The following is a 72,089-nucleotide window of genomic DNA, read 5'->3' on the forward strand; positions in this document are numbered from 1 at the left end:
TTATCAGCAATGTGGTTGTCTTACTTCCTGTCCACTAGAGGGCGTTCCAAAAACATCACCAATAAATCTTTTGAATTACCAACAGCTGACAGCTTTCTAGATAAGTAATAATTAATAAAGTAAAACAACCACGTTGCCGTTCTTCTGGGGACGCTGTGTCCCCGTTGCCATGGCTACGCCCTCCTCTCACCGTCAGCTCCACTTTCACTTTCTCACGTACATCCTGCTGTTGGTCTCGTTGCAGATGAATAAGCCGATGGAGACACCCGTAGATCTAGCTAGCAGTTAGCAGCATGAATGCATCTTTGTGCTGCCGCACCATTATCTCCGTGTGCGCTGCTGTCTGCTGTTTCTGAGAGTGAGATTGTGATTCAGAAATATTTTTGTTCATTTTTTTAAAGCGGGTAGGCCAAGGCGAGGAGGGCGAGAGTCGCTAACGTTAGAAAACATGCTTCTAAAAAAAAATTGAATACTAATTTCAGCATTCGAGTTCTGTTTTTTTTTTACTATTCAAATTATATTTGATTCCCAAAGTTAATTCCAACAGCTCTAATCTGCGTCGTGCTGACATAAGTACAACTTCTAATTCTGTCTTGCTTCTTCCTCTAAATCTACCACCACATAAATGTATATTAAATATGTGAAATTTGGCAAAAAGGTTCAATCAAATGGCAATTAACAGAGATCTTCATCAACATGGCAAAAGCTACTTTTGATATGGAAAAAAAACATCTCCAATATTAGAGTTTTCCAGTTTCAGTGATGGGTAGACACATGCAACCCAATTGCCAGACTCATTGTTGATATTGGACAATTCTGCAAAACCTTGAGTACGAAAACAGTTATATGTCCAACAGCAACATTTTAAGGGAATTATTCAAAATGTTGAAAGTCAAAGTCAGATGAGAGGTGTAATACCACTCTCATATCAGTACAGTAAATATTAAACCACTGCCGATAGAGCAGTTATCTTAGCTTAGCACAATGGCTGGAGGCAGGGGAAAACAGGCTCTGTCCAAATGTTACGTAAAAACATCCACTTTTCAGGAGGCTTGTCATCAATGTGAGGTTTCCAGCAAAGAGTTCAGCTCATGGAAAACACCAAGACATCATGAAAACTTGGATACTGCATTCAGAGATTGTGTACACTGTAAAAAAAAATCCTAATTTTACAGTATATGACTCTAATTTTTTACTGTAGTTTTTCTGTTCTTTGAAAATAGTGTACAAAACTGTAAAATTACAGACTTTATCAGTAAATGAGCAATCTGCCTGTTATTTTAAGTATTATGACAATAATGACAAACTACATTTATTTCTCATTTTTTTACAGAAAAATACTATATTAATTATACATTATCTTTCCGTTTTCTTAAATTAAATACAAATTATTGTAAAATGACAGTAATTCTCTATAATTAAATATGTAACTTGTTATAAAAATGTTTATGTCCATAAAAACAATCTTAACACTTTTCTCTGTAATTTTACAGTAAATCTTATTATTTTCACATTTGCATGTAATTATACATTCAAACTCTGTAATTAAATATGTAGCTCATTATATTAAGATTTATGTCCATACTAACGTTTTTCTCTGTAAGGTTAAGGTAAATCTTATTAGTTCACTAGTTGTGACAGTGGGCTCTGTCACGGAGTACGGCAGCCTTTCCCCATAACACACCCCACATTTTTCCCTCTGTTTGTTTTAGCTGCGGCAGTGAGTGCACGCACCGTTTAGCGGCTAACCGTTCCCGATCCTAAAACACACACACATAACCCACGTAAGTTCTTCCCTCGGTAAAATAAAACGAAGAGAGTGTGAGTTCATTTATAAGTGGTTTTATTGTTAGACAATATAATACAGTGGTATGTGGATACTTAGCTAAGTAGACCGGCAGATGCTTGTATGGTCTGCGGTGTTTGTCCGTGTGGCCGTGCTTCCGCTTCCGGGTATGGATGCCGCGGTGGGTCAAACCAGACGAGCGCTACACTGACGCGTTTTAAGCGAAGTTGTCCCGGGAAAAGAGGAATTCAGGTGAGCTCAGGTGAGCTCAGGGGGAGGGGGGAATGTCCAGTATAATAAGCTGGCACAGAGTATATGTACAATGTGGAGATTTGAACTATATGTCTGTTTCATGCATTTTTGACTGAGATATTATTAGTTCCTATTGTGTGACTACTGTTGTACTGTCATATGCTTATTTTACCCTGTAACATGTTGGGCTATGATATTGTGCCATCCCTGCATGTGTTGGTTCGGGCCATGGGGGGGTGCGGTTACAGGTTTAAAAAGAGGCTAAGGAGGCCTCTGGCGAAAGTGGAGGTTGAGACCTTAGAGGAGTAGGTCAAGTTGAGCCGTGCTTGTAATGTTTGTTTTGTTGGTTTGTGATTGTTTTTTTTGAAGATTATTCTGCACCTGTGGATCCATCGTGGACCATATTCACTTTCGGTGGCCTTGTTTGGCATGACGAAATTAAAAACATCTTTGCACTAAAGTGCTATTGTGGTTAGACCATCATTTTTTCCTTAAAGAGAATTGGACCTTAAAGCGGCCTTTCTGACAATTGGTGGCAGTGGTGGGATGGTCAACCGCAAAACCCGTGCAAACAAGGCCAAGAGAAGCATCAGATCACAGACGGATCCAGAACCAGAGAAAACCATGGACACCACGGACGAAGAAGAGGATAAAGAAAAAGGGGCCAGACCTAAGACCCGATCCGCCCGAGGGGCAACAACTGATCAAAATGCAGAATTCCTGGGGCTAATGAGGAGCTTCATGGATGAACAGCAGAGACGAGAGGAGGGATTCCTGCGGGAGCTACTGGAGACTCTACGACCAGCCAGAGGACCAGATGTCACACCCAAACTCCAGCAGCAGGAGTCAGCCATCCAGAGCACGGCTGCCGCGAGTGGCAGGGTACCAACGCCAGCGCCACGACGATCAGCTGAAGCCGTGGGAGGATATGACGATCCCTTTCTGCCATATCAGCCAGCAGCGCCGTCTGCTGGAGGAGCCAGCCCTCCTAGAGCACATATGGAGAGGGGGTATATGCAGGGCCCGAAGATGCCAGTATATCAGCAGGGCGAAGATATTGAAAATTACCTCCTCCGCTTTGAACGCATAGCGCGCACGTGGCAGTGGCCAACAGAGGAGTGGGCCTGTCGCCTGGTGCCCTTGCTTGCCTTGGCAGCTTACTCAGCGATGGATGAGGACCAAGTGGATTGCTACGATGACCTGAGGGAGGCGCTGTTGCAGAAATTCGACATCTCTACTGAGACCTACCGCCAGCGGTTCCGGGGGACCGCCGTACCGCCGGGAGAGACACCGACGGAGACTTACCATCGCCTCAAGGGACTCTACAGACGGTGGATACGTCCAGAGCAGCACAGCAAAGAGGACATCAGAGAAACCGTCATCCTGGAACAGCTTCTGCAGGTATTTCCTGTAGACATTCGGATGTGGGTGAAGGAGCATGAGCCATCGGATGGCCAGACAGCAGCTAAGCTAGCCCAGCAGTACCTCAATGCACGCAGAGGGGTACCGCCACGTCACTACTCATCTCTGCCTCGAGGTACCCGGGAGGTCAGAGACAAACACAACACTGGAGGTAACCCAGGGATCTGGGAGAATAGAAGGAGTGAGACTGGCCGTGACCGAGACACGCCTGGAACTGGTAAGGGACTTGTTTGTTTTTATTGCCAGCAGCCGGGCCACAAAGCCTCTGTGTGTCCAGCAAGAAAACCAAAGTTCAGTAGCTACTGTTATGTGCCTAGGAAAGAGGACAAACATCGGAGAGACAATGATGCTACTGTGTGTTGTAATGTAAAGGTGCAAGGTCAAGTTTTACAGGCACTGTTGGACACTGGTAGTGCAATGTCACTAATCAAGGCATGCTATGTCCCAGAGGGCAGTATTAGCTATAGCCACACCACAGCACTTCAATGCGTACATGGGGATCAAAAGTGTTATCCTATGGCAGAGGTTACTGTGACGGTGAATGATCAAATGTATCTGCTGAATGTTGGTGTGGTTGCTGATTTGCCAGTAGACATGGTCTTGGGAAGAGACATGCCTGTGCTACACGATTTGTTCTCACGGCCAAGTGAGGTGACTGAACCTGTTGCAAATAATGTTGTTGGGGCGGTGCTGACCCGTGCCCAAGCGAAAGCTGGTTTGCAGCCACTCCCAGACTTCTGCGATAGTCTGTTGGAGGGCGGAACCAATGGTCCAAGAAAACAACGCCGCCAGCGGCGGGTTGAGAAATACATGGGGAGACCACTGGTAGAGCCAGAGGCACCTGACCTCAAGGCACCAAAGTGGGAGATACCTGACAACATAGCGCATCTCCAAGCACAGGATAAAACCTTACAGCCATTGTTTGCTAAACGCAGTGGGACAGGAGAGGTCAATGCGGTTAATCATTGTGGGGAGGAGTTGTGTGTGGAGGATGGGGTGCTGTATCTTAGAGATGGGGATACACAGCGACTAGTCGTGCCCAAAAGTTGTAGACAGATAGTGTTAGAGCTGGCACACACCATTCCTTGGGCAGGGCACTTAGCTCATCAGAAAACATATCAGCGAATCAGCTCACGTTTTTTTTGGCCTTCCATGTACACTGACGTCATGACCTTCTGCAAAACATGTCCCACATGCCAATACACGAGTACTGTCCGTAAATCTGACAGAGCCCCGATGTATCCGTTGCCCGTGATCTCTACTCCATTCAAGCGCATTGGCATGGATATAGTCGGTCCATTGGAGAAGAGTCAGTCAGGATACCAGTATATACTGGTTATCTGTGACTATGCCACGAGGTATCCAGAGGCATTCCCCTTGCGTTCTATTACTACACCAAAGGTTATTAGCGCTCTGGTACAGCTCTTTTCAAGGGTGGGCTTCCCAGAGGAAATCCTCACGGACCAGGGGACAAACTTCACCTCTCGACTCATGAAACAGCTTCACTGCCAGCTGGGCATCACTGCCATTCGCACCACACCATATCACCCACAAACGGATGGTTTGGTGGAACGCTTTAATCAAACACTGAAACGCATGCTACGAAAATTTGTCAGTGATACAGGAAAAGATTGGGATAAGTGGTTGCCATTCCTACTCTTTGCCTATCGTGAGGTGCCACAGGCATCAACTGGCTTCTCCCCATTCGAGCTGCTGTATGGGTGGTCCGTGCAGGGGCCATTGGACCTCCTGAAGAAAAGCTGGGAGACGCCTGTCAGCAGTCCAGGTAACATGGGGGTGGTGCAGTATGTTTTGCAGATGCGGGACCAGCTGGAGCGGTACCGTGAGGAGGCCCAGGACAATTTGAAGAAGGCTCAGTACAACCAGAAGCGCTGGTATGATGCACACGCTCGACAGCGGGAATACCAGCCGAATCAAAAAGTCCTGTTATTCCTGCCCACGTCCACAAGCAAACTACTGGCGAAATGGCAGGGGCCATACATCATCACTCGGAAGATGGGACCGGTCACCTATGAAATCCACCACCCAGACCGTGGCAAGCAGAAGCAGACTTATCACGTCAATTTGATAAAGGAATGGAAGGAGCGGGAAGAGAGCACAGCCAAAGCGTTGATGGTGAGGAAGCTGGAGGAAGATGAAGGCACCTGTGACCTTAGAGACTGGCAAGAACAGAGCCCTGTGGATCTAAGTCACCTGAGCGAGGACCAACGAGTGGACCTGCAGCAGGTGTTCAGGAAGTACCCGGGCCTGTTCCAGGAGAGGCCAGGCAAGACATCAGTGCTGCATCATGCTGTCCACCTGAAAGATTCGACCCCTATCCGGCAAAGACCCTACCGCATTCCCGAGAGACTTCAAGAGCCCTTGAGAGAGGAGATCAAGACCATGAAAGAGCTGGGAGTAATTGAGGCCTCATGCAGTGAGTGGTGCAGCCCAGTGGTCATCGTGCCCAAAAAGGATGGGACACTCCGGGTGTGCATGGATTTTCGGAAGCTCAACGCTGTGTCAAGGTTTGACGCGTACCCAATGCCCAGGATTGACGACTTGATTGAGAGGATTGGCCGTGCGAGATATATCACCACTTTAGACCTCTGTAAGGGGTATTGGCAAGTACCACTGGAGGAGAAGTCACGTGAATATACTGCGTTCCAGACACAAATGGGCCTTTACCAGTTTACTGTGATGCCCTTTGGATTACATGGTGCTCCTGCCACTTTCCAGCGGCTGATGGATCGTGTCCTGCAGGATTGTGAGGACTACTGTGCCGCGTACCTAGATGATGTGGTCATCTACAGCGACACCTGGGCCAATCACATCTGTCATCTGCAAAGGGTCCTCAGCCGAATCCACGATGCCGGCTTGAGGTTGAATCAGCGGAAGTGCGACTGGGCAGGAAGTGAGGCCCAGTATCTGGGATACCATCTGGGTGGAGGTCAGATCCGACCTCAGGTGGACAAGCTGGAGGCTATCCGTAACAGTTCTCGGCCTCACACCAAGAAGCAGGTCAGATCTTTCCTAGGCCTGGTGGGCTGGTACCGGCGATTTATTCCGGATTTTTCGACCATTGCAGCCCCCCTTACAGATCTCACCACTAAGGTAGCGAGAAATCCGGTGGAATGGACTAAGGCCTGTGATCAAGCGTTTGCCACACTGAAGACGCGCTTGTGCTCTTCACCTGTCCTGCAGAGTCCTGACTTCACTAAGCGCTTCCTGGTCCAGGTGGATGCCTCTGCTGTCGGCCTCGGGGCAGTATTGACACAAGGAGAGCCTGGTAAAGAACAACCTGTACTGTACCTGAGTCGGAAGTTGCTGCCCCGGGAAACCCGGTATTCGACAGTTGAGAAAGAATGCCTTTCCATGAAATGGGCCCTGGATAGTCTGCGTTATTATCTGCTCGGAAGGGAGTTTGATCTTGACACCGATACTTTATCAGTAAATTAACAATCTGCCTGTTATTTTAAGTATTATGACAGTAATGACAAACTACATTTATTTCTCATTTTTTTACAGAAAAATACTATATTAATTATACCTTATCTTTCCGTTTTCTTAAATTAAATACAAATTATTGTAAAATGACAGTAATTCTCTATAATTAAATATGTAACTTGTTATAAAAATGTTTATGTCCATAAAAACAATCTTAACACTTTTCTCTGTAATTTTACAGTAAATCTTATTATTTTCACATTTGCATGTAATTATACATTCAAACTCTGTAATTAAATATGTAGCTCATTATATTAAGATTTATGTCCATACTAACGTTTTTCTCTGTAAGGTTAAGGTAAATCTTATTAGTTCACTAGTTGTGACAGTGGGCTCTGTCACGGAGTACGGCAGCCTTTCCCCATAACACACCCCACATTTTTCCCTCTGTTTGTTTTAGCTGCGGCAGTGAGTGCACGCACCGTTTAGCGGCTAAATGTGCCGTAGGCCTTGTTCAGGGAATGGCTGGCAAATCCCCGACTGCCCACCTCCACTGGCATGCATTTGGTCCTCCAACCGTTCCGCCGACATTCCTCCACCAGCTCCTGGTACTTCTCCCTCTTTCTTTCCTGTGCCTCCTCCATCCTATCCTCCCATGGAACAGTCAGCTCCAGAAAGACCAGCTGTTTTGTAGCCTCAGAGACCAGGAGGATATCTCAGCTTGGACTGGGCGATGTGTGGTGGAGTTTTTAGTTGCCTCTGCAGATCAACTGTCATCGCCCAGTCTCGGGCCGTGGAGAGCAAACCGGCAGAGCAGTTCTTTGATTGCCTCTCTGGCTTCTGTCCTTCCTTGATGAACTGGATGGCCTTGGCTGTACCTTGGGTGTATCGACAGGCCTTTATCCCATTGTTGATTGCCTCAGCAATGGATTTGAGGACTTGGTCGTGCCTCCAACGATACCGGCCCTCACTCAGTGCCTTGGAACAGCTGCTCAGGATGTGCTCTAGTGTCCCTGTCTTGGAACGCAGGGGGCACGCAGGTGTTTCTATCTTTCCCCAGATGCACAGGTTAGATGGGCTTGGGAGGACATCGTAGACCCCTTGGACTAAGAACTTAATCCTCTGGGGGTTCCACTGCCAGATGTCCTTCCAGGTGATACGCCGCTCCACCGCCTGTTCCCACTTCATCTAAGCCCCTTGCTGCTTCATGGCCACTGCTCTGCTGGTTCGCTCTTCCTCAACTGAAGCTCGCACCTCCTCCTGCACCAGCCTCTGCCTCTCCCTTCCCTTGGCACCTGGTTGATGTTCGGCTGCCAAGTCCAGCTCTGGCTTGCGCCACTGAACCGAGGATGGTCTTGTGCTTCAGACGAGCTTCAGCTTGCTGGACTGCCTCCACTGCCCTCCACTTTCTCCCTGTCCTCACCACAATTCCTGCCCCAGACACCTTGGCCTCTCTGGATTCTGAGTACTGCAGGTGTTCCCGTGCCCGTGCCACGATAAACTCCTCCCTGACAGAGCTGAAAGGGAGCCTGAGCTTGTTGGTGTTCCCATACAGCCCAATGCTGCTTAAGCTGCGTGGCAGACCTAGCCATCTGCGAAGATAGCTGCTCACTCTTTGCTCGAACCCTTCCACCACCGTCATAGGAACCTCGTAGATGAGCAAAGGCCAGAGGATTCTTGGCAGGATTTCATGCTGGTATATCCAGGCCTTGAATCTTCCGGGGAGCCCAGACTTGTCCACTGTCCTCAGCCAGCCCTCTAGATGAAGATCTGAATCGGCTGTATTAATCCCAGTCCATGCCTCGTCTCCTCCTCGTCTCCCACTCACGCCTTCTTCTCCTCCCTCTTTCCCACTTGCGCGGGTGGGCGAGACGGGAGGTGTGCCTGCGCGAGCCTGCGCGGTGCCCGAAACTTGCAAAGTCCAGGCGGACACACCCCGTCAGCGTGGCGCACTGACTACGCCTAGTCTACGAAACTAGGGCCCATAGAGAAATATAATTTTTAGTTTTTCAATTCTTCCTTGGGGGTCTCTGAAGAACTGTTTGTGAATAATTGGTTGATATTGTAAATTTACAACTCAATACATTAAATAAAGGGGTTTTAGAATCAATATTGGTGTGTATTTTATTTATAATTAAGTTTCGCAACCTACTTTAATTGAAACAGTGAAAATCTTTAGATGTATCGATTTTGAATTTCCTAAGTATGTTTTGAGTTGAGGATATTTCACAATAATCTTTTACATGATATTTTCAGTCAGTACAGTAGTTAAAATATTCAATGTATTACATTAAAACTGTAATATTACAAAAACTGAATCATTAAATATTTAGCATGTAACACACTTATTGAAGGTGTTTGATTGTAAAAATATAGGAAAAATATGTAGAATAGTGGTATTTTTATGCAGAACCATGCAGAATGAAAATGTTATTTTATCTGAATTAGATGTATTATTATAGATATTTTACTTAAATTTTAGGGTTTTTGTTTGGCAGCCGTAGCTGCCAGTCATTTGACTGTTTTTAAGGTGTTTTTTAACTGTAATTAAAGGTGTTTGATTGTAATAATTTAGGAAAAATCTGTAGAATAATGTTATTTTTCTACAGAACCTTTAGCACTGTCACTTTATTAAAGGTGTTTGATTGTAAAAAGATTAAGAAATATTTGTAGAATAACTGTATTTTTCTGCAGAACTTTTAGCATTGTCACTTTATTAAAGGTATTTGATTGTAGTAATTTAGGAAAATTCTGTAAAATAACAGTATTTTTCTGCAGAACTTTTAGCATTTTCACTTTATTAAAGGTGTTTGATCATAAAAAATTGAAGGGAAAAATCTGTAAAATAACGGTATTTTTCTGCTGAACATTTAATGAAATTTCCTGTAATAGTTATGTTTTTGCACTTTATTTGAATTAGGATATTTTACTTTAATTTTACGGTTTTTGGTTGGCAGCCGTAGCTGCCAGTCATTGACCGTTTTTTTACGTTTTGTTTTCTTTCAGTGTAGCATTCACTTCTATGAAAGCTCTTTGGGCAATTGTGCCCCAAAAAAGCCTCTGTGGGCCTCCTTGTAATTTTATTTAAATAGCCCCATATCACAAATTTGCCTCTGAGGGTTTTACATTCTGTACAGAATATGACATCTTCTGTCCCAGGACATCCATTCTGAAGGCCAGCTGACTTCCTGTTGGCTCTCCCAACTGAATGAGATAAAATACTTGAATCTCTTCTAGACTTTGCAAAGGGCAGCTGGTCTTTTTCCAATGTTTGTATATCTGGAAAAATGTTTTTGGGCCAGTGTGCATCACATGGAAATTGCAATATCAAATGCCAAAATCGCTTCACAGCAAAGCTCCATTCCTGCAGACCCAGTGCAGCCAGGAAGTAGTACGGCTGCTGGCCGTCCAGCTTCATCCAGTATTTACAGACGTTAGCGCGGTGTCAAGCGTTTCCCTCAACATGTCAAAGTCTTCCTTTAAACGTTTTCTTTCTTTCTGCAGCCAACGTTAGGAACGTTTGTGGTTATGGTTAGAAAAAGTTAACATTAAATCCTGGATGATGATGAAACGCATCATAACAAAGTCTTTGCTTTGCTACATAAAAGGCTCACACTTCATTGGCACTGGACAGGCAGAGAATTTTCCAATTGAATTCCAAGGGCCACTGCACAGTAGAAACATGTCCTCTGCCGGCATTTGAACCTTATTGTGGGCAACAGCTTGGCTCCATGTTTACTGCAACGGGAAATAAGCTGGGACACATTTGGAATGTTTACATTTACGACTGGTTTACAGTCTTTTGTTACAACTACCAAACATTTCTAATGAAATCATTTAAGAGGAGTTACAGATAGTCCAACAAAACAAAAATGATTGCTATTCTCACTCATTACCAACTTATATAATAAGAGTGGTTTTGCAGACGGACGGCTCTCTAGTGCTTCTCTTGGCGCTGGGTGCTTCATGAAATTAAGGTTTCCAAAATGTTTTCAAATCAGGGCCCATGTAAAACAAATTGTATATCATGCTGCAGGGTTCAGGCTGATAAAAACACCAGAAACTCAGCATCATAGGAGCATGACCCATTTAAGGTTGTAAACTGCAGTTAATAATCTGAGCTATAAATCCTAGGTCTGACTATGGCACAGCTTCAAAATAAAGGTCAATATCATCTATGACATCAAGACAAAGACACATATATGTGCCTGGGTATCTGTGTGCTGGTCTCTTGTATGTATCTGCATGTGGAAAGAAAACATGACTACTCCTCCAGAGTGTTTACAGGACGACTCAACAATCCTGCACGCTGGATTTACTAAATAATTACATTAACTTGTTCCCTTACTGCAGCTTTGTCCAGACCAATATTTGTGAGGGTGTGTATGTATATATACTGTATATATATATGAGAAAGATATGGGGAGAGAAATAGAAGGAGAGAGATGGAGATAGGGAGGGACCTAACAGATTGAGAGAAAGACTTTTTTCAAAGTTGGCGTGTATCACCACAGATATTCTGAGGCTCCAACACTTATTTCCCAGGCTGGTAAACATCCATCCCTGTATCTGTTGGAATGACCTGTTTTGCTCAGAGCCCAACTGTCACAGACACCATTAACTATTCCTATAATCTAGTAATAGCTGGTGTTTAAAAAAAAACCCCATAAATGTTGTGTACATAGGCATAGAGTCAAAGCACACGGACACTGATACTCCCTGACAGTAGAGTCTGCTGCTAATCTGTGTGTCCAACCAATGGACTTCTCTCTTACTTCAGTGGTGCGTGGAGTCTCTGAAAGGAGGTTTTCACACCACAGTCAAGACAGATTTGGAGAGAACGTCTGACTCTGAGCCTCAATGATGTGTGTGTGTGTGTGTGTGTGTGTGTGTGTGTGTTTAATTTCTTTATTCTATCAGTCTGGTCGGTCTCATACACCTTATTTTGATCCATGCAGTTACGAATGAATACACCTTCATCACTGTATACTGTATATATATAATGAATTTAATATATTTGAAATTTATTTTGTACTAATTTATTGCAAAATGGCAAATTCATTGAAAAGCATTTAATGTTGTGTGTGAGTATTTTAAAATATGAAATATTGAAACATTTTAAAATATGAAATATTTTAAAATGTGCAAGTAGTGTCTTGTATTTGCATTACATACAATATCCATCCATCCATCCATCCATCCATTGTCTACCGCTTATCCTGTATTCAGGGTCGCGGGGGGCCTGGAGCCGATCCCAGCTATCAATGGGCGAAGGCAGGGTACACCTGGACAGGACGCCAGTCCATCGCAGGGCCAACATGTAGAGGCAGACAACCATTCACGCTCACATTCACACCTACGGGCAATTTAGAGTCATCAATTAACCTATCCCCATCCTGCATGTCTTTGGACTGTGGGAGGAAGCCGGAGAACCCAGAGAGAACCCACACTTACACAGGGAGAACATGCAAACTCCACACAGAAGGAAACACGAACCCAAGACCCTCTTGCTGTGAGGCGACAGTGCTACCCACTACACCACCGTGCAGCTACATACAATATGTGTATACAAAAAGATGTATGATTGATTGTGAACATACCATTATCTCCAACATAGTTCAAAGGTACTTGAAACTAACATGAAGCTTTTTGTTCCATTCACTGAGTCGGTGCAATCAGTTATCGTCGGTCCCAGCAGCCGCAAATAACTAACCAACGCTGTTGTCTGCCGGTCCACTAGCGCCTCTACTGGCAGCTCTCCATAGCTGCTGTCATAATGAGTCAAAACACTTGCACAAAACCGTGACTGTGAGAACTACTAAAGCTGTCCACGAGAACGAGGCCACAGCGATACAGCGACTCTTGGTCTCCACTCATAGCTCACTTGTCAAAACGAAGTCTGGTACCAGCCGGTTGTGACCCAATCCCAGTCCGTAGGCCGGCTCTCTGGCCGATGGAGTGTTGCAGCTGTGACTCAGACCATAATATCTGATCTATAACTGTAGTCCTTGTCCAGTGTGTAGAACCTCCACGTCGTGGACTTCTTGGTGTACAACTTGCTGTACCTGGCAGGAGAGAAAGGAGGTCAACCTTAGTGAAATGTTCGTATTATCTTACATTGCACAGCCCTTGTATTACCATATGACATGCCATCAACACACTAAATCTCCACCATGCTTTCTATTCTCATTACAAAAACAAAACAATGCAACTGTAATTCCCAGAAGTTTATGAACTAAAATGAGGAGGACTTGTCACACAACGAACTGAACAGAGCCTTCATCTTTTCTCTTGGCTGATATTTGATGTGGTGACTGTAGTCCAGGGCAACAACATGAGCTACCCGCGAAAGAAGGACTAAATATAAATAAGATAACAGAGGTCTGAATCCAGCTGTAGTCCGGTCAGTCTCCGGTCAGAGGGAGACTGGCAAAATACTAGAAATAATCTGACAATCCGTGTTTGTGTGGACCTGGATACATTCTCTCATAACTTCAACAACACACAAGTAAGCTACATCACATCATTTGTAAAACGTCTGTTTAAAGACGAGATAAGTCAGATAACAACCATCAAACTACATATCGCACAACGACAATGCACACAGGTTAGGTAGCTACGTCCCTTTCAAAGCTAAGATAGATCACGTAAATACCACACAGGTAGTTTTAGCTATAGATTACATACAAGCTAACATAATGTTAGCTAATTTACATAGTGTTCTACAGCGTAGCTAACTAACAAAACAAAGCAGATAAATGACCTGAAAAAGAAATAGGGCGACAGCGGTGTCAGTTTTCAGCCCCTTCACTTAATTTAGCTGTCGCCATCATTAAAAGGCCACAACGATGTTTCCTCCGATGTTAACTCCAGTGTTTACTCTGGTTTTACCCCTTTTTGTTCGTAGGCGTCTCTAATCCTGTCTTTCTTTGGCGACCGAAAGCTGTTGAAGGCATTTTCTCTTCCATTATGTAACTCTTCATCTGTATGCTTGCTTGCTGTAGCTATTGCCTTGTAGTAGAAGATCGGTTAGGCACTCCAATGAGTGCTCGGCATCGGCAGAGTGCATGTAAGCAGGAGGTAGGCAGGTTGGTCGTCACCAGACAGACTTGTTTTTTTTTGACAATTGTTTTTTAAGGTCTGAAATTTTGACAGAACAGGCTTTTTACAGCCCTGCCACTGCCACAGTATGTTACAGACAGAATGTTACAGTATGTTACAGTAGCCTATGTTACGAGAATGTCAAGTAATATAACAGAAAGTGCTTCTGAAAAGAATCAACTACTTAACCTCTTTAGCTGCTAAGATGTTCTGCAGCATGTCGCTGCTGCGGATGGAAATGGGGTTCATGACAGTTTGCAGGCTGAAAACCAAAATAATATGCTGAAAGATGCTAAAACACTTGTTAGAACTGCAGGGGTGTGTGTTTTATGGTATCATCATTACAAGCCACTTGTTCAAACAGAAATTTGCTCCGTAGGGAGGTCAGAGGTCAGTATCAGGTACAGGTCAGTGCTCCTGGAGCTGGGAGTAGTTCATACAAGAAGAACAGTCTGTCTGATAACTCTGCTTCAACGTGGTCATTCCAAAACTTTTATCTCATCTCACCAATTAGACAACAGTGAAATAAACATGACCTTAGTGTGCTGGTGGTGATGAGTCAGTAGGTGTGGTCAGTGCCATCCAGCTGCATCCTCACTGCCTCATTAACAAATCATAAAATCCTCCCATGTGCATTGGTGTGGGTGTGAAACAATGTTCAGATGGCCAATTCATGTGAAAGATAAAAGAGTGAAGCCTTGGCCAGCTGATGAGTATACACACACATAAACACATGCACGCACGCATGCACACACACACACACACACACACACACACACACATACACAAACACACTCAACTCAACTGTGTCAAAATGTGGAGTTTTCTGGTGTAATTAGAGGCTTTAAGTGAAGGACTGCCAGTGTCTCAGCTGGTGTGCAGGCAAAATAAAGTCAACAACTCTTAATTTTCAAAAAACATGTGAATGATGAATGAACAGATGGGCCAATAAACAAAGAAGTGATGGAGGGATGGATCGATAAATCATGAAAGGATGAATAAGGAGAATGGTAAAAAAAAAACCTAAGTCTTCTTCTCTGCTTTATTGTATACCAGCATACAGAATATAATAGGAATGTAATCATAATAATAAGATTGCACTCTATAAACAGTGCAAACCATATTCCTAGTAAATTCTTAAGCTTTTATATCACTTTTCTGTCTGTATATGTGAACCATTTATTTGCCGCCTTCTTCCGCCATCTGTTAGAAGCAGTCAACATCTTTGGAGTTTACTTGGAGCCACAATGACACGTGGCAGTTTTGCAGGGATGAAAAATATCCCCCAGCCCTTAATATATGGTGAAACCCTATAGTTGTGTATATTCAGAAATGCATACATCCATGCTTCATGTGCGTGTGTGACTGGGCTATAATATGTTTGGACAGAGCAGGATGCCAGGCAGTGCCCGTTAAAGGCTCTAATGTGGCGGTGGTTTTCATGGTGGTTGGCACAGATCAGCAGGAAGAGGGCAAAGAGAGGAATATAAAAAAGAGACGGAGTGATGGGGAGGGGGGGCAAGCTAAAGAAAGACGGCTATAGTTACAGAGGCACACCACAGGCATCAAACAGTGGTGGATATATGAATTCTCTTTCTCTCTCTGTGTGTCCTCACTTCATCCCTGTTTTCTCCCTCCCTCTCTCTCTGGCCCGTCACAGTGTGGTCCTGGGGTGATCACAGTGGACCCTGGCCTCACTTGCTCCACTTTCATTCTCCCCGTCTTTCATCCCGCCTTTTTTCTTTCTTTTTTTGCCATGGCCAGAGTGGGAATCAAAACAGTCATACATCCCCTAAACTCATCTTTTATTAATCAGACCTCAGCGGCGTGTCAGGGGAGTGACGCATGCTGCCTTGTGAGTTTAAATGTGCCTATAGCGAACACATTCACATACACAAGTAAAGAGCATGAACATGCAATGGGCCGCTGACAAAGGCCTCGGGGTGTTTCATATTTCCTCTGCTGCAAAACAGGCCATCACAAAAAAAAAAAAAAAAAAAAACCCAGAGTGCTCAGTTTGTGCCTGAGTATGTGTCAAAGAGAGAGACAGAGAGAAAAAGAATCATAACCACACAACCTCCTTCTCCTCTCTGCCATTCATAAAGCCTCACTCTTAGTTTCCCCATCTCCCTCACACACACACACACACCAGCGTGGAGCGGATATTCTGGGTGGTGTTATTCCAGGTGTGGAGTCGGTGAGGTCTCCATGCTGTGACCCTGTTATCCTGGGAAGAGGGAGAGTATTAGAGGCATGCCGGGAGAGGAAGAGACTCTTTATCAAAAACACATTTCACCCCGAGGCTGTATCACTGCAGCTATATGACTACAAATAAAGAGATGTGCACATATATACATACACATACAGGCATGCACGTGTTAAAACATGTCAGTGTGATTGTTTGTATGTACAAAATCTACTAACGAACTTTATCAAAGGGTTAAAGGTTGACCTTTGGTTTCTAAGTAAACAGTACGTCACTGCTCAAAGAGAAACGTTTTTTTTTTTTTTTTGTTATGTTGGTGCAACATAGGTTGTTTAAATTGATCATAATTACTTAAATTTACATTTAAGTCCTTGGGGCACCACCCTCTGTACAGAGAGAAAAACAATATTTATTGATTCAGTCTCATTTTATGTTTAACTTAAATTATGAACACCTTAATTAATAATTAAGATGATCAAAATAGAAGAAAACAAATTATAATTATTAGCATATAGATATAATGGTGACCTATATATATATATATATATATATATATATATAAATGAGGACCATTTACCTGATGACAATTAAATGTTGCAGTAATTGGAAGGTAAATTTGGAGTTCTTGGCCACCACTTCTTCTTCCAGACAGCTCTCAGGCAAAAACATCCAGACACCCTTCTTGTTATAATAAAGTTTATACAAAGTTTATTATTAATTTAAGTATTAAAATGACAACACAACAGCATATACCGATATATGGGTTTGGTTTAGGTCATCATCAGCATCACTTAGAATCAAAACATTTACATCAGCAAAAGCAATCAAACATTGGCATTTAATGTCTGAATCCTTAATATGTTGATGGATTCACTTTGTGCCACTACCCAAACTCAGCTCAGCCAAAGAGACTGCTGGCCTGATCCTCTTCCACGTCTTCCGCCTCCATGGTCTCCCAATGGATGTGGTCTCGGACCAAGAGCCCCAATGCACTTCTGTCTTCTGGAAGGAGTTCAGCAGCCAATTTGGGATCGGAGGGTCTTTCAGGTTCCACCCGCAATCTAATGGCCAGACTGAGCATACAATCCTCAGATGGAAACCCTGGTTGCACAAAATCCCTCATCCTGGTCCCAACAACTGTCTTTACATGATTGTGAATACGATGTGTGTAACACTGTTAAGTATGCCTATTTGACAGAAATGCAGATAACTCATTGAACAATGAACATTTATTACAGCTGTCTCCAAAAACACATTCTTGTACAATAAAACTGCATTATGAACTATGTTTAGAGGGAAACACCTTTTGTCATGGATTATGTTTGCTTCTGACATATCAAAAATACAAACAAATGAGTTTGTGAAAGTGTGTTCAGCAGGGTGTTGTATGGTGGATTAATATAAGTGTAAACCAGATAGTTTTGTTTCCTAAACAGGTGCTTCCATTTTTTTTATTTGGTTTTGTTTCAATTTTGTCTTTATTTTAAGACAAAAAATAACAAACAAAACCTAAGGAATTCCTTCTGTCATGTTATTTTTTCAATTTCTCAACGTTAACCTCATGTTTCAAACTGTAGTGAATATACGTTTCTCTAACAACTTGACTGAGACTTGACTGTGCAGTTTAAGTGTATGGGAACGGGTTGCTTATTCAAGTCCATTTGACAGATGACCTGTGGCGTTTCACAATGTGCTTCACGGATGTGATGTATGATGAGAGAGCTTTGAACATGTCATTCAGTGTGCAGAATGCTTCCTGAGAGTCTTGATGTTGTGATTCTCATTCAGAGTTTCTTCATGCTCAACAGTTGGAAGTGTGTCATTACGACTAATTAGATCCTCCAAAAGGCTTAAAAATAGTAACTGGAACTAAAAACATTGAAAAGCTTTTTTTTTGTACCACGGTAATAAAATGTAGTTTATACATATGCATGTTTTGTACAGGCTTTAAAGAAGACATTTCTTAAATACAGTAATAAAACAGCATTCCTTAAACTGCGCTAAATGCTAGTTAGCTTGGCTGGACACTGAATGCAGGCAGGGAGGAGAGGCAGGCTTACTGGACGCCTTTCCTGCCAATTCTCAATTTTAATGACTTTGGTCTTTGATTAAAAAATGCCTAAACGGTTCCAGTTGAGCCAGAGAAAGAAAAGAAATAAAAAGTCCAACATCTAAGAGATTAAAATAACCGTTGTTCTCCGGTTTTAAGAGGCACGTGTGCTGGGGTTGGCCTGAGAGGTCCGTTACGAGCTGCAGATGTTTGTATGGTTTTTATGATTGTTGTTTTGTTTCAAATTACAGCGTTTCCGTGATGAGCTTTGCCCTTGTTAGCGTGTGTGTGTGTGCGTGTGTGTGTGTGTGTGTGTGTGCATGTGCATGTGTGTGTGCGTGTGTGTGAGACTGGTGAATGAAAGGTACATCCAAAGAAAAAACCTGGCGTAGTAGCTTGAGCTTAATTAACCAGAGCTTTAATCTATATTTTTTAGCAGCTCATTATGCAGCCTAATCACAGGAAACTATAGAGGCGACGACACACAATGATAGACTACCCACACATGCACACACACACACACACACACACACACACACACACACACACTCACACAAACACACACACACACACACACACTCACACACTGCTCAGATCAAATGCTGATGTGGTTTCACAGATTTTGAGAAGAGAAAATGTTTTCACCTCTTCTTCTGAAAGTCATAAAAACAACACCTGTTGGTTTGCCCCCCCCCCCCCCCCCCCCCTTCTGTCTGCAGGCAGTCCGCTAATGAGATTCGATGTTGTTCATTGTTGTTGCTGTGTAACAGCATAAAGCAAATTACAGCCCACTCTCATCCAAGGGCAGCTAAAGGGTCACAGGACACAGGCTGGGGTCAAACCTGTAACCAGTGAGCCCTCCCAAGTGTGTTTTACGGCAGAAAATCATAGCAAATGCTGATTCAGCTTGGAATTAAAAGAGTGAGATGATCCAGTCCTGCAGAACCACGGACTCTGACCTGAGTTTCAGCAAAGCTAAAGAACTGTTCTACAGAGACCATGAAGAAAAACGTCAACCCACCTCATTTAAGTGCTACACACAGTTTTGAAAGCATCCTTGAAAATGTTGCAGCACTACTGGGACGTCCTTCTAGCAACCCCATCCCAACCTGGCAACAAGCATTCGTTTGCTCGATATCTATGTAAATGGTAAATGGACCTGAATTTATATAGTAGCTAACTAGCTACTCAAGGTGCTTTACACTATATTCAGTCACTTTCACCCGTTCACACACACATTCATAATTCACTGATGGCAGAGGAGCCCCCTGCACATCGGGATCTAATGTTATCTCACTCATTCACACACATTCTACTACACATTCAGTCTGCATCCCGCTACTTCCGGATGCAGACTGGAGGAGCCGGGATTTGAACCACCGATCTTCAGGACAACTCGCTCTACATCTGAGCTACAGCCGCCATAAATATGTCTAACTAGGGCACAACACCAACAGAAGCACATTTATTGTTTGTACTGAGATAGTGATTCCTGATAGAGCCAAAGGCACTGTGTATTTATACCACACTAACACCAAGCAACCTCTAGCTACCTCTAAAACCACATTTGCTTTCTTAATAGCTCTACAGTCCATAACAAAGAAAATGTAAAATGTGGAACCTTTAAAGCAACACCAGACTGTATGTATGATGAGCCAACAAATAATATGATAAGCTTCAACCCATAACTCTCCATCTCCAATGAAATGGAGATGGTAAAAATTACAATCATTTCTGAATTGGTGAGAAGAACAATATGTTTAATTATCTTTAAATGTTATGTTTATTCCTAATATGACACAACCATACCAATGACTACTGTTTTCTGTGTAAACAGTTCTAATTAGCACATTTGTGCTTTTAAAGGATAAAGTCACAGCACCTTAAGATGTGGAGGATTTAAAATGTTCAGGCACGTGTTGCATACAGAAACTTTTTCTTTACTTCCACCAATGTTAACTCAGTGCTCTTCTCTACAAGTTCTAAAAATTCCTTTTTGCTTAATGGATGTCAGATATTTTGTAAAAATCTTACAAAAGCATACTTTTGGCATTGATAGAACAAATTTATGGACAGTGAAGGAATTGCCCTAATGTTGTATTTCAGTTTGATCTTGTTAAAATAATGATGTGATAGGCTGTGTAGTGACAGATCTGGCTTATCTCAGCAAAGCAGTTTTTGATCTGTGAATAAATCAACGTGAGTCCAGCAGCTTCAGGCTGTAACTCAGTTTCGGAGAGTTTCAGGCATCTGTCTATCTGTCTCTGTGTGTCTGTCTATCTGTCTCTGTCTCTGTATGTCTGTCTATCTGTCTCTGTGTCTGTCTGTATGTCTCTGTCTCTGTGTGTCTGTCTATGTCTTTGTGTCTGTCTATCTGTCTGTGTGTCTGTCTATCTATCTCTGTGTCTGTCTATCTGTCTGTGTGTCTGTGTGTCTGTCTATCTGTCTCTGTCTATCTGTCTCTGTGTGTCTGTCTATATGTCTCTGTCTGTCTATACAGCTCTGTCTGTCTATCTGTCTCTGTGTGTCTGTCTATCTGTCTCTGTGTCTGTCTACCTGTCTATGTGTCTGTCTCTGTGTGTCTGTGTGTCACTCACACTAGGCAATATGTACCGTGCCTAAGCACGTTTGAGCCCAAAGTCCCGTTTGTTTGACTAGTGTGAGTGCTCTGTACCATGCTCAAGCACAGCCCACTTCCAGTGCAGTGGCTCATGCACGAGAACATCATATAATCCATAGGCAGTTCCACACTGTTGATGATTGTGCAAGACACAGGTGGATTCTGGGTCATGTTAGGGCATGCTTCAGTCTCGTGGCGTGAGCGGTGCTAGGGTGAAATTGGAGCGGGACATATAATAAAAATGCCAATCTGCGCTCCATCCAGAGAAGGCCAAGATTGATGACGTTAGCTGCCTAGCTCCGCCATTAACGTTATCGCTTATTAATAGACCCTCTGCTAGCTGCTAGTTTAATGATAATTTAATGGACTTAAAAATTCAATGACGTTGAAACAAGATTTACTGACCTTAGAAATTCACCATAAAGACCGGGGTGTCGGTCTTTAAGAAGCTTGCCAACTTTGTCGCCACCACTTTGCATTGTTAGGATAACGGCTTGTTTACATCCTTAGCCTTTTCCACGTAGTTAGCGTTGTATGCTAAATACTTCCAAACAGCACTTTTGCTTTGATAATGTTCTACTAAAACTGGTATCGAAGGCCTCCAGCAGCAACGCTAGCTGTGTTCAGTCAGCTTGGTGTTGTTAACGCTAACTAGAGTTCATGTGTTCAGCTGCCAGTGAGCAACGGAGCAGTGTAGCTGCTTGCTGCAGCGCTGGGTGGTGGAGATGAGCGTCAACTGGAGGAAATGGAGACGGCACTGTTAAACCGCAGCTTTTGCCATTGCATAATTGCAGTGGTCTAAATGTTGTTGTTTTTCCTGCTCTAATGTAATTTTCACCAATTCCACCTGCAGCTACTGCTCCCTTACTTTAGCTGCACACTCTCTCTCCCTTTTCTGTTGCAGTCTGGCAAGCGTAAAGCTTCGATAATGACAGTGACAATGTCATTCTTTTCCCGCTCTGGATAACTTCACAGAACTGGGCTACAGAGTTCACCTACTTGAAACGTGGCTATTGTATCAGCTGGCGTTCAACTACCACAGAAGTCAACACAGTAACGAGCAGCTGCAACAAAACCATACACTACCCGAAATCATCATCAAGTCACAAGCAATTTAAAAAACAGACCAAAATCATCACTTTTGTGCCGACTAAACCAACTGTTTTAACCCGTTCTCTCATAAAAGATGCCCCAAAAGTCAAAACACCCCCACAATATGCACACACAACAGCATCAATGCTAGCATCGCAACCCAAAAACGTACAACTAATACGCATCACTAGCTAGTGACCACAGCAACAGACTAAGCTAAATACTTGCAAAACTGTTATATTATATATATATTATATGTTACACTATAAATTATAAGGATACTGGAGATAAGTTTCTGACACACAGACATCTGCTTTTGCTACAGTCTATACAGTGCGGCTAGCCCACCCTCTGAATAAACGCCCGTCTCCCAGTACTGCTGTTGGCCTAAGGAAGGCCTGTATGTCACTAACTAGTGTGTCAATGCTACACGAACAAAATATCCAAGTTAGAGCAATTGGCTAGTCTGAGCATAACGGGAAACAGATCCCGGACAAGCTCCCAATAATGTTACCAGGATGACTAATTTGGCTATCTATATGTCGAGGAAGAAATCCTCTAACAGCGTGTTCACAACAAATGTGAGTTGGGTTGCACGATCAGTTGTATTTATAAGTGATCATTTGTGTTTATTCACGTCACCCAGGCTGGATGTGCTGGAGAGGACAATGTTTCATCAGTCATGGCTGAAGTCACCACTATTGCTGCTTTGTACATGATGTAGAGGTCCCAGATACGCCGCGTAATCAAACGGCATCCTGTCTGAGTTCATAACATCTTCCAGAGGTGCTCGTGGATTTCACCAAGCTGGAGTCCGTGTGAATAGCAACAGACATCACCTGGTTTACTACAGCGATAAACGGATGACAATTATTCCAAAGTAACATCATAATGACGATGATTGGTAAATATCTGAAGCAGTCAGTAAGTAAGTTAGTCTGTCTGCAAGAAGATGTTGCAAATAACTTTTAAAGTGCTTGTTTTCTGAATGGCTTTCAGGTCCACCAGAGCTATAAGCCATAGCTGCTCAGTAAACACTGAAAATAACGCCGTCTCTGCATAAATACGGCAGCGACCTTGCTGTTGTACCACAGTCTCTGGTTTTTACTCAGAGTTTGGTTCAGTCTCTGTATGAAATGTCAGATACTTTCGTAGAGCTCCGGGCAATCTGCTTTATCTGCTTTGGATCTGCACGTTGAGCTTGTTAAATTCACTGGCGGGGTGTAACTGGTTACTGGTTACACGTCTTCACTACGTCACGTCTTTTCCGCCTCGGGTGCTCGGAGCGTTTAGAAAGAACACCGTATCGACTTGTCTCACCTCGACTCTGTGACGACCTCCATTGGCGTCTCAGAGGCGTAATATTCTGCTACGCCTTTTTGCCTCGGTAGCTTTTACACTGACGATGAGGCGGAAAAAAGCTGTACTCCTCCTGCAACGAAAAGGCAGCTTTAAAGTGTGTGAATGTAGCAGTTAGCCCCGACATTAGCAACAGAGACGCCAGATGGCGTTACAGCTGTGAGTCACGTGACGGCTGACGTTGCTCCTTCTCCCCCTACCTGATGTTGCTGCCGTAAATTATCGGCGTGGTAGTATCGCAGCATCTTTGTTACAAGTACACACGCACAGTATCGGGCCTATACATCCCTAGTCTTTGCCTCTCTTTGTGTGTGTGTGTGTGTCTGTGTGTACGTGTGTGTCTGTGTGTGTGTGTGTGTGCGTGTCTGGGTGTGTGTGTCTCTGTGTGTGTGTGTCTCTGTGTGTTTGTGTCTGTGTGTCTCTGTGTGTGTGTGTTTGTCTGTCTGTGTATGTGTGCGTCTCTGTGTGTGTCTGTGTATGTGTGTCTCTGTGTGTGTCTGAGTGTGTCTCTGTGTGTGTCTGTGTGTGTGTGTCTCTCTGTGTGTGTGTGTGTGTGTGAGTGTGTCTCTGTGTTTGTGTCTCTGTGTGTGTGTGTGTGTGTGTGTGTGTGTGTGTGTGTGTGTGTCTCTTGTGTGTGTGTGTGTGTGTGTGTGTGTGTGTGTGTGTGTGTGTGTGTGTGTGTGTGTGCGTGCATGTGTGTGTGTGAGACAGGCCTTTGCAGCCAGAGCAGGAGTTCAACTTGAATAACATCCGAGGAGCACAGAGGCCTGAATAAACGATTTCATGACCAGAACCTGCTCGTAAAATATTCAATAAATGTCATAGATCCATCAATTCCTATCTAGCGTGTCAGTAAATACCACGTTTTCAATGGAAGGTTAACTTTATGAACGAGTGAATGGGTCACTTCACTTGGATGACGAGTGACTGGGCCAGCACAAGCAGGATGTGCTCACCGGGGCCTGGCTGCCGAGGCTTCAGTGCTGGCACCACTACATAGACACGGAGTTCACTCCCACCACTCCCGCTGGAGACATACGGGATCTGGCACTTCTCGTCTGGTATGTGGCCCCCCAGGACGGCTTTAAGGTGCCGGGGGAGCCCTGAATCTGGAGGGAGAGGCTGGCTGAAGCTGGTTGCTGCATATATCACCATGTCTGTCACCCTGGATCAGTTCAAACTAAATTAGCTGTCCTCAAGAAAGAGCAAAATGACACATGAGTAAACTGTGGAGATGTTAAAGCACTAAAGCACTAGTCCACACACACACACACACACACACACACACACACACACACACACACACACACACACACCTTCCCCACCACCTATGCCACTTCCGCCATAAAAGCCCTGGCAGTGATCCACGTGCCCATTAGCACGCGCTAAATAACTGTTAACAATGTATTACCCAGACTCCCCAGTTACGGCACTTCTCCCTCCCAGCATCCCTTCAAAGCGCACATGTAATTATGTCAAAGGTTGTTTTAATAAACAGCCTATTGAGCGCGCAGTGGGTTACTCCTACCTTCACAGTGACAAAATGGATTTTCAAAATGACACTTGGATAAATGGGCCAGGCTGTGATTGGCTGAACGTCACCCCAGAGCCGTTAAAAAGCACCAGGTACTGGCGCACCTGCACATAATGGTTTCATTTAGGCTAATGAGAGAATGCAAAGAAATAGTTCCCGTTCAGGATTGTGTCGCACAGATACATGGGCCTTTAATTCTCAATTACTCAATACATATTACTATTATATAATTGGAATTCATTAGTTTCGGCCCTCATTCATCCATACTTAATTGTTCATTACCGCACTAAATGCTGCTTTAATACCGAAACAAATAAATGACAGCAAGAGCACGAGGCGTTTCAAATATGCAATTTATTCCAGGTGCTGACAAACTGGGACGTAGTAAGCTATATCTACACACAGGCTGGAATAAATACATGCAATCTATCGATTATTATCTTATTCCACAATTGCTCAAAATGCTTCCCGGTCATCTTTGCCTTATAAAGGCAAGTGTGTGTGGATTAATAACTGCTGAACAATGCCGCTTCATTCCTGAACGGTGCTGTTTTATTTCATACCCTCTAAGGATGCTATGAAATGCAGCATCAGAGGACAGCGGCTTCGATAAGAGCAGTGCACCTGCTAACGAAAACACGAGTTAAAGATGAACATAACGAGTTAGAAAAACAAAGTGATTTCATGACACCGACGTGTGTGAACGCTGCAACTCACTACAGAAACGTGTTTCTGATTCACACCAGCAGCTCATAACGGGACTGCGAATCAGAGCCAGAGTTGTTTTCAACCAACCGTTTATCCCAATGTTCAAAGCAGCCACATATTAATACTTGTGAAATAAATAATAGGCTCTCATTTCTAAGACGGTAAAATGTACTGAAAATATACGTTTAGGGGGATTTCCCTGCTACCAAGTTTTAAGTTTTTCCTCAGAATAACATTTAATTTAATTTTATCTTTTCTTTTTTTTAAAGGTCAATACAATAATTGCCCTTTCCCCCCAAAAAGTAACAATTAATGTAACACAAGTAACAAATACGTACACTTCATCTTTTGTCAGATTCCATAAATGAGCTAAAATATTATTAAAAGTATGTTAAGAGTTTGGATTAGGGACAATTAGAATTATAATTTTAAGTTGTAACTTAATTAACAGGGAAGTGATGATGATGATAATAATAATAATAATAATAATAATAATAATAATAATAATAATAATAATAATAATAATAACAATAATAATAATAATAATAATAATAATAACAATAATAATATCGTATGACTAAAATTATTTTGTATTATATATGTCAAACATTTTAGTTCTAAGTTAATTTTAGCTCTAAGGTTGATTTGTACTATATTTATATTTGATGATCATTTTGCTCGTGTTTAATCGAAACGCTTTTTCAAACATATCGTACGTAATAGACATTCTTGAAGGCTCGCGGGAGCGCAACACGAGGCTTTTGATCTGATAACTCGCGCGGATGTGTGCGCGGGCCTTCCCCGTGACGTCCAATCATTCACACTGAATTCATGCAACAATCGACGGCGACGTGTTGTTTATTGTATCACTGCGCCACCAGAGGCCTCGAGCTCTGCGGTGATTTTAGGAGGAAACATCACTGCTATAACAGGCTAATGAATCCCTGATGTAATTTCATGTAATCAAACTTGATTGACGACTTTGATTATATATATATATATATGCATCATATTCATATTCTAAATGTGCGTGTTGGATATTAAAGTTGTGTTTTTGGGGGATTTGGCTACGAGTTCTTTTGGAAGCCGCACACGCGCGCGCACACACGCGCACATAGGTAAGGCCTCACTGCCTGTTTATTTATAGCCAGGTTCGGTCCATTATAGCCCCTCCCCCTCTCTTTCCCCGCGAGACCACACGCTCATTTAGCCTTGAAGGTGAGAGAGATGATCTCCAAACAGGACCGAGCCAGCTTCAGATGCTCGTGTATTAAATCACGCCCTTGATCACGTGATCATTATCTTCATTACGACTGAAGCCTAGAATCAGTTGACTGAATTTACTGACTCAAGCAAACGTTGAAATGTTTTTATTTACATTCTCAAACCAACATCCTAAACAGCTCTGGTGGTTGTCATGATGGACGGCCGTGCTTCCTGTGTGTTTCAGAGGACGTGTGTGTTGCAGGAGAGGACGTGTGTGTGTTTTTAGGAGAGGACGTGTGTGTGTTGCAGGAGAGGACGTGTGTGTGTTTTTAGGAGAGGACGTGTGTGTGTGTTGCAGGGAACGAGGACTGGGTTTGCTTGCACATTGAAGTCAAGGATATACGGTTCCTAATATTTCACTATGCCAAGCTGCATCATCTCTTTGTTTGTTTATTCCAGCCTATAATATTTTCATGTTTGTGCTGGTTGTTCAGTGAGATGTTGGATGACAACGTTAGGAGAACTCACAGAATAAACCCGGACCCGGACCCGAACCATGGTAGACCTCTTACGGGCACAAAAAGAAAACAAATGAACAAAATGTCGAACAGATACTTTCCTTCTGGGCCAGTGATCATATGTAATTTGTAATGATAATCAAATGCACAAACCAGTTTGAGATCGTAAACACGTATGTTTATTGTAGGTCCATATGCTTTATTTTAACTGTAAAGTAAAAGCGTTCTATAAATACGATTTATTATTATTATTATTATTATTATTATTATTATTATTATTATTATTATTAATAACATTAGTATGTATCTTTTCCAGGATGAGGGCCACACTTGGCCCAGTGCAGGAGGTAGCTGCTAATGGTCAGATATGCAAAGCATGTCGGGCCGGTGTGTGAAAATGCGCACATTGCTCCAGAGAGCCGCTCCTCGCGCTCCTCCGCCTGCAGACATTCAGCAGATCTACTTTTACCACATAAGGCGGCACGAGCGGCCCCCACAGCGGGCGGGACCACGACGAAGTTCCGAGGGGCTGCGAGTCCTTCTGATTGGCTGCTCCGTGTGGTGATTGACAGCCCTCCTTCTCCGTGTCTCCTCTAAGCTCTGGTTGTTGACACGCTCCACAAGTCCACACGGCTCTCCCGATTAAAGTTGACATTAGCGCAGCTCATCCCCCGTTTCCTCCGGTGCCCGGCTCGAGGACGGACTATAGCCTACCAGTCTCACCAGACTGTCACCGTGGATCCCCTGCCGAAGCGCCCTGTCAGTGTTGTGAACTTTCCTTGCTGCCTGTGCGCTCGCGACGCCGTCTCCTTCCTCTTGTGCCTCCGTCCGGACGTCCAGAGACATGGCAGAGAAGCGGCGGTCCCCGTGCGCTCTGAGCGTCAAGGCGCACGCGTTCTCGGTAGAGGCGCTGATCGGAGCGGAGAAGAGACGCAGGACGGCCGAAGAGGACGCGTCCCCCGGCTACGAGGACGGGACTGACGTCTCTGATCTAAGCGGGCGTCCGGGGCCGCGAGCCGACCGAGCGTGCACCAGCGACCGGGGCAGCGAGGCGGAATGTACCAGCGACGGATCCCGTAAGTAAAGAACAACAAAGGAAGTGGGTCTTAATAAGGATAATAATGATTTCATAACAAATAAGAATGACTTACAAAAACAGGTCACGTAAAGGGCAACATTATTATTATTACACTATTATTATTATAGCCTCATAATATAGGCTAAACTAGTGTTGCATTAAACCATCACGTTTTCATTCGTGCAATTGTTTTGAACGTTTTTTTAAACGTACTAATAATTTAATTAGCCATGCGTATTTGAAAGCCTATACCCATTAGGCCTACAATTTAATAACTACAGAATTTAAATCTGTTTTACCACCTTTTTGAAATGAGAGACGGCCGTTTTTGTTCATCAGCCTCGTGGCCAGTGTCTTCTGTTTGTTGTTGATAATTCAATAATAAATCCAGATTAAGCAAAAGAATGATAGGATTTTTTTCAGTCTCATAATGGAAATGTGATATCATATCGTGCTCCGCTCTAGTAAATATGAGTGGTGCGAGTGTGACTAATGTGAGACGCTTTATGAGTTGTGTTCAATCATAAACACGCCAATTAGCAGCGTGTAAAGGCGGCGGACCGACCACGGGAAGGATGCTTAGAGGGCTGCGAGCACCGGCTGGCCCTGACAGACCCGGTCTTCGGTCCGCTGCACGGCTGAGGATTTCTGCGTGTTCGTCGGGCTTGTTAGGCCGCGTCTATGTCCATACATTTCAACGAGGCCTTTGTTGAATAGCGCAAAGGACGGTGAGACATAAACACGCTGTCTGGGTGCCCTCTACATCCTCAATATTAAATCAGAATTAGGCTACATTCAAGTACTCCGACATGAAAATTTAAAAAAAAAACTACCAGGAAATACATTAGTACGAGTGTAGTAGGCCTACGTTTGCCATTCTCTACTGTCAAATACTATAATACATGGAGTAGCCTACTGTTTCTATTCCGGAATGAGTTTAGAGACATGTAAATGAACCACAATATCTAGAGATGAATAATAGGACAAGAATAAACATCGAAAGGCGTCTTAGAAGCATTAATCGCCTTGTAATAAATAACTTGTTTTAACGTTGTTTTGTGTTATTGCTACAGTCACTGTTATGAGGCGATTTAAATGATGCAGTCTATATGTAAAATAGCAATATCATAATGTTCCGATAGCATATGTTTATTGCTTTTATGCTTTATAATTGATCTTCTCTGCGATGAGAACGTGTAGAACAGTGTGGAGGCTGCGGCGTGTTGCTGGAGCACCGCGGTGATCGCGCCTCTTTCTTGTGCAGCAGAGAGCGAGGACGCGCTGCTGGAGAGCCCGCAGCCCGCACCTCTGTCCGCGGCGTCGGTCCCCGGCGGCGGGGAGGAGACCCGCGTGGACCTGCAGGGATCGGACTTGTGGAAACGGTTCCACGAGATTGGAACGGAAATGATCATTACTAAGGCTGGACGGTGAGACTCGATATGACGGACATTTGGAAAACAATTTAGGGAAAACCAGATTTTAAATTCGATAAGAGTCATAATAATGCACATTATCAGTTAAAACGCGGTATGATTGATTACAGTAGATAGGCTATTTTTAACCCTTTGTTGTTGTTGTTATTATTATTATTTGTATTATATTTATTATTACGCAGTGATGCCTGTGTAGATGATGTTTATTTGCTTTTCCCAGGAGGATGTTTCCCGCTATGCGTGTGAAGATTACCGGCTTGGACCCACATCAGCAGTATTACATCGCCATGGATATAATCCCCGTGGACAATAAACGATATAGGTAACGCACAAGGCGCGCGCTGACACCAGCACAATGCATGCCGGTAGTACAAGAGGCTCAATCGCGATCCTTTTATGCATTTGAAAAATTACAGTTGAAAAAATGTCCCGTATAAAATAAAAACTATAGTGATACAGAAACGTTAAATATAACAGGCCATCATACTGGCCCCGACTGACTCATACTGGCCCCCCAACAACCCGCTCGGTCACAAATGGCTCCGGACGGGTCTGGGCCCGTTTGGAGGCTGACCTCTGGTCACCCTGGGAGGTCAACCCATGTCGTTATGGCGCAAAAGGAAACATCGCGTTGCTGCCGCGGCCTCCGCACGCGACAGGTCAACTATGTAGTGATGAGTGACGTCTACAGAGGGACACGTCGTTGTCCACGGTGTGCTCTCGTGCACGCGCATTACAGCGCGACGGCTTTATACTGCACCCAAACGCGTAACAGCAGGTGCTGAGGCCCTTCAACCAGATGAGGAACTAATTAGTTGAGTTTGCTTCACTGCGTTTAGCAGAAAGTAGAGCGGCTTTAGTCTAAACACGCTCACATCGACACGTTCATTTCCTTCATGTAGGGGACACGTAGCTCACATTTGAATTCAATTAAGTCCCATTTTATTTAGTGTCGTATGATTAACACGTTATCTCAGGACCCGTTTCTATTGGAGCAGGAAGAGAACACTGATGCTGTCAGAGACATCCCAGCAGAGAATACTCGGCTCTACACACTCAATGTGGCAGAACTCTGGAGCAGAGCAGAGTCCTGGTCCATCTGCTTTTAGTAGCCTAGTAGTATTAACAGTATAGAAACAGTCGTAGTGATATTTACAGTAGTGATAATATTCACAGTAGTAGTAGTAATATTAACAGTAGCCTAGTCATACTATTACCAGTAATAGTAACAGTAGTAGTAATATTAACAGATTAACAGTAATATTAACAGTAGTTGTATTAACATAGTATTAATATTAACAGTAGTAGTATTAACAGTAATATTAACAGATTACAGCAATATTAACAATAGAAGTATTAGCAGTAGCCTAGTATTAATATTAACAGTAATATTAACAGTAGTAGTATTAGCAGTAGTAGTAAAATTAGCAGTAGTAGTATTAACAGTAATAGTAACAGTAATAGAAATATTAACAGTAGTAGTAATATTAACAGTCATAGTAATATTACCAGTAATAGTAACAGATTACAATAATATTAACAGTACTATAAACAATAATAGTACTATTAACAGTAGTAGTCATATAAACAGTAATAGTACTATTAACAGTAGTATAAACAGTAGGCCGCATAGTAACGTCGCCGTAGTCACGTTGCGCAGCGTCACATCTACAGTTCTTGAAATCCAACCAATCAGATGAACGGATTTGGTTCCGTTCAGTAAACGCCTTCTATTGCTGATTGCTGTGTGTTTTTTGCGGCGTGTTCCCGTCGTGCACGTGAAAGCGATGCTGTCGGGCTGGAAGGACACTAACGTCCCGGTGTGTGTGCCTGTGCAGGTACGTTTACCACAGCTCCAAGTGGATGGTCGCGGGGAACGCGGACTCTCCGGTGCCGCCCCGAGTGTACATCCACCCGGACTCCCCGGCCTCCGGAGAGACGTGGATGCGGCAGGTGGTCAGCTTCGACAAGCTCAAACTGACCAACAACGAGCTGGACGACCAGGGCCATGTACGTCATATGTCTGTGAGAGCCCCTTATGTTGGTCTCGTATTGTATTTATCTCCGTTATGGTGGAACGAATATAATTCGATTATTGAATTAATGACCATTTTTGATGTCACTTTTGGTTGTTTGATGATTGTCTTAGACTTCTAGTAGGCTCTCCTTTAAAACTGTAAATGTTATCATTTAAAAGTCAAACTTTGCAAGAAAACAAAATCAACTGAAAGAAGAAAAAAAATACAATTCTGACATTAATGGAAGCTTACTTCCCTTTAATCATTGTTTCCGTGTATCTATGGATCTCTGGCCAGATGTGCATCAAATATGAAATCTAACATGAATTTGCTGTAATGAAAAGCTGGAATAATCCCTTTCTCTCCCCGTTTAGATCATCCTGCACTCCATGCACAAGTACCAGCCGCGGGTCCACGTCATACGGAAGGAGTGTGGAGAGGAGCTATCCCCAGTGAGGGCCGTCCCAGCCGGGGACGGCACCCACACCTTCGCCTTCCCCGAGACGGTGTTCACCACCGTCACAGCATATCAGAATCAACAGGTAGCACCGCTGGACCGCACAGCCGCACTCCCTCTCAAACCGAAGCCATGAACGAACCAACGCGGCCCAGAAAGCCACGACTCAGCAAACAAACACATATGGTTTGTTTGGTAGTTCCTAACTAGTGGTGCCTGATGTGGTTACACTGGTGCATTATCTCTTAATGATGAGATCTATCATCACGATGTTTGCACCTTGGTCTGGTCTGAGTGTAAGTGTGTGTGTGTGTGTGTGATTTGCAAAGAGAGAAAGGTCCTGCAGTTTTCGAGTGCTTTAAGGCAACACGATTTGAATGATTGTTCAAAAGTGACGGTGCTATTGTTGAAAGTACTTTTCTAAATTGCTTGAACATGTGATATTTAAAATAATTTGCCCCCAAATATCCATGCAGCACGGTTGGCAAGCGATGCATACTCTTTTTATCACGGCATTTATTTATAGACCTGATTCAAACATTACAGACACTTATTTTGGTTTCCATGACACAGTATTTGTTATCACAGACTTTGTAATGAGATAATTTATTCTTATTTTACTTTTCAGATTACAAGGTTGAAAATTGACAGAAACCCATTTGCCAAAGGCTTTAGAGACTCTGGGAGAAACCGGTAAGTTCAATTCAACCGCAGAGATTTTCACATTATCTATTGCATTAGGGGTAATTTGAGATGCATGACTGCATTATATTCTGGCTTGGTTGTGGTTTTTGTCACAGCTATTTCAGACAAATTTTATGGGGAGATTTGCATTTATTTATTTATTTATTTATTTTTATGGAAAAATGTGCAACAGCCTCCAGACGTGGCACTGTTATGATTTCACCTTATTAAATGGTGATGCGTTTTCATTTATATGTGCTAACTTTAAAGGCACATTAATTCCCACAACTGCATAGTTCCAGGCTCATGCTGAGGGAAAAACCTAACCTCCGTTGCAAACCTAAATGGAGCGTCAGATTCCAGTCGGCCTTGAGAACATAAACATCAACAGCAAAATAATAAAAGTCAAGATGGTCCTGAAGAAAATCTGTATAAACACATATCTAAACATATATAAACACAGCATTAAAACAACACAGCAGTAAAACTCCAACAGTCTCCAACCAGCCACTCCCCTGAGGCCTCACAGAAATCATTAGAGGGGAGGGGGGGGGGGGGGGAGCAGGAGAAGGAGAAGGAACGTGTGAGACAGAGAATTTGAGAGGGAGGAAGGTAGAGAACAGCTGACCCTATAAAAGTTAAACTCAGGAAGGCTGAAAAAAACCTCCCCTTAAATATTACAGGAAGAGTTAAGCAGTTTGCTAAATAAACTTGTGCTCTCATAGGCTGCTCTGGAGCACACAGGACCGCTCCGGGCAGCTTGTCTAAATTATCACAGTGGCTACAACCCCGCGGGGGGAGGACTTTTATCCTCACGCTAACGAGGGGTAACAGAGCACTTGCATTACCCCGCCACAGCAAACCCTATGCCCCACCTAGAGGAGGAGGTAGACGCAGAATGGGGGGAAGGGGGAGTCCCACCTCATAAATCCTTGCTGTGGCTTCCTGCTCCTTCGTCCTGATTCGCCCGTAAAAGCCGTGTGAAAGCAATTACCTCCGAGAACCCGGCTGGCAGCAGCCAATCACAACGTGCCATTTATGCCCCTCATTACCTGTGGTCTCCATGGAAACGCCAAGAGAGGCCTTACAGATGACTAAGATGGCCGCCAGGTGGTTGGAGTAGTGCTGGCATGCTGGGAGAGAGTGGCTGCAGCTGCATCAGTGACTAATGTGCGGTACACAAGAATGGAGCTAGTTGGAGGCCCGGTTCCCCCCTCGGACAAAGCTCCACCAAGCCTCCATTTTCTGATGTTACACATCACCTACGTTCAGGGCTCTCCAACTCAAACTGGCTTAGGGACACTGATGGTCTAGTCATCTGATAGGAGTGTTAACATTCTCCTCTCCCTTCTACTTCTCATCCTGCTCTCCGTGTTCAGACCAGTGATGATGTTTGATGTTGTATTCCTTTAGAACCGCCTCTTTTTTTATCAGGCACGTAGCATTTCCACTGAACTCCACAACAAAACACTGCAACGTCCATCTTTGTTGAAACAGTGTGTGTTCCCAGTCCACCTTTCTTTCTGCTGGGAAAGACACATCTTTGCTGTTTGTGGTGAAACAAAGGAAGCGACGCCAAGGCTGGATATGCAGCACCACGACCTCTGACCTTTGCAATTGTATTGCACAAACAAAACATGAACATGTGTTTATTGAACTTTTTAAGAAATATATAGTTGTTTTTTTATTACAAGGGGTAGTTTAACTTGATATGAAACAAGTATACAATAACAAAATAATTGAATGTAAAAAATGTTATATTTTTGACATCCATAGTGGGCCGGATGGAGAGGGGGGATGGGCCGGATGGAGAGGGGGGGATGGGCCAGATGGAGAGGGGGGGATGGGCCAGATGGAGTGGGAGGAAGGGCCGGATGTGGCCCGCGGGTTGCCAGTTTGAGGCCCCTGGTTTAGATGCTTTTCATCCAACCATCTACTCTGAAGTACATCCTGGATGAACTAATTTCAAAATGCAAATATGAAACATTTAATGTTTGTGATCCCGTATTGTGTTGTGAGGGAGGAACCCGCAAGGCCAGCCGAGGAGGCTCCACACACAATAGGGACAATACTGTTATTCCTCATTACATGCTGTTATGTCTCTCACATGTTCAACATTTGTTAAGATTTGAAATGTAATGTTACTTTATACGTGTTAACGTGTGTTTTACAGGATGGGTCTGGAGGCTTTGGTTGAGTCTTATGCATTCTGGCGTCCATCTCTGCGAACGCTCACATTCGAGGACATCCCTGGCATTACCAAACACGGTAGAGTTAACGAACAGGAGTTTTCTGGAAACTAACAACAAGTCAGATCATCTAGTAAATGCCTCAGTCTTTGAAAGCCCAGCCTCCAACCTCAACCTCCTTCTGGAGATGTTTTGCTGAAACTTTTTTTTTTTGGCATCTGACAGAAACACATTGACATTATTGGCCTGCCACAGCATGTTCTTCTCTGAAAACATAATGATATGTAAGGTAACAGGAAACCAGGGCTTCAGTAGGTGAATGAATGAATGTAGAAACAGTATTCCATGTGGATCAGGGCGTTTTGCTCAGAACAAACAAAGTGGATTTAAAAGTTGAACTCCATTTGTCTTGCTCTGCTTTTGTAGGAATCCCAGGATCTCATGGTGCGCTCGGACCATCCTCTCACCTGCTCTCAACGTCCCCATGCTCCTCACCTTTCCAGGTTTGCCCTCTCAGCCCACCTGACTACACCTGCAGCCGACCCACACACCCTCTTCACCGCTATGGCAACCCCCCGGACCCATTCCCCAGCCCCAGAGGTCCATCGGCATATGAAAGCGAAGGATTCTGTTCTCTGCCTCTCCCTGCTTCTCAACTGGGCTATCTATCCAACTCCGGCCCACAGGGCTACGCTGGGCTGCGCCTCCATACACCGCCCTACAGCCTTTATGGGTACACATTCCCCCCCTCACCACGCCTCGCTGCCAGCCCTGATAAAATTGCAGCCGCTGCCACTGCCAATCACCAGAGTGCCTTCCTTGGCTCCTCTCCTAGCGGGACTCTAACGGACAGTCTGGGCGTACTCAGTGGAGGACAGCAGGGCTTCTTGTTTGACTCCCGGACTTTAGGACTTGCAGGTAGCCAGCCGGGAGGAGGTGCCTCACAGGTCACTGCCCACATGGGCTGAGTTTGACTCCAGACATCTAGGGTTGTCACGAGAATGACAAATGACACCCGGGAATGGGTGTAAGTGGCTTTTGGTTCACAAGGTTCTATGAGTTAATCATCCATGTGCTGAACAAGCATCACGGACAAAGAAGGAGGAGTGAGATATCAAGCTACTGCCTCTGTGAGCACAACAAGCTTGTCAACACTCCCTTCACTGAAGGGAATATTTTACCAAGTTCTTCACTTTCTATGCATGTACAGCTGCATCGGCCACTCAAGAGAGAAATGTACTGCAGCTTTGCAGAAAGAGTCCCAATGATGTAACTGTGACTGAACTGGAAGTGAATATGGATTGGGTAAAAACTGGGCTGGCCCAGGCTCCCAAAGGCAGGAGGCCCTGAAGCAGCAGCTATTATTCTCACCCTGCCATCTACATGGCCCCCACAGATGGTGCCTACTTTGGATGGAGTTACTAAACACCATCTTTAAACTTAGGGACACATTGACTAAATTCCTTTTTGTCAAGTAAATTCTCTGTCACTACATGACTGGTGGTCACTGGAATACCAGATGTGTCGTCCATGTAGTGATATGTCTGACAGACGGGCTCTTTTCACCACTCAGACTCAAACTTTTACACACAACACCAGGAGCTTGTGCCATATTACATGATGCCATCGTGGCCATAATGGAGATATCCCGATGACAGTTATGGACTGACCAGGTTAAAGCTGTTGGAGGATGATGGACGATGGACTGTGCGTCTGGTTTGACAGATGTTCCCATGATGCAGCTGTTTGGATGTCTTCACTTGTGTGACACAGATGTAACTTCAGATGATGACTCTGTATATAACGAGGGAAGATACGTGTTTCTAAAGGGCAGTGTGACCCTTTGCACTTAGAGCCGCCGTACACCTCCTTCTACTTTCGACTGGGTCAGTTAGGCAAGAGCAACCCTGAACTGCATCCAAAGGCTTTTTTCTTTGCAAATGCATTATACCAGCACACCCTTTGGCTGAGGACATTACCCTGTTCTGTGACCCTTTTGAGCCAAATAAAATATATCTATTCATGTCATAATGTTAATATGTAATCAATATCGTACTAATTTAACTGATTTTGTATGGTTAATTAAGGCAATTAAGAAAAAAATGTGTTTTCTTTCCACATTTTTAAAAGTAAAGCAATTATAATGCTTGCAATCTAATATTTCTTTTTGAAAACAAAGAATGAAGGACTGTGTTGCTCTCAGTCATGTGCTTGTGGTGTTCAGAATATGTGTGTGTGTGTGTGTGTGTGTGTGTGTGTGTGTGTGTGTGTGTGTGTGTGTGTGTGTGTGTGTGTGTGTTGTGTGTGTTGTGTGTGTTGTGTGTGCGTGTGGTGAAGCAGACACACACTGGTACAGGCTTTGATTCCAGAGAAATAAAAACATAAGAAGACAGAAAGAAAGGACAGCTCACACACACACACACACACACACACACACACAAACACACCAGCAAATAATACACCAGCTTCACTAAGCAACAGCTATGCAGACTCATAGCTATAAGACTAGTCACAAGAGGCTGTGTCTGTGTGTGTGTGTGTGTGTGTGTGTGTGTGTGTGTGTGTGTGTGTGTGTGTGTGTGTAGAAAGATAAGGAAAAAGGACAACTGGGATTGTGAGGAGATCTGGGAGCTCGTGAAGACCGTCTCCCTGCCTTTGGAGAGGAACTCTCACGGCGGCCATGTTGAACTCACACCAGACTGGTTACAGCAGATCCAGACTTATTATCACTTATATGAGACCATCGTATGGTGTGTCCTTGTATACTTTGGGTTATTGAGATGCAGATGAATTAAAGAGGGAACTCTGAATTTGAAACGTGATAGGTCACATCTGTGTGACATCATGATGATCGTAGTGCTGCTCTTAAATCTCCATTCTGTGAAGGTTGATCTGGTGAGTCCATGCAGTGGGTAACTGATTGATTCAACCTGCTTTTAGTCTTTCCTAAGGATTCACCCCAAACGTTGCTAACTGTGTCTTGCTGTCAGCCGTTCCCTCCTCAGACCGCCCCCCTCCCCCCCTCAGTTGTCTCCTGTCACTCTGAAGTTGAGAGGTGGAGCACAGGAGAGAGGAGAGGAGGGGGAGGAGAGCTTAATTTAGAACCAAGGAATGATTGGCTTGTTGTGTCTGAGTGACAGGGGACGGACCCCCTGCCTGGTGCATCCATACCACACACACACACAAATATGCACACACATACGTTAGCTATATGTTAGCTTCTTATCCCTGTCACTTACTTTAAAATTGAGCTTTCAGAAGGACAGGTGACATGAGTATAGGTCTTCACACACTCGTAGATTGACACATGGCGTGTGTGCATGGCGTTGGTGGTCCGGAGATTGTGGCTGAGGACATTAACACTTGTATTAGACCAGGTGCCAACGTGAGAGATCTGTCATTCTACCTGCCTGAAGAGGACAGAGGGGAGGGCAGGAACAGCATGTGTGGTTTGAAACATTTCTATACATTTAAAGCCCATGTCCATGTCTATGGAGTGGGTCGCTTGATTAAAACATGGCTAATATTGTATGGCCTTGTAAGCCTTGATGCCTGCCGTCCCGGGGGAAGCTACTGCTCAGAAAATAGAGATATGTGATTCCTTTACTGCATCACATCATGACACCCAATATCCCCAAAGCTCCTCAGCATCAAATCAAAGCTCAGAGACATCACTCGGTATTTTAGAGCATTTGTACGGGCGGGTACATATTCATGCCAGCTCAGTCACTATAGAAGTGAAACAGTAATGAGAGGGGGAGAAAGAAAAGAGAATATTCTTCCATTTCCCACACGACGAGCGACTACAAACACAAACAGTTATAACTCAACCAACCAACACCAACTTCGGTGCAGCCGAAGGACATAGGATACTTGATCGGTCAGTGGGAATAGATAATATTTGTTTTCATCTGAGACATACATTTAATTAATTATAAATGAATGTGATTATGATTAAATGTGTCTGTATTATATTAAATATGGTCAATAGACAATCCATGAAAGCTGCTGCTTGGAAACTCTTGGGGAAACTTTCCTTCTCCTTCCTTTCCTCCTGAAGGAAAGTTTCCTTCAAATGTTCCCACATACACAATGATGGTCTCTGGTGTGAGTCTCGGTGAAAATGATATTCAACCAATTTACCATATCAGAATCAGAATCAGAAAGGAGTTGATTGCCAAGTACGTTTTCACCTACAAGGAATTAGCCTTGGTTTTCACAATACTGACAAAGAGTGAAACTATGGCGCTGGCCGTCTCCCCGGGCTCAACACAGAAGTTGGCATTTACATAGAGGCCGGTTGTGTGGTTTTAGCGTCCTGTGTGATTTCATTGAACATTAACATACAGGCGGACCCAGTGACCACTTGGGGGTGCGTGCTCAGACATGAGGGACCAGAAGGTTCCCTGGACCACAGAATAAGGTTTGGCACCTAAAGGCAACCGTTAGAGGCAAAGAGAGAAGTCTGCATCTGAGGAGCAGCACTAAGAATTACCACTCTCACTTACTATGAAATACACCAAAAAGCTCACGTTTCTTGGAGACAAAAGGACACTCAAAGGTTTGTAAAACGTGTCAACACTACGAGTCGTGTCAGCAGGTTTTCATGAAATGATGTCTGTTAAGAACTCAGCTTTAATATCAGGTTTGCATGTTACTCGGGTTCTTCATTTAAGGAGCCAGCGATGTATGGACGAGAGAGGACTGAGCACTAAGGCTCTTGTGTGAAAGTGCACCTGTGTGGTGGGGCTTCAGCTGGTGACAGGAGGAGGGCGGGGCTGCTGATGATGTTGCAGGCTCAGCTCAGTGTGACCTGTTAATGGCCTAGTGGGTATTTGATGACAGTTGCAAGAATCTGAGGCTCAGAGTGTCCTTTACAGCTGTTAAATCTTTGTCATCAAATCCCCCCTGCTAAGCTGATTTATGGCCAGCTGCGCGGGACACGGTTCTCATTACCCCCCTATTAGACACGACCGTGAACTCTGATCTATGAGGGGAGGGTTGCGAAATAATAATGACACAATATTTTCATGTAATCTCATGTCAACAACAAGAACATGAACACCACCAACAACGTTTTCATGTTCTACAGACACACAGAAATACACATGTATGCAAATACACACAGTTTTACATTATTTGCATATTCTGTAAATGTTTCATATTCACTTCATAATTTCCATTGACGGTCTGTGGTACAAACAATAACATCGCTGACATATTGATGGTTAGATGATGTTATTTTGGAGCAGCTACAATGTTAGCATAGCCTAGCATCCATCAACCCAGACTCCATTCAGAAATCAAGCTTTTTAAAAGGTTTCTTCTTGTCCTCTTGCAGACAGACCAAACAAAGCACGACTTCTCGCTTTTGACTGATCATCATCATTATGGAGTTATTTCAGCATCCTTTTCATCTGGTTATTGATATTAAATCACAGCTAAATATATTTTCTTCACTTTTTGTTAGTTATTCCTTAAAGAAAGGAACAACAAGGTCTCTAAAATATTTTAGATTCAACTCAAATTACTACCTCACATGTCATGTCATGTGGCAGTTTTGGGGTTTTGTGAGGTCACACAGACCTTTGACCACCAGAAGTGAATCAGGTTACCTTGAGTTCAGGTGGATGTTTGTGCCAAATTTGGATAGATTCCCTCCAGACATTCCTGCAATAGTATTTCCACAACAAAAGGATGGATGGATGAACAGACAACACGAAAACATGACGCCTCCCATCATGGCTGTTAGAAATACATCATTGCTGCATTAGCGCTAAACAGTTTAAAAGGATTAGTAGCCAGGCGTTCCATGTTGCTGATGAAACATCAATAGAGCAGTGGTCCTTTCAATGTTAACACATGTATTGTTCCTTGATTTTGTTAAAAGTGAAAATGAAATATGTCAATCAATCCATGAACCCACAAAATTAAATAAACCCATCTGCATGTGTGTACAAGAGTCACATGACAGTCATCAATTCAATCTTGACTTAGAGATGTTCCCTTTAAAGCTAGTGCCAAGCAGTACTTCTATGTCATTATGGGATTACATCATTTGGCATACAGTTGGGATTAACTTTGTGTTTTCCCTCCTGATCACAAACAGCAGATCTTCTCTCTCCAATTAAGTAGACATACAGCCTGATGTTGAAAATATAAGTTTCTGAGGTGTTATCTTTGATCTGAGCACCAAATATAAGATTGGACCTTCTGGTCAGCATTGTGCTGGTTACTGATCCACAGCAGATGCTGCCGGGGGCGACAGACAGCTCCGTGCCTGTGTGTGTGTGTGTGTGTGTGTGTGTGTCATGTGTGTGTGGCTGTGTGTGTGTGTGTGTGTGTGTGTGTGTGTGTCGTGTGTGTGGGTCGTGTGTCGTGTGTGTGGCTGTGTATATTGTCTCTATGTAGCTACAATAGTGCCTCTTCCTGGGCCTCAGCTCTGACATGCTGCTGCTGAGAGGAAGGTGCGTGTGAGTGTCCATTTGCATGTAGCCTGGTGTAGCCTGTCCAAGTCTTAGCATGGTCATTTATAGCCAAACAGCCCATCAATCTTAATAGAGGAGTGAAGTGCAAAGAGCCGATGAAATGCCAGACATGATCGCTATTCACTCAATGGGGGCAAGGAGAGAGAGAGAGAGAGAGAGAGAGAGAGAGAGAGAGAGAGAGAGAGAGAGAGGAACAAGAGGAAAGATGAGTGCAGGGGAGACGGAGTAGGAAGGTTGAGTGAGCACAGAGGGAATGAAAGTGAGGAGGGAGGGAGGGAGGGAGGGAGTGGGGAAGAAGGATGGGGTGAGACAGAGAGAGGTCACAAGTTGTTTATCCATGTAGGTGATAATACTGATGTGATTCTCTCTCTTCTGTCTGTTTGAGTGATGGCTCAGTCCACATGAAAACTGTGCGTGTGTGTGTGTCTTTTCCACACTTGGAGGATCACTGCTGGCTCAGATGTGGTGTGTGGCATTCAAACCCATATCTCCCGTATGTAACGCTTGTGTGTTGATTCATGTTTACACGTGGCTGTTCTCTGCAGTGATTTCCTTCTACTTACCGTGCTTCATTGAATAACTTGCAGCCTGAACACAGTAAGAGAAATGTCTTCATTACCTTTTATCTCTATTGGTCTAAAATGAACCCCTTCTTAATTATATTAAACCTCCCTTTAAATAGTATTCACATGCATCCATTAGTACAGTCATTCTGTCTCCAGTACACCTTTATGTTGAGCTCATTTCATGTTTTTCCCTCTGGGTTCTTCTGCCTGATCACTTACTAACTCTCTGTAATCCACCCCCCCCCCCCCCCCCCCCCCCACACACACACACACACACACACACACACACACACTAGCTATTGTTTGTTTATTTTGTCCATATTCAATACAAGTTGCAGAATGTTTCTGAAAATGTTTGCCACGGTTCATTAAAACTCACCGCGTCTTAAAGACACTACAGGAAAAGTGAAATGTTCACTTCTGACAACTGACTTTTGAATTTCCTTTCCCTCCTTACTTCATCTCAACCCATTGAAAATATTACTTCTCAGTTTTGTGGTGTTTTTTATTTATTTTTATTTTATTTTATTTTTATTACTCTCTCTTAATTGTCTATGTACTTTTATATTTGCATGTCTGTTTACGGTAAGAAGGAAGGATGTGTGTTATTACTGATCTGTAACAAAATTCTGTAGGATTGGGGAGGGTTGGGAAAGGGAGGGAATAAGTGGTTGTTGTTTTTGGAAAAAAAGAAAACAACCTTATTTCTCATTGTATGTACTTTTACCTGTCAAATGAATAAAAACATTAATCAAAAAAAACTCACCGCGTCGTTGACATCCTCCTTCAAGCACAAATTCCAGTTTGAAACTCAGTTCTTGTAAGGAACTATTTTTTCAGGCATAATAACATTCAGCCCAATGGCTGTCTTGGCCCTGCTGTGATTGACAGTTTAGAGGGCGGAACCAAAGTATAAAGGAGGTCAATGATTGGATGAAAGTTACACCTCAGAATTTCAGGCTTGCATTTGCTTATCAGTCGCACTTTAAAATCTATTATTTAAAACTTCACCAGTATGTAAGTTGATGTTAGCAGCTAGCTCCACCCGGGCCACTCATGTAAACTGGAAGCAGTCAACATTAATCCAATCCAATTTATTTATATAGTTTTAACAAACACAAGTGCTGCACAACAAGATAAAATGCAATAAATAGATAACACAATAGAAAGACAATAAAAAAGATGAAGCACACAATAAAAAGTTCAAATTACTAAAATAAAATAAATAAATAGAATGCACTGCCAACACCAAATAAAAACGAATGCATTAACAACAAGTGAACCCAGAACCTGCTTCTAGCTTCGGACGCAGACGTGATTTGATATCAATGTGTGAATTTGAATGTATTTTATTAGAGTAATACAGTAATTTCAGATCAAATAAAGAATGCAGTGATTTCTCCAAGTTTGAGTTACCTAAACCCAGAGACTTAAGAGTCTCTAGAGTGTTTGTACACCGTTTCAACATGAACAGAGTTTAAAACAGGTAGCTGAGCTCTACTAAAGTAACACTGATACACTGATGCTCACAAGATGTGTTGAAGACAAGAGGAACATCTACTGATGCAAACTTGTGAGAATTAGACTGGTATCATTCTTTAAGACTGATTTAAGATTTGACCGACACAATTACTTAATACAACTGAAACCAGAATCTCTGATTCACGCATCTCGCAGTGGACAAGTTAATTTACATATTTCTTATTATACCGTAAGCTAATATTGAATTATAAAAATGTGGAAACCCACATGAATCAAATTATACATGTTTTGATTGCTTCTTAAAACAAGCACACAAAACTTTTTAAACCCTATTGGTGTTTTTTGTACTTTGCCTGCAGGTCTGAAAGCCAGGACCACAGAGGGCTATGGGGTGAGGTGAACCCTGGGAAAGCCTGCAGCAGCTGTGAGAAACCATCAGATCTGCCATTCTTCACACTTCAACAGCCAACAAGAAAGCAATTTACGACGAGAGAGAAGGAGAAAGACGGAGAGCGAGGACAGAGAGAAACTAACAGAAAAGAGGAGAATGAGGCATAAACAGAGAGAAAGAGAGAATAATGAAATAAACAGAGATGAGTCAAGACACAAGACCTGAAAATTGATAGTGATATGAAAGAGGTAAGAAAGATAAACAGTGAAAAGGAGAGAACAAGATGGCTGACTGTGATAGAGTAGAGGAAAGGGGTGGAAGTGTTTGAAACTTTAGAGCAAGAAAACAAACATACAGAGACATAATGTGTGGTGTGTATTATACATGTTTATGATCTTACGTCCTGATTCTCCCTGGTCAGCAACAAACACTCACATCAGCTCTGAGGCCATTCCTTTTACAGAGACAGCCGAGCGAATGGCCTCGCAGGACGTTTATGACAACAGCATCTTTTACGAAAGAGATTATTGTGGTAAACTACTGACCCTGAAGAAGGAGCTTAAAAGGTCAGGTGGACAGTAGAATGATGCTCCATGACTTCACCAGTGCAGGTGTGTTTAACCTTGTGTCCTCTACACCAGGAACAGTCTCCCTACACACTGATCCAACCTGCTGCTTCAAAAAATGAAAGGTATTTCCTTCTACACCTCCACACATACCCACACTTCCTCCTGTCGCCATTTCTGTCTGCTTGTCTTGTCTGCGGTGGGTTGGTGGTGTGGACAGCTTTGTTTATTTGGTCTTTTAATATAAGCTGACCCCTGTCCCCTGGTGTGTGCGTGTGTGTGTGTGTGTGTGTGTGTGTGTGTGTGTGTGTGTGTGTGTGCACATGTGCATGCATGTATATGTGTGTGCTTGAGTCCAAGGAGCACTCTCCCATGACAACTACGTCAAAGACCCAGAGACAGTGTCGACAGAAGACCACACCACACAGAGAACACACACATGCATACAAATACACTTTAACACATATAAACTCATCAACAAACATTATATCGCACATTGGATAATACATATGTATATATATGTGTGTGTGTGTGTGTGTGTGTGTGTGTGTATGTGTGTGTGTGTGTGCATGTGTGTGAGTGTGTTTTGGTCTTGAGGAAATCAGCATATGTTAGATGAATCCCCAGGGCTCTCACTCAATTCTAATAGGCTCTCCGGCCTGCCGTGTTTGTTTCCACAGCCACAGAGCTGTCACTGCCTCCTACCACCCAGGTAGACCTGTCAATCATACGCAGGCCTCGCTGCAACCAAGCAATAAGCAAATATCGTCAGAGATGTAGTTCTGCTTCACACAGGTTCCATCTCCACTGGAGTCCTATACTCGACTCAAATAATTAATAATCTTCTCAAATCATGCACATGCGTTCACCCACAGAAATTTGCATTAGCCGAACACGACATTCCTCTTCAGAACCATACCACAGTATATAAGGTAGCACACACTGGTAAGAGAATTCCTTTCTTCCTCCAGCATGTTGGGCTGCAGCTGCCTTCCCACTTCCACCCAGGAAAATGGGACATCTACTCCACTGTATTCACAGCCTGACTCACCCAACCAGGGCAGCTTTTTGTTTCACCCACACTGCCAGAGTCAAGTCATCTTGGCAGCAGCCACTAAAGACGAGAGACCCAGTCACATGTTTGGTAGATTTCTTTAGAGTGCAGGGTCGCACGGAGACATCTTGTCCAGACATGCCCCCCTTCCCCCTCCTGCTGTCAGCTAGTTGGTTGGCTTTTCCCTTGTGTCTCCCCCAGCCTGATACCGTAGCATTGGCTAAGTGAACAATCCGATTCAGGAATTTGCCACAGCAGTATGCCGTGTGATGTCTCTGGCCACCATGCGGTTTCGCCATATGTGGTTGAGAGTCACGGCTCTCCCAATGAAGGACCTGGATGTTCTCCTGGGAGTCTCCGTCATCACGGATTGGCAGAGTGAAGGTGTTATCCCTTGTCTTGTGAAGGAGAGAGTGCCGCCAGGGTACAGTATAGGTTGTGCTTGAAGCATGCACTATAGGGGCAACTCTGTTCAAACGGCCCTACTGAAACTTGATGCCGTTGTTTGTCATGCAGGCACTGGGGTTTATGGCAACCATGCACCCAGTGGTGCCAATGGTGTTGCTACACATGCAGCAGGTGGTTTGCCCGCCGACGCTTGGATGCCAGCACACACAACTGAGGCTTGGTTACCATTACTCCCTTGGTAGAGAATAATTTACACTATTGCACTACAACATCTGAGGGAAGAGTAACTTCCCATGTCACAGTGTTCACAGATGAGTCCTCGATGGGGTGGGGGTAACCTGTCTCGGGAGAGTGGTAGGGGGGTAGGGCTGAACGATATGGACAAAATTTCATATCTCGATATTCATGCCAGATATCTCGATATCGATATGATATGAATATGACTACGGTTTGGTGAAAACAAATATTTTTCAGAAAAATACAAAAGAATGTGGAAACGGCAGTTTTATTGATGATAACTTACTGCCAGTCATCAACATTAACACAAAGTCACCAATCAATAAATAAAAAATCAAACATATTAGACTGTGTACACGGGTACTATGTCTTTTGCAATGTGGTATGTTATAGCGTCTGTAATGTCTTTATGTCTGGTGGACGCCGACTCATACGGTGTAACGCTACTGAACGCATTGCAATACACTCGGTGCAATTTTCGCTCTGGTTGACATCATCCTTATTAAATCCAAAATACCTCCAAATAGTGGAGGATGATTTATGTTTTGGCACCAAATCAGATTCGGCACCGCCACCGGCCGCATTATCTTCCACACTCGTCTCACTTTTCTTTCTTTCTTTCTTTTTGATTTCCCCGCTGCGTATGTCGTGTCTGCGTCACGTCTTCCTCCCGCGGCGGGAGTCCCGTCCTCGTATGTTCGTCATTGGTTGGCTTCAGCTGTCGATCCACAGCAAGCATGAAATAAGGTTTGTGGTTGGCTGGCCATAGCGGTGCATTCAAGGGCAATCGTAAAAATGAAGTTTATAGTGACTGCCAGAGCTGTACATGCAGGGCGAGCGCGGGGGAAATCTATATCGTTTATATCGTTGCTTTTTCGATATTAATATCTTGAATGTTCATATCTAGATATAGATACGATAACGATATATCGTTCAGCCCTATAGGGGGGTATGATCTCCAGTAGAGAGCCACCTTGAGCTATAGACAGTGTGTTTGCCAACCTAATGTGGAGTGCCAGGCCCCTTCCAAAGAAGTGCCTAAGCCCAATATGGTGAAGCAAATTTGGACCCTGTTTGGGCAAGCAGAAGTGGATCAGTTCACCAGTCGTCACAACTCCCTACTGTCTGCAGTGGTTCTCCCTGACAGTGCACATATACCATGGCCAAGAAAGTTGCTTTATGCAGCCCCACATGATCCCTTTCTTGTTGCACAGGGTGAGACAGAAGCAGTGGTCAGACAGGCTGAGGGGGTTAGATTGTCTGCACATTTCTCAGACTATTCAGTGGGCTAGAGCGAGTTCCACCATTATCATTTTGTACTTATCATTGCCCCTTTTATTTATGACATAAATACTACAGAGTGTTTGTTCAGTGTGTTATTAATTCATATTTGAAAGCTGACACATTCTTCAAATATTTGGGTTGTTGATGTTTAGATCTGAAATACGTTTTGGATTGATAGCAAGTATGACGGCTTATTAGGGCCACTGCAGTTATTATTTTTTTAAATGGAGCCGAGAGAGGGGGGCAATATTTGGAGAAAAAAAAGTCACAAATTTGTGACTTTATAAAGTTGCAAATTTGCTACTTTATGACGATGCTAACAATGGCATCTATGCTAGCTAACTTCCCATGAATGTCACATTTATTTTCTGATTAATACATCACAAGTGTGACAATGCCTTGTTAAGGTCCTTAGGGAGATGGCTGTTGATGGTTATTGTTGTTTTTTTAATATGGGCTAAACTAGCTAATGTTAGCAGCATAGACTGTAGATTTGAAGCTAGAGCAAACTAGTGTAACCGAGTGTCTGGGTTTCGCCTGAATGAGTGTATGTAACAGAATAATAAACCACTTAGACGCGGGATGCAGTGAACCGCAACAACTCCACTCTGTCTCTCTCTCATCTGTAACCCAAAACAAAATGCGATCAAAACACTTCACGGCAGCCCTACGGCAAGTCTACAGGGACACAAGACAGAACAGTCTGCTAGACTAGCAGTAGGAAGCTAGTTTGGATCTCATTCTTCTCCCATTTACAATTCAGACCAAGGTTCCTCTGACATCGCCAGCAGTGGAGCTCATTCCAGGACTGCGTTTACCATGGCAGAGAATAGTAGTGGACTGGTACTGACAGGTTAATTCCTCAGTTTGCCATCGTGACCAACCTTACCTGCTAGTTGGCCTGTAATCCTGTGGGATAGAGTGAGGAGGGTGAAAGTGCTTGCCATGGTCTGAAGAAGAATTTATGCTCTGATTCTGTGCTGCAGATTACGGATTGGAACGTTATTTTCTGGTGCATGCGGATGCCTCGGGAGTGGGCATTGGACAGCCTCAGGCACCTTCTTGGGAGAGAATTTGACCTCCAGACCAACTTCCTGCAGAGTCAATCGCTACAGACCTCCAAACTTCATGTGACCTTCAGATTAGCTCAAGAACAGCGTAGAGAGCTTCATGGAATGGGTTTCCATGGCGATCAGCTGCATCCAAGCCATACATCAGCAAGTGTAATGCAAAGCGTCGGATACAGTGGTGTAAAACACGCCGCCACTGGACACTAGAGACTGAGGGCCAGGCCTTCCCGTCCAACATCAGTGTGTGACCTCACTAATACACTTCTGGAAGAATGGTCAAAAAGTCCCATAAACACACTAAACCTTGTGGAAAGCCAGAAGAGTTGAAGTTGTTATGGCTGCAAAGGGTGGACCGACGTCATATTAAACCCTATGGATTAAGAATGGGATGATACTTAAATTCATATGCGAGTCAAGGCAGGTCAGCCAATACTTTTGGCAATATGTACATGAGTATGTCTTTGTGTCTGGGTCACAAAACTAACCATCAGTTCCACGAAAAGAGAGAATTAACTAGTGAACAAATGTCCTTAATGTACGTCACTTTGGATAATGGAGTCTGCTAACTGCCCTGAATCTACATGTAAATGTAACCAAATTGCGACTGTTCCCTACCCAGATGGCCGATGGGCTGCCATTTTGACTTTGATGCAACTTGGTGCCTGAGGTCATACCACCAACCCTGGAAATGTTACCCCCGCTCTATTTACCCCTGTGTGTGTGTGTGTGTGTGTGTGTGTGTGTGTGTGTGTGTGTGTGTGTGTGTGTGTGTGTGTGTGTGTGAACACATGTTAATCCCTGTCCTTGCTCAGCAGTCACACACACTGCTGTACACACACGGAGCAGTTTGTCCCCTGTGGGCTACAGTAACTCCCTTAGTGTGTTTGTGCCTCTCCTCAGCGGAATATGGTAAAGTGTTTTCACTGTAATAACTGTAATGATCAATAATAGTGATCAGAGGTCCATCATCAATAATGTGCCATCTGTTTCCATTTGGCCTGAGCAAATAAGCACACACACTTCAGCCTGGGACACACAACACGCTGCTCTGTAGATTCAATTACTATTTTCAAATACAATACAGATATGAACACAATTATTTCGAACATAAATGTACGTCATGAAAACATAACATATGCTAACAAAAGACCGACATAAACCCCCTCCCTCCAAGCCACACCCACATGCCGGTCTACAGTATGAAGCCATCATTAATGCGTCGAGCCGGATGTTGCTGTGACCTTTCTCTTTTTAGGCCTGACCCCAGCAGATGACCCTGGAGAGGGATTAGTATCTGATATGCCTAATTAACCCCACAGCACACTGCTTAGACTGGAGCACTTCTTCAAACACACTACAACTCAGACTAAGAATGTGTTGCTGGTTTTCGGAGTGACATGTGCAAAATTCAACATCATCCAAGAGCACATCACCTGGAGTTTTTGTGACACCTTGATCCCTCTCTACTCCTCTGGCCCAAGCCAACTCTGTGTAATCCCTGTGACTCCTAAACACGTGGAGGAAACAGATTAGATTTCCACAGGAGTTTAAAATGGACAAAAACATCCACACTGACCCCTGCAGAAATGAGTCTGTTAACATAACACATATGCAGACAGACACTGAGGTTAAGACTCAAGCAATTTAACACTTAAACAATTTGGTACAGATTTGGCTACAAAATCAACATTTAAATTGAAATTATAGATGCTTTTCAATGTGTTCATGCTGAGCATTAAGTCGTGGCATTATGGTATGCTTAAGATGAAGTTGGATGGACAGCATCTGAAACCCCAAAACCTTTCCAACAACAATGTTTTGAATGTTATAAATCCATGAGAGAATGTCACTGTTCACGTGTATAAACAAGAGCAAAGCTAGAATATGCCCAGTAAGCTTATCAACGGTATCCCCATGTCAATGGTTATTGTGTGTATGACTGCTGGTGAACACATAGAACATGTCATAGTTCTTTCTAGTTTGGAATGAGAACGATGACTTACACAACATTGAATACATTAGAAATGAATATAGCTCATAATGATCCATGATTGTATTATTGATTGTCCCACCATCACTGAAGACAAACACACACATGCAAAGACACACACAGCTGCTTTCATAATCACAATGCAGTGATTGACAGACACAGTACAGTATGTAAAGTATCCTGGGTTGAGTTGGGACATCGCAACTCGACACCCAACTAAACAGTTGCACACAACCGGACACTCTATTTATAGAGTCACCAAGCAACACCTGTCCATGCTTTGATTTTTAATTGGCTGTCGTTAATAGCGCCAATACTCTTAAATGACTATGTTTATCTATAGAACCTATGTGACATATGCTAACTCCCATCCTGTTCACACATTCTTGCTCCGTCATGTGTGTGTAAACATGGGTGTGTTTTGGAACTGGATTTGTTTTTTAATCTGTGACAGCCACTTTTGGAATTAAGATACTTTATAATATAATGCACCTTAAGACAGTTAATCATCAACACATAAAGAGAACAAGTGTCTACAGTAACACACGGAAACCAGCCGCTGTCCATTAGCTTGCAAGCACAGTGTGTGTGTGTGTGAGTGTGTGCGCGCGTGTGTGTGTTCTATATCTCGTCACAGAGAGTTATGGGAACCTCCCTACAGCTGCAGCGTTTCCCGGCTGTGTCATTTTGATAACTCGGTGCTTGTGAATGCATGTCTTTGTTTCCATCATGTGCAGAAGCATATGTTTGTGTAAAGCATCAACAAAGGCCAGTGTCTGCCACGCAGGTGTGAAGGTGTGAAGGAAAGCCTCCAAACACCTAAGCGTGTGTGTGTGTGTGTGTGTGTGTGTGTGTGTGTGTGTGTGTGTGTGTGTGTGTGGTGGGGTTCGGAGGCTGGTGGGGGGTGGGTACGTGTGACCCTGTGTTCCTGTGAAAGTGGGTGTGTTTGTGAAAATTGCCCACACTTACTGTCCGGTATTGGACATGACACATTCCATCTAATTTTAGTCCCACACTTCTATTGTTTGTTTGTGAATGCTTATTTTTAATTTCTGTGACATCTGTACTTACATCTTCCTTTTTTCTTTGTTTTTTTTTTTTTTGGGGGGGGGGGGGGGGGTCATTCATGTGAGGACAGGGGAGAAGGTCTGAGGTGGGGGAAGGGCCAAGAGGACAGAGAGGGGGTAACTGGTTATTATAGGCATCCAGAGAGCAGGACAGATGGTTAGACACTGGTCAAAGTTACAGAGCAAAAGGCTGTAAAAGGCTGGATGGGAAAACCATGTGTGTCACTGAGCAACACACACAGTCATGTACATATGTTCCAGGGCTGAGGAGAGGAGAAACAGATATCCAGAAGAAGAAAGGTTCACATACAGAAGTCATCCAATCGGAAGATCGGTGGTTCGATTTCTCGGCTCTGCCTAAGTGGTCTTGGGCAAATTACTGAACCCCAAAAATGTGCCTGATGCTCCCGATGGTCGGCTCCCTAACATCCTCTAACAAAAACTAGACAAGCTCTATAGAACCTTACCTTATCTGCTTAATGCCCGAAATGTAAACGTTCAGGCAGCTTAAATGCTATCACATTCTAGAGCAGAACGAACAGCAGACAGCTGATACAAATTGGGAAAAAAAGAATCAAATAAAAAACTAAAACCAGCTAGCTAAAGCAGTGAAGGGTAGTGTTGCACTTTCTTCCTTCCTCTTCATGTAAGAACAAAACACAGACACAACTTCCCAGATCCTAAAAAGCTAAATATCTCTAAGTAGCATCAACAACCTCTTTTCCCAGCTCTGCTGTCAGCACCCTCAGGATCCGGGTGACACATCACTTCACTGGAACCACAGACAGGCGCCAAGGGCCAGTCTATCTGCGCACACATCTCTCTCTCTCTCTCTCTCTCTCTCTCTCTCTCTGCTTTGGTTCACTGTCGTCTCTCACTCACATCACTGTACACATGCACTTGCATCGAGGCAAGACTATCCATCCAGGATCTGTACGGAGGCGGGGAGACAGTCGTGACGAGCTGGAAGAGAAACGCTCGTCTCATCTGGAACCACGTTCTGTGTGACGCTCACTGTTGCTTTGTGCTGCTGCTGTTTAGACACGTATGTGTTCAGTGTTTCTTTACAGATGCGATGGTGTGTTTGATGCCAGATTCATTCACATCAGGGCACACGGTGCTGCACGGAGCTGCTAACAGCTGGGTACCTCTCCCACACATTTTGGTTGTGACCGTAGAAAGCATCCCTATGAAGCACATTTCTACTGGATGTTGAATACTGGCTAACTGAATCTTGAGTCGTATTAATTACAATTCCCCTCAAATGCATTATAATAATTATAATCATAATAATATGTTTAATTTATATAGCGCTTTTCCGAACACAACGTGGCTTTACAGAAAAATCGAATAAAAAAAATTAAATAAGACAAAACAGAGCAACAATCAGTTGAAATGAATGAGGGGGCGTGGGGCTAGGGGTAGGCAGAGGAGAAGAGATGGGTCATGAGGCCGGACTGGAATACGGTGAGGGACTCAGAGTCACGGATGGGTTGGGGTGGGGAGTCCCAGAGCCTGGGAGCTGCCCTGGAGAAGGCTCTGTCCCCGAAACTCTGGAGGTTGGATTTATGGATGGAGAGGAGACTGGCTGATCTGAGGGACCGAGAGGGTTGGGGGGGATGAGGTCGGTGAATTATAACTAATGTAGAGAGCCTGTGTTGAAAATATAAGGAGTAGAAAGTACAGGTATTTGTTTTAAAATGTAGGGCATAAAAGTCAAAAGTTGCCAGAAAAGTAAATACTGAAATAAAGTACAGATACCTTAAAATTCTACTTCAGTAAAGTAACTACGTATTTGTACTCCTTTACTCCCTACCTCTGGAGGTGACTGCCGGGTCAGGAGGACGACACAAGAGAAAAAACCTAAACAGTTAAGTAGCTCTGTATTGAGTGTGCTGTGTTTCAGCTGCCTGCGTTCCCATGACCAACCCACTGCAGGAGACACTGCTGGGAAGGACACGGCATCCGAACGCCAATGTAGCATGAGCTCCTGACCCTGTCAGATCACACTGCTGATGCTCACACATGCATGTGTGTGTCCGTGGCTCCATGTTCAGGATAGGGTCTCCCAGTGCTGCTATTACACACACCTTTCCATCCGGTTTAGACCCACGACCAAATAAACACCATTCAATCTTTATCTCAGTCCAGACATGCACGCACGCACACACACACACACACACACACACACACACACACACACACACACACACACACACGGGTTACAAGTCCTTGTGTGTATAATTGAAATAAAACGCAGGGTGAGCAGAAGTTATGACCTTGTGTTTCTGATGATGGACTATTAACCAGAAGAGTTACAGTCTCCCTCATTCACTATCTTTCATACATCACTCCACATGAATTCACATGTCTGACTTGTCATTAATGTATATTTAGCATCAAATGAAAATATGTCTCTTTCTGTTTCTGGATTGTAGCTGAATTTCTTAGGAACCCTAAAATGCACCCACTGCGCTGCAGGGTGACACAGTTTGATATCAGCATGCAGAGTTCAAAATAATAAAAAGGCTTTCATTTCTCTGGCTGCTGTACAGAGCTGATGTTATCATTAGGATTTCTTTGACAACTGTACAATGTGCACACTTATCATCGTTTGAGGCTACACTTAAACGATATCTGGAGGTAAAGCAGACAGATAACATTTCTATGTTTTGGGCACATGCAAGATTTCAAGCAATTTTTCTAAGCACAAATAAAGAGAGTAAATAAACATGGAAACATCAATACTGGTAAAGCCTACATGTGCATATGCTCAACAGGGACAACTGCACTAAAAGTAGAGCGCACACATCCGTTTCAGTACTATGAGGGCATAAACTGAAAGTCTAGCTTATTTACTAAAACAGAGGTAAGATCACATTGGCAAACACAACCATCCGCTGCTCAGTTCTAGCCCTGGTTGAAAGGTTCCTCAACGGTAGTTTCGGGAACAAACTCATGTTTCCAAGTTGCCCTACACTCCCCCTTTCTCAACTCTCATTTGTTTTCTCTCAGTGCTTCCATCACACGCCTGATGATCCGTGCACAGCAACCTCCCCGACTAGACCGTTTCATCTGTCCTCCAACAAGCACAACACTAGATTGTTCCTGGCCTTCACCTTTGACTTCATCTCCCATAATTCTAATGTGTTTTGATCCCACATACACTGCCCTCTGAGCACCAACAGATAAATCCAGTGGACGTTCACGAACGCAAACAAGAGAGGCACACACACATACTCATGCAAACTGTTTAGACATGTGAGTATGTCTTTGTGCTTCACGATACTTCCTATAGCTTTCGCTCTCCGCACATGACTGTGTGTTGGTCTACAGTATATAGTACATGAACAATTGATACATTTGTCAGATGAGGGTAGAAGCGATTTCAGCACTCTGTCAGTGTGTGTGGCCGACAGCATTCCCCCCTCTGAGAGTTGTATTTCATTCCGGAGCTCGGCTACGACTCCCTTGACAGCTGTAGGCGTCTCGCTCTGTGGCGCTGCGAGGCCAAAGAGCCAGAGGAGTGAGACGGAGCTGGTACTGTAACAGGCCCATGTAATGAAGAAGTAACATGTTCGGAAAAGTAAATGGCCTCATTTACTAAAAGTCCAGGTTCCACGCTTCCTTAAATTTGAGGTCCCATTTCCAGACTCACTAAAGCTCGGAGGTAAATAAATCTATCATGTCTTGTTTAAATGGAGAAGAACAACGTAGTAGGTAGCACGTTTTTCACCTGTGTTTTTCTTTACTTTGTCTGAATGATAATATAAAATAATTATCTTCACCTCAGCTACGGTAGCTTGTTCACAAGTGGTGGTCAATATAATATCTATGAATATTACTAATTTGCTAATTTTGAGAACCAGAAAGATATGGAAACCATTACCACCACTCTATTGTGAATTCAAAGCAAGAATGTGATGTTGTACATTCTGCCCGTAAGCAATTCAACATATAATGTGACAGATACACAAAATATCAACATAGCATTGTCTGGTTACAGATTTTAAATGAATGTTTGAAATTTGAGCAAGTTATAAATTGTTGCTCAATGTTGAACACTAAACTTATCAGGGAATTCAAAGGATTCAGATTTGATTCAATAATGCATTCTGGTTGAATGAGATGTTCTAAAACACGGTCTCTTGGTCCACATGTTCCAACCTTTAAACTCTCTTTTGTCTTCTCCTTATGTGAACTGAAGAGGAGAAGAACCAAACAAACTCCTTTTATCCTGATCACAACTTGTCAAGATCCACTTATGCTCTTTGTACTACTGCAACACACATTATCCAAGCTTAAGTTATATGGTCAAAAATCTAAAATTACACTTCAATTTATTCCAAATGGTTAGTGCCCAGCCACAGATGTGTGTGTTAACCTCATGCTGCACTGCTTTACCTCAAATCCAATTCCAACAACAGAGACCAGCGGTTAGTGTGGATGGATACATACACTACAAGAAGTGTGCGTGTGTCTGTGTGTTTGTGTGTGTGTGTGTGTGTTTCTGTGTGTCTGTGTGTATTTGCATCGGTTGTATCTCTTCCTATATGGGCACAGCATGTCTAAAGATAGTTGAGTGTGACCAGCATGCTGCTGTACTGCTTGTGATTGGACGGTTAAAGCAGAGTCATCAGAGAGAGCAAGGCAAGAGGAAACCAGAGAATGTGTTTTATGTGGACCTTATTTTAGCATATATTTCCAGATTTAGCTCCACCATGGCAGGACTACTTTCAAATGTAGGGATATAAATTATAAATATAACATAGCAAACATCAGACGGATGCAAAGAGACTAATAAAATGCCAACGCTCCTTTGCCAAGTCAGCATATAAACGTGCATTGCTGTGGAGCACATACATGTCCACCCAAAAGGCACACACTGTGAGCAGATGCTGTGTGGGCAGCATAGCTGTGCTATATGCGTTGCCCATAAACTTTTCCTTGAAAAGAACACTCTAGAATGATTAAGATCATAAACACAAACAATGTGTCCGAAATGCAAGCATGTGTGGAAAATGTGGACACTTTCTATTTGTGTCTGTGGAAAAATCGGAGGCTAAAAATGCATTTAGACCAAAAGTCTAAGGTGTCTCATTATCAAGTTCAGAGAGTTGATGTCTTTGAATATATAACACTTCCTAGCATACAGAGGTGCTAACTGAGGTGGCGTCTGGGGATCAAAAGAGGTCTAATCCAAGCAGCCCATTACAGCCATAAACAACCACAGACACTCAAGTCCCCCCGTACCCTGGTCCGCCCTCTTTGTGCTCGTGTTGCCTGTTGTTCATGTCTGTCAGCAGCTTCCCCTACACACATACACCACCACCACTGGCACAGGACACATAAGCAGTCAAAATAAAGTTATCTCCAAGTAAACATCCACATAGTATTATTACAAAGACGGGGCTGAGCAGGAGGGGGGTGGAAGATGAAAACAATGGGCCGAGACAGAGGGAGACACTATCTGTGGCCATCAGCTAGACAGAGAAGGTGTTGAAAGGAGAAAGCCCCAAATTGTAGACATCTTAATCTGATAGAGCAGGAAATGCACATTGAAACAAGTGAAAACTAACACCCTGTAACCAACCTACCACCATCAAGCGTGCACTCGGAAACACTCTCCAGGTAATCACAAGTTGGGGCAGATGTGAGTGTGTTGCCGCAGAAGTCAGTGAGGTGGAGAGACGATGCTGAACAATCGGAATCACTCAGCAAACACGTAAGCATGCAGTCCTGCAAGGCAACCAGATCTTACTCAGAGTTGTTATTAGGAAAGTGTTTAGTGGGTGCGTGTGCGCACACGTGTGTGCGTACGTGTGCGTGAGAATGAATTACACCGGGTGCAGCTGTCTTGTATAAAACAATCAGAGGTTGTGGCGGGAAAGGCCAAAACACTATTTCAAAGACAGCGAGGAAAAGAAAAAAACGAGAGGAAATGAGTTGAAGGGTCTAACAAGAGCTGTGTGTTGGTCTGTGAGTGTGTTGGAGGGGTGACAGCATGTTGGCAACACCTACAGAATTAACACCTTATTATTCACACAACTGTGTGTACTGTGTGTGTGTGTGTGTGTGTGTGTGTGTGTGTGTGTGTGTGTGTGTGTGTGTGTGTGTGTGTGTGTGTGTGTGCAAGCAAGAAAGCATACCCTGTGTCTGCTTTATAGACGGGTTATGAGACAGACAGGAGGAGGTGTGGATGTATGTGAGACAGGTTGGGTAAAATTATTTTTTGTAAACAAAGATTTCAGCGTAGGAAGCTGGGTGTGACGCTCAACGACCAACTCTCCCTTATCGCCAACATTGCTGCAGCAACCTGATCGTGTAGCTACATGTTGCACAACATCAGGAGGGTACGTCCTCTTCTAACCCAGAAGGCGGCACAGGTTCTGGTCCAAGCTCACTCCTAGACTACTGCAACTCCCTGGCTGGTCTGCCTTCACTTGTCATCCGACCTCAGCAGCTCATCCAGAATACAGCAGCTCGACTGCTCCTCAACCTACCTAAGTTCTCTCACACTACCACTCCTCCGATCCCTTCACTGGTTACCAGTAGCCACCCGCATCTGCTTCAAGACACTAGTACTTATTAATTAGTTATTAATTGTGCTGCTAACAGATCAGGCCCAGCTTACATCATAGGACATAGTTAAACCTTACACCCAAGCACGTCCACTCTGCTCTGGATTTGGCAATAGGCTTGCTTCACCCTCACTCAGGGACAGCAAATCACTCGACGCAATCTCGACTGTTTGCTGTCCTGGCTCCCAGATGGTGGAAGGAGCTCCACGTTGACATCCGGACAGCAGAAAGTCTACACATCTTCTGCCATTGGCTAGAAATACATCTCTTCAGACTGCACCTTGGCTAAGAAGATGGTTTCGGGTTTCCATAATGCCACAGAAGCATTACTCATCATCAGCCTGTCTCCTAGACCTGATACCAACTAGGCTACTCAAAGAAGTCTTACTCTTAGTTAGCGCGTCCTTACTAGATATGATCAATGTGTCTTTATTGACAGGCTATGTGCCACAGTCATTTAAAGTAGCTGTAATTAAACCTCTTCTTAAGAAACCCACTCTAGATCCAGGGGTTTTAGCAAACTACAGACCAATATCAAATCTTCCTTGTTTTAAGTCCTATTTATCCAATCGATCTCAGTTTGTGCATATCAATGAAAAATCCTCCAGGCACACTGAAGTTAAATACGGTGTACCTCAAGGTTCTGTGCTCGGACCAATTCTTTTCAACTTATGCTTCCTTTAGGCAATATCATTAGAAGACACTCTATAAACTTCCATTGTTATGCAGATGATACTAAATTATATCTATCATTCAAGCCTGAAGAAACCAATCAGCTAGTTAAACTCCAGGCATGTGTTGATGACATAAAATCTGGATGACCTGCAATTTCCTGATGTTCAACGCCAATAAAACTGAAGTTATTGTACTTGGGCCCACATAAATAGCTACTATTGACGGGATTGCCATTGCCTCAAATACTACCGTAAGAAACCTTGGAGTTATCTTTGATCAGGACCTGTCCTTTAAGTCACACATTAAACAAACTACAAGACAGCCTTTTTTCACCTGTGTAACACTACTAAAATTAGGCCCATGCTGTCTCAAACATCCATCCATCCATCCATCCATTTTCTTCCGCTTATCCGGGACCGGGTCGCGGGGGCAGCTGCCTGAGCAGGGACGCCCAGACTTCCCTCTCCCCAGACACTTCCCCCAGCTCCTCCGGGAGGACCCCAAGGCGTTCCCAGGCCAGCCGGGTGACAGAGTCACTCCAGCGTGTCCTGGGTCTTCCTCGGGGTCTCCTCCCGGTGGGGCATGCCTGGAACACCTCCCAAGGGAGGCGTCCAGGGGGCATCCGATGCAGATGCCCGAGCCACCTCAACTGGCTCCTCTCGATGTGGAGGAGCAGCGGCTCTACTCCTAGCTCCCCCCGTGTGACGGAGCTCCTCACCCTATCTCTAAGGGAGCGCCCCGCCACCCTGCGGAGGAAGCTCATTTCGGCCGCTTGTATCCGGGATCTTATTCTTTCGGTCATGACCCAAAGTTGTCTCAAACAGATGCAGAAAAACTAGTCCATTGGCAATCTCAGTGTGAAAAACAGTGGACACTCCCAATTTTTTTTATATTGCAGTATGAAAGAAACATCTTGGTATACTCACTGAATGACGAATGATGAAAGACAGTGAGATTACTGTATGTAAGAATCATGAGACCTTGCCAGCAGAGGTCAGATTAATTTCTGGGACTCCTGTTAACTACTATTGAGGCTCTGTAAAAAGCTATTATTAATAAATACCTCATGATGGACTACATTTTTTTTCTGAAGAAGAAATTAATTGTCTTTGTATGTTTAGCTAACATATAAGATTCAACCGTATGCAATGCTTTGTTGCATTAATACCATTCCACATGACAGTCTGTTTTATGATGCATAGGAACAAAAACACAGGAATCATCCATAATTTAATAGAACCTTTCTTTCATGGCATGTGGGGACTTATCCATGCTTTATGAATCACAGTGATTCTCTGCATGGCTACTGACCACACCAGGAAGCAGGAGATGGACCGTGGAATCACCCTCTGCCCCAAAAACCTCCTCTCTGAGTGGGCCTCATCATCACCCAGCCTTTATTTAGATCTTCCACCCACCGCAGCCAAATACACCCACACATGACTGTGTTGTGTGCAGTGCTCCCTATCTAATAAAAACAACAGGAGAGTTTGGTCTGGTAAATGGACAGATAACTAACTTGTAACTAACAAACTGAGTTTATGGTTTCATTAGTCACACTGATGCCTGTAGAGTAGGATGATAAGTTATGTTACTGACCTCCTGCAACTTCTTGTCACCTTGAAAGTCATTCATAACAGCAACTCAACAGTTCCCTCACTCTCCCAGACTTCCTCCCTCTATCTCTCCCCCTCCATCATATCACCCTTCTCTTCTTTACCCCCACACCTCCCACCTCCTTTGTGTGTTTCACTTCAGCCTTCATACACACACAGAGAAAAGATAAGTATATATGTGTGTGTGTGTGTGTGTTTGTGTGTGTGTGTGTGTGTGTGTGTGTGTGTGTGTGTGTGTGTGTGTGTGTGTGTGTGTGTGTGTGTGTAATTAATGAGGTTTAGGAGGGTGAGGACATTTCATCAGACAACTGTCTCCATGCACAATCATTACCAGTCGTTACCATAGTAACACACAGTAAACAGACAGATTTTCATTTTTCAAGAAAACATGCAAATGAATGAAGGCAGGTATGTTGGCACCGTCCTTATTCCAACTTTCATCTTATTTCCAACCTTTTAGTTAGAGTTTAGATTCTCTGCCCAAGCTCTGACCCCAACCAGGCCAATATTTCTTGCCACTATCCTTGGGCCGGGCCAGGCCCTTCATCATGCATGTTCGTATTTTTTTATAATTATTATTTTATTAGCCTAATTGGGTGGGGAGAAAGCTATAGATATATCATAGCAAAGTAACAAATGTGTACAAAGTTACAAAATGCAACACATGTGGCATGCAGCACACCGGCCTGCTGTGCTGGATGTGTAGCTTAAGTGCAACATGGAGCTTGAAGATGTAAAGTCAACACAAATAAAAACAAGAGAATTAACATTGAGCAGAGTCGGTGGTATGGAACCATTTTAAATGGGTCGTGGGCAGAGACAACATATGTGCCAGCTTTGTCGAGTGCATTCAGTACGCGCTGCTCTCCTATGACAGCAAAAAACATTCTATTCTGACTCAACAAACACGCAGTTTCTTACATGCTTCGTCCTTGTTGCACTATTCATTAAGATCATTCTGAACAGATTTCTGTCATTCAAACAACTCGGAATTGTTGTTGAAAACGTCAGTTATAACGGCCCACTTATTAAAATATTTTTGGGTTTAAATCGGGCTCATAATTACAGTTAATAGGTCGGGCTGGGCTCGGACAGAAGGTGCATGGGCTGGGGAAGGTGGGACTGGATTTTTTTGGGCCTGATCTAAGCTTGACCTTTAGTTATACACAGTTATCTTCTTTTGCGGCTCTCTTCTGTCTGATATCTCAGTCCATCCTGAGTCCTTGCTATCCACAGATATTACCTCTAAATTCTGGGATTGCTCTCTTTCTTTGTCGTCAGTAGGCTCTGCCCTGTCACTGTGCAGTTGGTGGGGCCGTGGTTATTTATCACCCAGCAGTGAAATAGAGGGGGCTCTCTGGGGGACGGGCCTTATTAGTAAGATTTACAGTGTGTAGGACAGCGTCTTTCTCCTTCAGAAGATAACACCCACATGAATGAAGCAGTACCAGGTCCATGCTTGAGACACACACTCAACACACGCACACACACACACACACACACACACACACACACACACGCACACACAAATGCACGCACACTATGAAGGTAAATCGATGTCAAAACACTTAGAAAGACGCGCAGCAGCGTGTGTGTGAACGCATGGTTATTTGTTATGCGTGCGTGCGTGCGTGCGTTGTCGTGCGCAGGTTGTATGTCACGCGTAACAAGAAGCTGCGTACATATGAAGCAGCGTGCGCACGTCTGTCTGTCACTGTTTGACAAATGTTGTTACGCGTTCACACGCACGTGCGGTCGCAGATTCTGATGCTGCGCGGCCGGAATTGATCTGCTGTGCGCACCTACTCCGCGTAACTTGAACGCGTAATGTAGTTGGCCTGTTCATTTCAGTCAACCAGGGGAGGCAACTACATTACGCGCTTCCGCGTACATGTGAGCGCCTGACAAAAATGTTCAATTATCTTCATGCGAGCGTTAATGCGTGCGTTCGCTAAAAAACGCATGAATGTTACGCGTAGTTACTCCGCGTAATGTGATCACAGGCGTGCAGCAGCCATCACCATTATAAGTCAATGAGGAAACTACATTACACGTCAGGCGCTGTGTGCTGCACAGGCGTCAAAGCACGCGGGTGTGACGCGTTCAGTTGATAGTTGCGCAAGTAATATGAAACGATTCTGACGCCATACGCACACACACACGCATACAGACGCACACGCACACACACACACAGACACACATGCAAACACGCACTCACACACACGCATGCACACACATGCACACACACACACACACACACACACAGACACACATGCAAACACGCACTCACACACACGCGCACACACATGCACACACACACACACACACACACACACACAAACAAAGACAAAACAGAAACATGCCATTTTCCCACTGGGTTTAAACCCGGACTGGAGGGACCAGACTATAGTGCTATTTGTTGAGAGTGGGAATTTTTCCTTTTTGCCATTTGTCTACAGTTACCCTGAAATATTTGTTATCTTATCTAAGAAATAGAAAATATTTGAGTGTGAACAAATGAGTTTGGGGATTTCAGAATGAGACTCACCCCCGCAGAGAGGCACCTGCATTCTTGGGAACTCCTTCCCAAGCTCAAGGACATTTCAGACTTGGACGAAAATTCGCCTGTGTCACTCATCGCAATAGCCCTGTTTCCTTACTAGTTTCAGGTAAAGACTATGGGCCCTAGTTTCGTACACCAGGCGCAGTCGGTGCTCAGCGCACTTGCGCCACGCCGACGGGGTGTGTCCGCCTGGACTATGCAAGTTTCGTGCACGGCGCAGTCGGAAAAAGGGAGGAGAGAAGGCGTGAGTGGGAGACGAGGAGGAGAGAAGGCGTGGAGTGGGATTAACACAGCTGATTCGGATCTTCACCAATCAAATGAGCTCCTCTCCTCACCTTTAATGCGCCGAGGCGAGGTGCAGTGCAAGTTTCATCACTTGACAACCCAATGACAGATGACAGCAGCAGCAGCAGCAGCGCCAGACGGCCAAACTTTTCCCAGGATGAAACTGATGTTTTGGTGTGATGTTTTCCGAGGGGTCCAAGTTTCAGCTGTGTTAATTCAGTCAGGCTGAGTCTCCGTTACGCGTGCCATCCGCCTTTGATCTGACGTCAGATGTGACGGGAAAATCTATATAGATATATGATATATTGCATTAAATAGTGTTTGTTGTGATTATTTATTGCATTTAAATGTGCCTGGAACTGTGGAAACCTGCCTGTGAGGTCTTGGTGACGTGTACGCACTGCGCGCCGGTGAGCCAAACTACCACTCCGCCAGCTGTGAATCGCCTTGCGCCGCTAGTAGACCAGGTTGGAGCTGGCAGGCTTTCGGCACAGGCTTTCGGCACAGGCTTTCGGCACAGGCTTTCGGCACAGGCTTTCGGCGCAGTGTCGGTGCGGCTTTTTGGCACGAAACTTCCACTGCGCCAAGCTGAATCTGTGACGCCTCCCCCTGCTGCGTCACCCATCTCAGCGCAGGCGATCCACCAACCTGCCAAACTGACCGTGTGTAAGGTTGCGCTGGTCGAAACTTGCATTGCACCGGCTCCGCCACACTGCGCCACCTGCGCTGCGACATGAAACTAGGGCCCTCTATCTCTATACATAATTCCCTCATCCCCTTCACAGCTAGTATTAGGTCTCCCCTGGTTAAGACTCTACAACCCACACATTGACTGGTCTTTGAGTACCTAGTCATGGCATTTGGTCTGACTTACACCCCTGCTGTTTTTCAGGCCCTCATTAATGACGTTCTGAGTGACATGTTGAACCGTTTTGTTTTCGTTTGCCTTGATGACATTCTTATTTTTCACAAACCATACTAGAACACATGCAACATGTCAGGCTCCAACACCGACAAGGTCCAGGCTGTGGACGAGAAAGTAACAGAAGATGATGCTGTTGAACACTTTTTGATTACCTTTGAGAGGGTTGCAGCGGCATATTGGTGGTCAACATCTTATGGGGTCTTTCTCCTTGTTCCACTGCTGACTGGTAAGGCCAGAGGCGCCTATTTTCACATGGGTATGGAAGTTTATTTTTACCTACAAGGTAAACTCTGCCATTCTGAGATTCTGCTCCCTAGACACTGGGCCTGGTGAGCTGTATGGGAAGTGGAACCAACTAAGATGTAAAGCAGTCGCAGAAATTTGTGAAATTATTATGAACCAATACCTGGCCAACCACCCTGGCATATGGCACGTTTGTTGCCGCCCGCAGAAAGAACCATCAGTGGAGCAATACTGCCTGGAAGGCTGCTAAGGACACCTAGTAAAGTAATATCTGATAGTAACTGTGCAAAAGTGAAACTGAGCAGTTTTACAGATGTTTTAACACAGGTATGTCCAGGGGGGAAATTCACGTTCACATTTTGCCATTTGACCTTTCTCAAGTACCAGATTGGAAAACAAGTTACATTTGACTGATATATTACTATGGTTATTGATTCCATCCAAATCTACTCATTTTGATGGGCCCTGGTCAACAGTGTGTGTGTCTTGTGTGTGAAAGTGAAATAAGGCTGAAACTCGAGTTGTAGCAGGTACATATCTCGGCAACCCATTGGTCAATTTTGATGATTGACACCTCTATCGACCAGTTTCAGTCAGGAGAATTATTATGGTGATCCATAAGGAAGTAAATCCTAAGATAGTATATCGTAGCAAGAGTGCACAAGAGTGTAACATTTTTTGGGGGGAGTTCTCCCAATGGACTGCGTCCAATAGGAGCTCAGAGTTTAAGTTCAGACCGAAACTTTGGAATCTGGCGGGATGTTGGGTTTGTCCTGTTGTCCAGGCTTTCTTAGTTAAGGCCTCCCATTTAGGCTTCAACCTGACATACAGGCCGCTCCATTTGTTCTCCCACATGGTGAGGACCCAACACTGCATCTGGCACCATCTGGATTCTGGTGTGAAGCTGGTAAAGTGAGCTCCCATAATTCAAGGTCAGCTTGACAGCTAAGTCATCTTAATAGCTAACTGCATTTGTAGCGTGGTAGCGATGGTCGCGAGGCCCGCGTAGCGACCTGTCAATAACAAGATAAACGCATCAATTTGACTCTGAATGGAACATAATTTACTAAATAAAAATCATTCTGTGCTGAAGAAGACTTGAAAGTAGCAATTGATGTGATTCAGTATTTACTGAGATAAAAAATCAAGTGAGAAGTCGGATAATTTTTTTAAATGTCCTTTTATTCGTATGTTTGTCTCTTCTCTTCACAAGCCTGTTTCTCACCTCCAGACACACAAACACCCTTACACTAATGTGCTGGCATTCGCAACATTAGCCACCACCATCACTCCTGATGAAGCCTCTCTTAACCACTGTCCTCAGTGAGAGTGTTCAATTTAAATATGTGCTTGTTATATCTCATGTCACCAAGTGGTAGGCCTGCATGCTTTTGTCAGGGCTCTCAGTGCTGGAGAGGTTGAGGAAGAGCAAGCATGTCATGTGTCTCTGTCACAGCCTCAGGGTTCAGGATCTGCTCTGATAGCAGCCAAAGCATAATTTCTCACTCCGTACAAGTGCAGTTTGACACACAGACACTACAGATAGTCGCACATTTCTGAGCTGGTGTTCACACACTCACAGCTGCCTCCAACATTGCAGTAGCCTAACACCTCTATTTATTTCACAAATATTTGACTTATGTAAATCATTAAACTGCATGAACAATGACAACAATGACCCGAAAAAGCAATGATTTTTTTTATTTTTGATTGACTTTTAATGATACACAAAATCGATTGGCAACATGTATTTGCTTGACAAAATTAATTTATTGAAATACTGAAAAGCAGCCAATGTGGTTTCACTGGCATCCCAATGGTGAACTGACCAGGCACAAGGCTGATCCAGGTCCTAAAGTTTTAACATTCATTCAGGCGTTTAGCTGCATGTTATATGTGTATGTGGAACACTCAACAGAGCTTGTGGAGCACTTTCAATATCATCCATATGCAGAAGCTTCTTCCTTCCTTGTGGGCTGGATGCTCCCGACGACCAACTCCCTTCCTCAGAAGCCAAAGAGATTGAAGTGATATCTTAAGTTGTTTTCATTGCCTCTGTTTCAATGTGTCAGTGGGTGCTTATGTCTTTGTATTTGCATGTGTATTTGTTGAGTTCATGTGTGTGTGAATATGATTATGAGGATAGTTATTCAAGAATCAGTTCCTCTGCTCCTCTGAGGCCGTCAAGGAAAAATAGAAGCAGGATGAAAGACTACCGAGAGAAAACCACAGACGAAGAATGGGGTCTGTGTGTGTGTGTGCGTGAATACAAGCAGGGGTATTTACATGGCATGAGTTCATTTCTGCTCTTTGAAGTGGGGAGTATCAGTGTCTTAAGAAAACACACTGAGGAAAGGGCAGTTGAGTGTGTGTGTGTGTGTCGGGGGGGGGGGGGGGGGTCTGTGTGTGTGAGAGCAGAGAAAGAGATGAAACCGTGAATAACTTCTTTATCACAGAGGTCCCTCTTTCCCTTCATCTCCTTCTCATCCTCCCTTCATCCTTCTCCCTCCTCTCCCTCTCTCAGTCCATCCTGCCAGGTTTGCGTTCTATACTTGTCTCGTAGCAGCAGACTGATGAGCCTCAGTGGCTCCAGCGCTCATACATTTGTTAATCAGTCTCTTCATTAATGTGATACTTACTCCTCCCATCTCCTGGAGCATGCATGTGTGTGATTCCCATGTCTTATCTCCTATAGAGATATAACAGTTGGAGGGAAAAAAGAGCAGATGATAAAATAGGAAATGATGAAACACAAGAATATGACAGATGGATGAAGGGAAGTCTCCCGACAACCATCGGAGCATGCTTAATCTAAGCTAATGTGGCAGGTCGAGGGTTGCTCTGCTCCACGCCCACTCAATCAGCACCACCGGTGCTTGATTGCGCATTGGTGCCACCTGTTGAATTACTGCACTCCCTCGGGGCGCACTCTCTCTCTGGCGTTCACCTGGAAGGGCTCTGTTTGGCGTGCTCCGTTGGTTTGCCGTGCTCCGGTTTGCTTGGCGTGCTCCGGTTTGCTTGGTGTGTTTGGCGTGTTTCCTATGTGGTCATTCTCAAGTGTCGTTGGCCGTGCTGGTTGGGTTGCAGCATTGTGAGGAGTGGCGTCTGCTCTCTGTTGTCACTGCAGACTGACTGGTTCTGGGGTGCTCAAGCTCTCTTCGTTCGGCTGTTGAAGCCACAGCGGTTCCTCTGTTTCTCCTCCTGCACTCTGTGTGAGGCTGCACTGCACTGCCAGTGACGTGCACCACAGCGGCTATCCAAACGTAAACCATTCACGGCCTCCAGCCCTGGTGCAGTCGCTCCGTCTTCTGCTCCGTCTTCTGCTCCGTCTTCGACGACGTCCTTTTCTCACAGTCCACTGTGAGCTCCCGTTGCGGCTGTTGTCCAGGCAGCGCCGGATTCTCATCCTCACCACAACTTTTGTTTTGATTAATTTAGTTTGTTTATTTGTCTGGGTTAATTATTTAATTTGCTACTTATTTGGGTTTGTTTATGGTTTGAATTATTTTGTTTTTTTGATTAGTTTCTTTGTGGGTTCGGTTCTTTGTGGGCCAGCTGTTTAAAACATTTTTTTTGTTTCTTGATAAATTTATTTCCTTTTTGAGTTAACAGTCTATCTTTAATTTGATTATTTAGTTACTTAGCTGTGGGGTTGTCAGTATAGACGGGCCTATCACTACGCCTGGTCCCACCCACAGCTGAATTGTTGTTTCTTTTCAAGTACATTTTTGATTATTTGTATTTAGGTTAAAATATTTATCTTTTCTGTTGGTGTGCGTGGGTGTGAGTGTTGTGTGTGTGGTTTAGTATAGGCCTTCTGTTTTAATCTTTGCTGCCTGTACAGTCGAACCTTTGAGTGTCCCTCCGCATAATTTTGCTTTCTTTTCTTTTCAGGACAGGAGTTGGTGCAGTGTGCGGCAGACTTCCCTGGTGGTGGTCCCATCTCACATCCCTTAATTTGTTTTGCTGTGGCACGTGGTGATTTGGTTTGTAGTATTTCTTTTTGTGGTTTGATTTGCTTTAGTCTGCCCGCCCCACTAACGTTAATCCTGTTCCTGTTTTGTTTAGTTTGTTTACTGCGATATAGCCGACACTCAGGTTGTAAAAGACACATGTGCTCATTTTTACCCTAGTAAATTATTGTTAAATAAAAACAATTGTATTTTTGGAAGTCCGTCTCTTGTCCTCTCTATAAATTGGTGTAACGAATCTGTGTGACCTACTGTAGTAGCCCCAGTACAGGGTTTGAGTGTATTTCCTGGGGCGCATTTCCTGGGGCACTTTCCCAGGTGGCGTTGTTGGACAACTTCCCCCTTCTCCCACGTTCCGCCACAAATTGGCGTCGTTGACAGGATGCACTGTTAGAGGACAGAGACGTGACTTCCATTTTTTTGTTACTAGTGTGGGTTTGTTTTGTTTGGTTCTTTTCTTTCTTTCTTTCTCTTTTGTTTTTGTTAGGTTACGTTTTGTGGTGGTGTGTTGAGGCAGCAGTGAAGACGGAGCGGCAGCACCTTTCTCTTTTCTCTCTTTTTCTGCCAGTGGTAACACCAGGTCTCCATTTTGAAGGCAGTGAGTGTGGCCTCTGCGGTTTGCCATGGAGGAGGAACTGCAGCAGCTCAGAGAGCAAGTGGCACAGCTTAAAGCAGACAACGAGCAGCTGTCTCGAGCGAGGGATGCTTCCCAGGCCAGTTCCAGCAGAGCGGATCCCCCCTCTGTCACTTCAGGTAATCCTCCAGCTGCAGGTACTAGTGCCCTGGTCACTGAACGGTTAGTTGTTATACCTAGAGATCGTAGATGTCCCATGTTTAACGGCAGAACGGGTATAGGCATAGTTGAGTGGAAAGAGGAATTACAGGCATGTATGCAAGCACGCCACCTGTCTGTTCGCGATCGGGCCTTTTTCATTTTTGACCATCTGGAAGGGGAGGCTAGAGAGGAGATCAAATATCGCCCCCGTGTGGAGAGAGAAGACCCAGCCAAGGTTTTGGCTATTTTGACTGAACTTTATGGCTGTGTTCAGTCATATGTAACACTGCAGCAATCTTTCTTCTCCCGAAAGCAGCAGGAAGGTGAGACGCTGTTAGAATTTTCCTTGGCTTTGATGGCCCTGATGGAGCGTGTTAAACAGTCTGCACCGGATGCCTTGCCAAATGCTGAAGTTCTTCTTCGCGATCAGTTTGTAGAGCATGTGTTTGATGGTGCCCTTCGCAGGGAATTGAAACAGTTCGTTCGCCACCACCCCACTTTTTCTTTGCTTGAAACACGTGGAGAGGCCATTAGATGGGAGAGGGAGGGGTCCCCAAGGGGTGCAAGGGAACGTAGCCACTCTCTTCCTTCGGCCTATGGTCTGCAGTATGGGGTACAGGGTAGCTCTCGCCCCGCCACACTTGTCTCACCCCATGATTCAGAGTTGAGTGAAGTGAAGATACTCTTGAAGCGTCAACAGGAACAGCTTCACCAGTTGGCCCAGACCATGGCTTCTTTGCAGGCTCGCCCCTTTCCACCGCGGCCTCCTCGCAACGGTCCTGTGATTTGCCGAAGGTGTCAACAGCCGGGTCACTATGCCAGTGAGTGTGACGGGGAGCGGGTCCCCCCTCGTCCCCGTGTTGGTTCTGCCACTGGTCGGTCTTCTAATGTGGCTGGGTTTTCGCGCCCCGCACCCCAGCCGGAAAACTGAAGCCCACTGAGCTGAGGAGCCAAAGCTCAGATGGGGAGGTTGGAGGCTCGCAACAAGACCTCATCGGTCGGATAATGGCGCCCTGTCCACATATTAATGTCCTGATGGGTGGGATCACTGTCTCGTGCTTGTTGGACAGCGGATCCATGGTGTCCACGATCCCTGAAAGTTTCTTTGTAGAACATTTCGCGCCATGGGGCCAAGAGCGCCTCCGGTCTTGTAATTGGCTGCAACTGCGGGCAGCCAACGGTCTTTGTATTCCTTACATCGGCTATTTGGAGCTGGATGTCACATTATGTGGGAAGGTGGTCCCTGGTTGTGGGATCTTAGTGGTAAGAGACCCTCCCGGTGTTGCATCTGTTGCCCCTGGGATCTTGGGGAGCAACATCATCCGTCGATGTTATCGGGAACTCTTTGCGGTGTACGGTCCCGCTCTTTTCGATGCTCCCTCAGTGGTTCAAGCTACAGTACCTGTCCTTGAAGCTTTGCAACGGTGCCATCGGGCCACCACAGAACACCAGAGGAACATCACTGGTTTCGCCAGGGTTCGTGGCAGATGGGCGGTACGCATACCTGGTGGAGTAATGAAGCTTGTGGCAACCACTTGTCCGGAACAGCTGGCTGATCAGGCCGTGCTGTTTGAACCAGCAGAGTCCAGCCTGCCCGCAGGGCTACTAGTGTCTCCTTGTCTTGTCCAGGTTACCTGTGGTACAGCTTATGTCCCAGTGGTCAATGTGGGGACGACCGATGTCCTCCTTTACCCACGCACTGGTCTTGGTGTTTTAAGTAGGGCCCAGGTTGTCAGCTTACCTGCTGGTGTAACTGAGGTGAAGCCCACTACAGCCTCGGTCTCATCTCAGGCAGCTTCTGGTGTGGCACCGGGCGGGGTCCAAGCCATGGACCTGTCTGCTTTAACAGAACAAGAACAGATGGAGGTGCATGCTTTGTTGCAGAGATATCAGACAGTTTTCTCAACCCATGAAGGTGACTTGGGTTGTACCAACCTCATTTCTCATGAAATCCCGTTGCTTGACGAGGCTCCAGTGAGACAGCGGTACCGAAGGATCCCCCCCTCTGAGTATGAGGAGGTGAAGGCTCACATTGATCAGTTGCTTGAAGCCAAAGTGATCCGGGAAAGCAATAGTCCCTTTGCCTCCCCCATTGTCCTCGTCCGTAAAAAGGATCGTAGTCTCCGGATGTGCGTTGACTACCGCCTACTTAATAGCAAGACACGGAAGGACGCATTCCCTCTTCCTCGCATTGAGGAAAGCCTTGATTCCCTTGCCGGAGCTCGCTGGTTCACCACTCTTGACTTGGCGAGTGGATATAATCAGGTTCCTGTTGTAGAGCAGGACAAGCCGAAGACAGCCTTTTGTACGCCCTTTGGGCTCTTTGAATGGAACAGGATGCCATTCGGCTTGTGCAATGCGCCAAGCACTTTTCAAAGACTCATGCAAAGGATGTTCGGAGATCAACAGTGCCAATCCCTACTCTTGTACTTGGATGATATCGTTGTATTTTCCTCTTCTGTCTCACAACAGTTGCAGAGACTGGAGGTGGTCCTCAGTCGGCTGCAGAGAGAAGGTTTGAAGGTGAAACTTGAAAAGTGTGCCTTTTTCCAAAAGGAGGTCCGTTATCTTGGGCACATCATCTCCAGTCAAGGAGTTTCCACAGACCCTGCCAAGATCGAGGCAGTGGCAAAATGGCAGCGGCCCCGCCATGTGTCAGAGCTGCGCTCGTTCTTGGGGTTCGCCAGCTATT

General features: G+C 44.3%; 1 protein-coding gene across 2 annotated transcripts; it reads left to right on the top strand.

Moving 5' to 3' along the window:
- Positions 1–27,918: 27,918 nt before the first annotated feature.
- On the top strand, positions 27,919–37,421 carry tbx18 (T-box transcription factor 18). Of its 2 annotated transcripts, none has more exons than XM_084031077.1 (8): positions 27,919–28,377; positions 29,644–29,806; positions 30,033–30,134; positions 31,651–31,822; positions 32,205–32,372; positions 32,916–32,980; positions 35,145–35,239; positions 35,587–37,421. In XM_084031077.1, exons 1-8 carry the CDS (start codon positions 28,146–28,148, stop codon positions 36,126–36,128), a joined length of 1,539 nt encoding a protein of 512 aa, XP_083887203.1. In that variant the 5' UTR covers positions 27,919–28,145; the 3' UTR covers positions 36,129–37,421. The 2 variants fall into 2 exon arrangements, with proteins under 2 accessions (XP_083887203.1, XP_083887204.1); XM_084031078.1 differs by having other exon boundaries at positions 29,647–29,806.
- Positions 37,422–72,089: the final 34,668 nt, after the last annotated feature.

This window comes from Eutrigla gurnardus, assembly GCF_963514095.1.
Source record: "Eutrigla gurnardus genome assembly, chromosome: 16".
In the NCBI taxonomy this organism is placed as follows: domain Eukaryota; kingdom Metazoa; phylum Chordata; class Actinopteri; order Perciformes; family Triglidae; genus Eutrigla; species Eutrigla gurnardus.

Excerpts from the sequence above, each read along its gene's own strand:
- tbx18 (XM_084031077.1), top strand. The coding sequence starts at position 28,146 with ATGGCAGAGAAGCGGCGGTCCCCGTGCGCTCTGAGCGTCAAGGCGCAC. Across the intron at positions 30,135-31,650 it reads GTGGACAATAAACGATATAG|GTACGTTTACCACAGCTCCA; the intron begins GTAACGCACAAG and ends GTGCCTGTGCAG. Across the intron at positions 35,240-35,586 it reads CCCTGGCATTACCAAACACG|GAATCCCAGGATCTCATGGT; the intron begins GTAGAGTTAACG and ends CTGCTTTTGTAG.